Genomic DNA, 69,618 nt, shown 5'->3' with positions numbered 1-69,618 from the left:
CACTCCCGCCTTCTACATCCTCAAGGTGTGTTCTGCATAGCTCCATCTAATGCACAGGCTTGTAGGTGTTTGGTGCGTGTTCGTACACTGTGCAAGAAGTACAGCGGGGGGAGACCCAGGGTGAACTGGGCACAGATTGTGTCCAGTGGGGGCCGGGGAAGGCAGACCTAAAAATAACGATGGCGATAACCGTGGCCACCTTCCCAGAATGCTGCCACCTGTTCATCCCTGTACCATGAACTTTAAATGGCCCCGTGACATCAGCAGGCAGTCCTCCTGAGATGAGGAAACTGAAGTTCCTAGAGGTTAAGGAATGTCGGTACCCGGCAGAGCTGGAATTCAAGCACAAGTCTGTGCACAGACGCACCCTTGCTGTGCCCGGTGGGCTGCAGAGCTGCTGTGCCCAGCTCGGTGCAGAGAGCGTAGTCTCAGGGACTTCGTCAGCGCTGCGGTGGCTGAGGGAGGAGGTGATCAGGAGCAGGCAGTCTGCATCACGGCGAGTGCATAAAAATACCGACCACGCCAGAGTGAGGCCAGGTGCAGAGCAGCACCAGAGGCCTCTGTGTGTCCTCCACTCCCCCGGGGTTGGGCTGTCCAGCACCTACAGCCCGACTGCACACACCTGCAGCACAGGTATCCACATTATGTCCATAAGGGTGCTCAGGAAGTTCCGTCAGACTCTAGCTGGACAGCAGGACAATAAGGGCCCTGACTACTCCAGCCCTTGCGCAGGATTGTAACGATGTTTGAGTGAGGCAGGGAGAATGGTGTTCACTTTAAGCCTTTATTGGCCATGAGAGAGCAGTAGTTCAGAGGGGCTCAGAGCTTGGGGTCACACCGTCAAGAGCGGGTAAGCCTGGGACATGCACTGGGTGCTCAGCTTGCAGTTCCATGTTCATCCATCCATCCATTCTTCCTTCCCACTCACCCAGCCTTACCAAATTTCAGCCACTGTGGTTACATCACCCATCCACGTGGATCTCTGGGAGGAGCCTCTCGGGGCTTCTTCCACAGGTACCTCCTCACCTGGGCATCAGCTCTCTCTGACAGGCACATGGCTCCATTTCCCCTCACTGGCAGACAGCGTATCACTCCTGCTCTGGGGAGTGTCCCTCTCATTTCGGATCCCACCCCTGGTTGCCCCAGGGCCTCGCACTGACACCTACTTGTTGCGCTGCTGGTGTTTCTGAGACGGCCTTGCTCAGTCTTCACTAGGAAGCCCCGTGCTTGTCTAGGGTAGGGGCTGCTCCTTCCCTCCTGGGATGTCTCGTCAGGGCCCGCTGCATGTCCCTGGGCTTGGACCTGTCTAGGCTTCACCCAGGTAGTCAGATTTGGGGTCCTTTCTCAGGGCTCCACTGGGAGACCCTCCTTCACCCTGTAGCTGAACATTCCGCACTCTTCACGAGAGCTCTTGCGCAACGTGGGGCCTGAGGCGCAGAGCTCGGACGTCCAGGGATGAGCCCAGACTGGAGTCTTGCTCAGAGCACCTGCTCTGGGCTCCCTGTACTCCCTGCCCCCCAGCCCCCAGCCACTTGCCCCATCTTCCCCAAGGTTTCTGTCGGCCCTCTGTCTGGAACTGAGACGGCCCCCACGGGAGAGGGTGCGGGGTCTGGAGGGGCCTCTCCGAGGGCACTAGCCGCCAGTGTCTGACGGCGCCTTCTGTCCACAGGGGAGGACGAGAAGCTGGCGTCCCTGCTGGAAGGGCGGTTCCCGCGGAGCAGTTCCATGCAGGACACGGTGCGCGAGGGTCGTGGCATCCCGCCCCCGCCGCAGACCGCGCCGCCACCCCCGCCCGCGCCCTACTACTTCGACTCGGGGCCGCCCCCGGCCTTCTCGCCGCCGCCCCCGCCGGGCCGTGCCTACGACACGGTGCGCTCCAGCTTCAAGCCCGGCCTGGAGGCGCGCCTGGGCGCGGGGGCCGCCGGCCTGTACGAGCCCGGCGCAGCCCTGGGTCCGCTGCCCTATCCCGAGCGGCAGAAGCGCGCGCGCTCCATGATCATCCTGCAGGACTCGGCGCCCGAGGCGGGCGACGTCGCTCGGCCCCCGCCCGCCGCCACCCCGCCGGAACGACCCAAGCGACGGCCGCGGCCGCCAGGCCCCGACAGCCCCTACGCCAACCTGGGCGCCTTCAGTGCCAGCCTCTTCGCTCCGTCCAAACCGCAGCGCCGCAAGAGCCCTCTGGTGAAGCAGCTGCAGGTGGAGGACGCGCAGGAGCGCGCGGCCCTGGCTGTGGGAAGTCCCGGCCCGGTGGGCGGCAGCTTCGCCCGGGAGCCCTCCCCGACGCACCGCGGCCCCCGCCCGGGCGGCCTCGACTACGGGGCGGGGGACGGTCCCGGGCTTGCCTTCGGTGGCCCAGGCCCGGCCAAGGACCGGCGGCTGGAGGAGCGGCGCCGATCCACTGTGTTCCTGTCCGTGGGCGCCATCGAGGGCGGCCCGCCCAGCGCGGAACTGCCATCCCTGCAGCCCTCCCGTTCCATCGACGAGCGCCTCCTGGGGACCGGCCCCACTGCTGGACGAGATCTGCTGCTACCCTCCCCCGTCTCTGCTCTGAAGCCATTGGTCAGCGGCCCCAGCCTCGGGCCCTCAGGCTCCACCTTCATCCACCCGCTCACCGGCAAACCCCTGGACCCCAGCTCACCCCTGGCCCTTGCCCTGGCTGCCCGGGAGCGAGCTCTGGCCTCCCAGACGCCCTCGCGGTCCCCCACACCTGTGCACAGCCCTGATGCTGACCGCCCCGGACCCCTGTTTGTGGATGTACAGGCCCGGGACTCAGAGCGAGGGCCCCTGGCCTCCCCAGCCTTTTCCCCCCGGAGCCCGGCCTGGATTCCTGTGCCTGCTCGCAGGGAGGCAGAGAAGGCTCCCCGGGAGGAGCGGAAGTCACCCGAGGACAAGAAGTCCATGATCCTCAGCGTCTTGGACACGTCCCTGCAGCGACCAGCTGGCCTCATTGTTGTGCATGCCACCAGCAATGGGCAGGAGCCCAGCAGGCTGGGGGCTGAAGAGGAGCGCCCGGGCACCCCCGAGCTGGCCCCAGCCCCCATGCAGTCAGCGGCCGTGGCAGAGCCCCTGCCCAGCCCCCGGGCCCAGCCCCCTGGCAGCACCCCAGCAGACCCCGGGCCCGGCCAGGGCAGCTCAGAGGAAGAGCCAGAGCTGGTGTTCGCTGTGAATCTGCCACCCGCCCAGCTGTCCTCTAGTGATGAGGAGACCAGGGAGGAGCTGGCCCGCATTGGGCTGGTGCCGCCCCCTGAAGAGTTTGCCAACGGGATCCTGCTGGCCACCCCACTCACCGGCCCGGGCCCCTCGCCCACCACGGTGCCCAGCCCGGCCTCAGGGAAGCCCAGCAGTGAGCCACCCCCTGCCCCAGAGTCTGCAGCTGACTCTGGGGTAGAGGAAGCTGACACACGCAGCTCCAGCGACCCCCACCTGGAGACCACAAGTACCATCTCCACGGTGTCCAGCATGTCCACCCTGAGCTCGGAGAGCGGGGAACTCACCGACACCCACACCTCCTTCGCTGACGGACACACTTTTCTACTCGAGAAGCCACCAGTGCCTCCCAAGCCCAAGCTCAAGTCCCCGCTGGGGAAGGGGCCGGTGACCTTCAGGGACCCGCTGCTGAAGCAGTCCTCGGACAGCGAGCTCATGGCCCAGCAGCACCACGCCGCCTCTGCCGGGCTGGCCTCTGCCGCCGGGCCTGCCCGCCCTCGCTACCTCTTCCAGAGAAGGTCCAAGCTGTGGGGGGACCCCGTGGAGAGCCGGGGGCTCCCTGGGCCTGAAGACGACAAACCGACTGTGATCAGTGAGCTCAGCTCCCGCCTGCAGCAGCTGAACAAGGACACGCGCTCCCTGGGGGAGGAACCAGCTGGCGGCCTGGGTGGCCTGCTGGACCCTGCCAAGAAGTCGCCCATCGCAGCAGCTCGGTGAGCAGTGCGGTGAGGGGGGTTCTGTGCCTTGTCCGTGCCCCTCACCCCAGTTCTTCCTCTTGTCCCTCCAGGGCCCTCCGTTGCTCCCCTTTCCACCCCCTCCTTTAACTGTCTGTGGCACCCCCACCCCACGGCCATCCACCTCTTTGTCTGGTCTGGCTCTGCCTACCTGAGGTAGAAGTCTCTGGAACATCAGGGCTGCTGCCTTCTACATCCCCGCTGGTGCTAGAAGTGGGAGCCGGGTGCCTGCCAGAGACCCAGACTGGCATGAGCAGCTCCTCGGCCCCCTGGGGGCTCCCTGCCCCACTCTGCCCCGCCCCAGGCTGCCACCACCATCCAGGATCGTGTTATGGTCCACTCTGGAGCTGCACGTCCCTCTTGCCAGCTTCTCTGTGGCCCTGTGTCCACCACACCAATCCTCCACTCCTCCCCTCTGGCCGTGTGGCTGCCCCACGTGGCTGGTGCCCCCTGCCCCAGAGCTGCCTCTTGCCTTGCCTCCTTCTGAGGTTTGGGGCACGTTGGCTCCTTTTCTTTTTGGGATTTGTCACTAACTTCCTATTTTCTGCCTCTTGGTACCACCTCAGAGTCCTCTAAATGCAGATTCCTGTGTGTGATTGCTAAAGTCCATTGAGAAGTCAAATGGAGGTCACACCATCGGTGTGCACTGCTGTCTGCCCTCTCACCGTCTCTCTCCCTCCCGTCTGTCCTCCCCTCCTGCCTCTGTCTAGGGTGAGGACTTGGGGAGAGGAGCTGAGCAGGGCACTGGGGTGCTGCTGAGGCTGTTGCTGCTCTGTCTGGGCTGATCCCATAAGTCTTTCCTGGAGGGCCCTGCCCTCAACCTCCCAAAGGGGGTCCCCTTGGGCCCACGGGCTGCATGGGTGCTGGTGTAAGAGCTGGTTGTCCCCTGCCAGCCCTCTTGTCTGTGATTTTCAAGCTGCTTTTGCCTTCTGTGCCCTTAGGTCTCCTCTTTTCCTTTCTGGGTTTGGGGGACATGTGTAGGTGCCACCTCCTGACTTGCTTGCTGCTCCAAAGACCAGCCGAGTGGGCCCTTTACTGTCAGCCTCGGAAGGCAGAGTTCACAAAGTAGTGAGGTGTTCAGAGCCTGAGGACTCTGAACAGGTCTTTTAGGACTCTTGCAGGTCTTACTCACGAGAGTCAGGCCATTCTATCTTCCTCTAGGTCAGGATTCAAAAAATAAGTAGGGGGCTGAGCATGGTGACTCATGCCCATAATCCCAGCACTTCGGGAGGCTGAGGTAGGAGGATTGATTGAGGCCAAGAGTTGGAGACCAGCCTGAGGAAGAGCGAGACCCTGTCTCTACAAAAAAAAATAGAAAAATTAGCCGGGCATGGTGGTGCACACATGTAGTTACAGGTACTTGGGAGGCTGAGGCAGAAGGATCGCTTGAACCTAGGAGTTTCAGGTTGTAGAGAGCTGATGATGCTACTACATTCTAGCCCAGGGGACAGAGCAAAACCCTGTCTCAAAAAAAAAAAAAAAAAAAAAAAAAGTAGGAGCTTGCGAAGCTCATGGCACCTCTCCTAAGGTCCAGGACATTCCCTCAGCTCCTGTCATCCTGGGGTTTGCTCAGATCTGAAAGCTATCTTCCCAGCCCTCAGAGCGGGTGTTGCAGGTGCTGACATAAGTGTCTGGGGTAAGCAGGCCAGGTCTCGGGCCTCCGTGCAGGACCACACCCCTGAGGATGGGGGTCTCTGACTCAGCCTTGACCAGCCCCTGTCCTCCCTTTCTGCTTCTCCTCCCCCAGCCAGCCCTCCACTCCTCTCTGCCTCCTAGTCTCAATGAAAGTCAAAGCCATTTAAAGTGCCCAGCACGGTGCCTGGCCCAGTGCAGGCCCTCAATAAACGTTTGTTAAATGGACGAAAGAACGAAGCTAAACGCAAGTGCTGTCTTTTGTGATTTGAGATCTAGGCGTAGGACAAATGCCATGGGAGGACAGACAGCAGCTCGGGTTTATTGGGTGTTGAGCTCCTGTGGTCAGGCCCAGGTGAGCCCAGACCTTGCCATGGCTCTGTGCGCTCCTCCAGGGTGGCTGCAGCAGCTGCAGGGTAAGAGCCAGGTGATTCCTGAGCAGAGCCTTCCGGCACTCCCCTTCTGTGAGTTCGTCTTCCCACAGCAGTCTAGCGTTTTGCCTTGGTCATGGCAAGGCTCTCTTACCCTGTGGCTCTGGGTTTCGCCAGGTCCCTGTGTGTGTTTCTCTTTCTCAGACGTGGGACGGGGAAGGGCAGGACCAGCAACGCAGGCCCCCTGGGAAGTGAGCCTCCCTCACGCAGCAGCTCCTGCGAATTCTGGCCTGCGATTGGCTTCACGTGGGTCCTCTGCTTCCCCCTGACCCACCACTGGTGTCAGGGATGTGGTGCTGCCATGGGCTGGGCTCGGTTCCCATGCTCTCCCAGGAGCAGGGGGGTGCGGTCAGCCCACCTAGCAAACAGGTGCCGAGAGAGGGGAGCTGGCTCCAGAGGGAAGCCCAGTGCCCTTACGAGGAACCAGATGCTGGGGGGCCTGAAACATGTCCCTGTGACAGGGACCTCACCAACATCAGCAGCTCGCTGCTTTGTCTGGCGTCAGCGCGAGGCCATCAGAGGGTGCTGGATTTCAGCCCTCAGCAGGCCACATTTCTTCTCCGTAGTCTGGACAAGCCCCTGTGAACTTGTTTCCGTCCCTCGGCTGTGAAGTGGGTGTTAGAGCGACGGTCACGCGGGCAGTCTGGGCATCACCCGTGCAGCACCAGGCAGGCCCCAGGCTCGGGGCACGGCAGGCCCTCACTGCGCGCGTGAGCCAGCGTTGTCTCGTTGCCACGGACACCCAGGCACTCAGAAAGGCACCTAGCCCAAGTCTCAGAGTTGTTTGCGGGAAGATGAGCACGCTAGGCACGGCACTAGAGACTGTCCCGTCATGCTAGTTTATCTTCACAACCGTCTGTTAGACGGACCATAATATGATCTCCATTTTCTAGACAAAAAACAGAGGCTGCAGAGAGATGCATTCCAGCCAGTAAATAGTAGCATCTGCCCGAGCCCAAGCCCTGCACTCTGCCGTAATCTGGAGATTAAACCAGAATGATCTGCCATAATCTGTCATTGAACCCCCTCTGATGACACATACGGGGCTGGGCTTGGCAGTTCACTCCCAGAGAAGCAGCACACATGTGCCCCAACAGCACAAATGCACATGCCTTTATCTGCCAGCACGTATGTAACAAATAGCACCCAATGCACGTGGCACACCACCGGCATCAGACCGCCCTTTGGCCCTGTGTTCCCTTCTGCCGCTGCCCACTCTCCCTTCTGCCTTCATCTGGGGTGGGCCCCGCTGCCCACCTGGCCTCTTTACTTCACAGGATGCTCGCGGCCACGTCTGCGTCCAGCCCTGTCTCAGGTCTGGCTCTGGGTACCGGCTGTGGCTGTGGGGTCCGTCGGCCGCTTGTCAGCTCTGGTCTTGCAGCCGGCACTCACTTCTCACTTAGCGATGAAACTGCCAGCAAAACCCTCTTTTAGGGAAACGTCCCAAGTGTGGGGAGTTCTGACGTCCAGGTACGGCTGCTTCCTTCCCAGGTTTCTGGGGCCTCTGCCGTGGCCAACCTCAGGGTCACACCTGAGCCATGTCCCCAGTCCCCGTGTGTTTCCTCAGATTCATCTCCCAGGTTCATCTCCCTCTCCTGGCTCAGCGGACACCACAGGGAAGGGAATCCCCTCTCTGCCCACCTTCTCCACATGTGGCTCAGTCCGTCCGTGGTCTTTAGCACGGCTGCCCTGCAGCCTGAGATCTTTCCGCGCCACTTAAGCTGCCCTGTATGTCTTGGAACCAGAACTTGGTAACCGTAGAAAAATGATCAGCTCCTTGGCACTGGGAGCATCTTTGATTTGGGGGTGGAAGCTGGAGTATACAGCAGCCTCATGCTGCCTTTGGGAGGTCTAGGACCTTTGCTTTCTGCAGCATTGATCTCAGATTGTCCACTGCACTGTGTTCCCAGCGTTGAGTCTAGCCCTGCGAGACAGACCATTGGTCTGCTCAGAACCCCTCCTCTGCCTCTGGCCCCACAGCTGGCTCTGGGCGTGCCAGAGCTGCGTTTGGGCGTTTATGCACACCTGACTCTGAGCCCCCCAACTGGCCCTGGGTCCCCTTCTTGTCTCCTGGCTCCCCACTGTCTGTGAGGCTCACACCTGCCTCTGAGCTCCAGTTGTCTTCCAGGCCCCGTGCTTGGATCTGAACCCCACATGTGATCTGAGCCCACAGCAGTGCTCAGTTCTGTCGTGGCTCTCTGCTTCACTCCTGCCTCACTCTCAAGCAGGTTTTACAGAAAAAGTTCACAGTGAAAGAGCTTTGGAAACACAAAGAGATTCTTTACTGCAGTCCTGTTGATGCCTTTGACAAGTCTGTGTTGAGTGGGGCACCGTGTGTGGTGGTCTTCAGACCCACTAGGGTCACTAATTAGATCTCATAGGAGACTTGTGCTCCCCAAGGAGGTCAAGGAACCCTGCCCTGGTGGCCTGCTGTAGGCCCTGCCTGCTGCCATGGTTACGGAGCATCTGGACAAAGCCCCCTGGGCTGGCTGACCACACCTGCCACAAGGCCAGCAAGGCCTGCCCTTCCGAGACCCAGACTGAATGAGCCGTGTGCTCCACAGGCAGGGACGCGGGGCCAGGCTGCGCTCCTGTCTGCAGGCGGCGGGGCATGTGCAGGTGTGTTCCCAGGAGCTCTGAACTCCGCAGGGGGAAAGGAAGGGGACGCAGAGGAGGGGATGTAGGACACGGCACGTCAGGGCTGCAGCTGTGACCGGTGTGGGAGAGGAGGAGTGAGACGCCATCACTAGAGAGGACTCGCGGGAAGCCTCGGAGCCCGTCTGGGTTTGTGTTCCTGCTGAGGATTATTTCCTTAACGAGGCCCCCAATTTGCAAAGGCCACAGGCCTAGACCTGCCTCAGGTGAGTGTAGTGGCAGAGGCCTGAGGCAGAGGCCAGGGCCAGAGTTGGCGTTTTCCTGCCTGCCGGCACCCGTGGGCTGACAGGTAGGAAAGCCTGGCAGGGACATGTCATGCTATTTTTGTGTGATGACACTTTTTTCAGTGCATCGTACATTTCTGGCTTTGTGCTAGGTGACAGGGGTCCAGGAGGACAGTTAGGGAATGAGGTGAACGGCCCTGAGACCATGTAATGTTGGATTCAGAGGTGGCTGGGGGCGAAGAGGTGGGCTGGGGTTGATGCTGGGAGTTGGTGACTTGTTGGGCGTAGGGTGAAAGCACAGAAGAGCTGACAGCGGCCCCTCATGGGCAAGGGCAGGGTGCCATTCATTCACTGAGGCAGGCTGGGGGAATGTGTTTGGAGCCCCCGGTAGAGGTCTTGAACTCGGGGGCGTGGCTGGGTCTCACATGTGGCACCCTGGGCACATCAGCCACGGTGAAGGGTGGGGTGGGTGGGTGGCGTGGCCCAGGAGAGAAGTGCAGACTGAGAGAGGGGCCTGAAAAGTCCGTCTAGGAAGGGAGAGGCTGCGAGAAGGGTGCTCCAAGGGAATCAGATGGATAGTTGGCAACGGGGTGCTGCCTTGGCAACTGCAGGGGCAGGGCTGGGGTGGCGAGGCCACACCTCACTGGCTAACAGTCACCAGGAGACAGAGACAGTCAAGACTCAGACTTGGGGAGAAGACCTCGGGGGCCGTGGACGCCTCACAGGACGGTCTGGACTCGGCCTCTGGAGCGAGGCAGCTGCAGGTATCCAGGGGTGACGGCGCCCGCTGAGGTACTGTGTGTTAGAGGGTAGGTGGCCCAGCCCCCACTGAGGCTGGCAGGTGCTGTGATATGGCTGTGTGGTGGCCAGAGCCTAAGCAGGGAGGTGGTCAGACAGGTGAGAGCAGTGATGCCATGGAAACGTGGAAGTCAGGCATGGACATGCTGGCTTTCCTGCCCTGGGGATGGTGTGGACAGTGCCCTGTTCCCCAAGAGCAAGAGAAGGAAGGGCAGACATCTAGGCCACGGGTGCCCTCTGGCCACTCCTGTGCCCTGGGGACTTTGGGGGCGCCGCCTCCAAACGCCTGTAGTGCGATTGCACACCCCCGCCGCCAGCCCATGGAACCGGCCCCCGGGTCTTGGCCCCTGGCTGCGTGGTGCCTTGGGAGCCAGCCTGCCCTCAGCCTAGGCTTCCAGCTCAACTCCTGCCAGACAGGCGGGCTCTAGTGCTGCCCGGACATAACTCTGCTCCGCACAGCTCAGACCTTCTGGAGCCCAGATCCTGCTCTGGGCTCTGGCCGAGCCTGCCCCCTGCACTGCCCAGCAGCCAGCCGGGGCCTCTGCCTTTACTGCTGTGGTCCTGCCAACGCATCAGTGTGCTGCTGTCACAGCCGAGACTCCAGGTACACCTGTCATCACAACTGCACTGAAACCTCAACCTTGGGGCAGGGCCAGGACAGGTGTCTGTCATGCAATACAGGTCCCCAGCCCAGGGTCCCTGTGTGAGGGCCAGGCACATATTTCTGGTCCTGCTCCTCTTGGTGTCCAAGTCCTACAGGTGTGATTCCCTCAGAGTCTCCAGTGGCACGCCTCTCTAGCAATCACCACGCCCTGGGCACCCACCCCGGGGACTTCCCCCACACCCACCACCACCTAGAACACTCTCAGGCCCCTTCCCTCCCCTCTGCCCCAAACTGCATGTGGCTCCGTGGAGGCCAGGTTCGGTGGGAGCAGGGAGTTTCCCCCCTTGGTGGAGCTTGTTCCCTGCGCCCACCCCGCGTTCTTGAAAACCCTCTCTCTTGGGGAGCAGTGTGGCCTTGGGGGGCACAGGAAGCTCTGCTCTGAGTCTGAGCAGCTGTGAGGAGGCAGCAGGGACAGAGGACGAGGAGAGGACAGAAATGAGGCCCAGCGGGAGAGAGAGAGCTCAGATCTCTAGAGGGGCTGACCTTGTGCAGGTGGGAACAGAAGCCAAAACCTGCTTTAAGGGGCAGAACCACATGGGGGGAGCCCGTGCCTGTGGGTGGGACGCTGTGTTGTCAGGACAGCCAGGCATGGGTGGTGCGCCCAGCCTGGGCAGGGGCAGGGAGAGGGGCCAGGCGGGCCGCTGGAGAGAGGCTGGTCAGACAGCAGAGAGGATGGGAGGGCACCACCAAGCCAGGCACCTACTGAGCACTTCCTAGTCAGGTTCGTGGTCTGCACATACGGGCGACTCAGGGGCCCACTCAGACCTGCCGAGTCCACCTGCACTTTCAGACACTCAACCAGGTGCTTCTCCTGCCCCAGTAGCTCCCTCCCATAGCATCCAGGCCCTCCGCACCCACCGAGTTCCTCTCTCCACACGGTGTCCAGCCAGGCGGTCCCTGCACCTGGCTGCCCATTGTGTGGCTGCGACTGGGCCACACGGGCCTGGCCTGCTAACACTCTCTCTCACTGCTCTCTCCTGCCCATCTGCATGTGGCTGCTCTGTCTAGCTGCGCGGTGGTCCCGAGCACCAGCTGTGTAAGTGAGCATGCCCATCCCACGCCTCTCACTGTCCACATGCTGTGCCTGGCTGCCTGGGTCTCTGCTCTGCGTGGCTGTGTGGGGCTGTGGTGCCACTGACAGCCCCTTGAGGCCTCCCCTGGCCCTGGCAGGGGATAGGGATTGGAACGGGGGATTGGGAGTGGGTCTTCTCCGGAGTAGTCTCCCCAGGCAGGCCTCCTGCCACGGCCAGGCTGAGGAGGGGCTAGAGGTCTGGGGTCCTGTCAGGTGAGGTTGGGAAGCGAGGTGCTATCTGTCCTGGTATGGGTGTGTCTGTGTGCGTGTGCTGCTGCCCCTGCCATGCTGCTGCATGTCTGCAACACGCATGGGTGCCATTGCTACTGTTGTGTGCTGTCCTGTGCAGGAAGCTTCCTCACACCTGCCCTGCGTGTGCTGCTGCTCCACGTGGGTGTCTGAACGCTGCCTGGTGCCTGTGTCCAGTGTCGTGGGCCTGTTCAGCCCTGTGCTGCTGCCAGCCTTCACCATGACTCAGCGATCCCTGGAGCTAGCCCAGGCTTCTCTGGGTCTATTCGGGAGAGCAGAGCTGTGGGGGGCAGTCGTGAAGTCTCAGTGTCCAGGGCATCTGTGGATGGTGCCTTGCTCAGAGCTGATGTCCAGTGCTGGCAGGGAGGGGCAGCCACCCCTTTGCCATGAGAGGCAGTCTTTCCTCTGGTGGGCTGCTCTTGGAGCCTCCATGGAGTGGATTAGGCCACTAGTCTAACTCCTCATACTCAGTCGGTCTAGGTGTCTCCCAGAGCAGGGTGATGGCTCCGACCCTGGGTGCCAAGCGAAGAAAGGGCCAAGGTGGCCATAGGGTCCTTCTTCCTCTGATCCAGAAGCTACTCCCACCAGGCCCCCAGCCCCAGCCCCCTTCCTCCTGGCCCCTTGCCCTGCCCCCCCTCTGCCTGCCCCAACTTCGTTTTGCGCCCCTCACCTGGCGCTGACCCCCTCTCCCTCCGCAGGCTCTTCAGCAGCCTCAGTGAGCTGAGCACCATCTCAGCGCAGCGCAGCCCCGGGGGCCCGGGCGGCGGGGCCTCCTACTCGGTGAGGCCTAGCGGCCGCTACCCCATAACGCGACGCGCCCCGAGCCCGGTGAAGCCTGCGTCGCTGGAGCGGGTGGAGGGGCTGGGGGCGGGCGCGGGGGGCGCGGGGCGGCCCTTCGGCCTCACGCCCCCCACCATCCTCAAGTCGTCCAGCCTCTCCATCCCGCACGAGCCCAAGGAGGTGCGCTTCGTGGTGCGCAGTGTGAGCGCGCGCAGCCGCTCCCCCTCGCCGTCACCGCTGCCCTCGCCTGCGTCCGGCCCCGGCCCAGGCGCCCCCGGCCCGCGCCGGCCCTTCCAGCAGAAGCCGCTGCAGCTGTGGAGCAAGTTCGACGTTGGCGACTGGCTGGAGAGCATCCACCTAGGCGAGCACCGCGACCGCTTCGAGGACCACGAGATAGAAGGCGCGCACCTACCCGCGCTCACCAAGGACGACTTCGTGGAGCTGGGCGTCACGCGCGTGGGCCACCGCATGAACATCGAGCGCGCGCTCAGGCAGCTGGAAGGCAGCTGACGCCCCACCCCCACTCCCGCCCCCCGGCCGCGCCCTGCCGGCAGGGCCCCCCACCCCCACCCCGGGCCGCGGGCTCGGCCCGCCCCCTACGACGGCGCCCGGGCCAGGAATGTTGCATGAATCGTCCTGTTTGCTGTTGCTCGGAGACTTGCCCTGTACATTGCTTAGTGCCCTCCCCGGCTGCCCAGCCCCACCCAGCACACAGGAAGGGCGTGGACCAGGGAGGTTGGGGCGGGAGGGGGCGGGGGTGCTCTAGCCTGACCACCTCCTTCACAGCTCCCGGTGGCCATTCTCCTAGAGGGGGAACCTAGTCCAGCATGCGAGGTCAGGACACGCCTTGGTGACTCGGGGGGAGGGGGGAGACATTGGGGTTCTCGATGGGGGCCAAGGAGCCCCCTGTTTTGCATATTTTAATCCACTCTATATTTGGAACGAGAAAAGGAACAAATATCTCTGTCCGTTATAGTTTCCGCTCCCCTCCCCTGTACCCCTCCCACGGTCCTCCTGCAGCTGCCCAGTCTTCCATCTCTGGCCCCTCACTGCCACTGCCACCCCGCACGGGGCAGGGGACGCTCCAGCTGGTCTGGGGTTGGCCAGGGTCCTAGTGGCCCGCCCTGGGGCCCCAGCTCGGCCCCCTCCCCTCGCTGAGCTGTAGTGTGCCCCACCGACCTTTCAGGTGCTGCTCGTGGGCGGAGGGGCGGCAGGCAGCAGGTCCCGCTGGGCACCGGCAGGATCAGGTGCCCGGAGACCGTCACCCTGGGGCTGGGGGCAGGGCCCTGACGCTCCGCTGCAGCCATCTTCCTCACAGGGTCTCTCGCCTAGGAGGGGTCCGGTCTGGTCCCCGTGCTCCTGGGCAACCACAGCAGAGAAGCCTCCCTGCCTTGGACCCCAACGCCGCCTGTACCCGCGCTGTGTGTGGGCGACTCTGGGTGCGACTGAGCACACGGAACCGCGTGTGCCTGATGGTGGGGCGGCCCTAGGGCCGCTCTGGACTAGTGCGGGGCTGTGGAGGCTCAGGGTGCGTGCACGGGTGTGTGCCTGGGCGGCACCCTGTCTCCTCCTCCAAAGAAAGTCAGAGGCCACCCTGCACCTGGGTCCCGCTGTTTGCCTGCCCTCCAGAGCCTCCCCCAGCCTGAGCGGGGTCCCAGGTGAATCCCTGCTGCTTTGGGGGGGAAGCAGTGCCCACCTTGGCTTCTGAGGGGGCCATAGGGAGACCCCTAGAGTCAGGCCCCTGCAGGCCCTAGGGAGAGTCAAAGACCCCGAGGGTGCCCAGCCCCCCTACTGTGACTCCTCACACTCAGCAATGACCTGTGGGGTGGGGGGCCCTGGGACGTTTTTAAACCTAGGGTTTGGAGTCTGGACTAAGCTCCATCCACGTCACTCACAAGTTTCTGTTTATATTTCTAGCTTTTTTTAATAAAAATAAAAAAGACAGAAAACAGAAGTTTTCACAGCCCAGGGGCCTGGCACGCGGGTCTGTGCCCACCGCCCTGCCCCGGCCCACCGGCCCCACCCCCTGGGCGCAGACACACCCACCGACCCTTCCACCAACGTCCAGGTCACACAGCAGCAGTCACTGTAACGGACTGCCACATACACACTCGGTCTCACACTCACCTGTGGGTTTTTGGTTCCGTTCAATTTGGGTTTTTAACTTTACAGGGTCAGTTCCGCTTCACCCCTCCTTTTGTACGGAGTTCCATCGGGGGATTTCACCCCCTGCTCCAGTCCTGAGGCCTCCTGACCCTGACGTTGTGATACACCCCACAGAGATCTATGTTTCTTATATTATTATTATTGATAATAATTATTATAATATTATTATGTAATAAATTTATAAGAAATGAAATCATGTCTTGGTTCCCTGCCTCTGTCCCTCAGGCTGGTTGCACAAGTAACTGTGTCGGTAGGGCCCACTAGACGCTCACGATGGGCTGGAGAAAGAATTCTCACACAGAGTTCAGAATAGAAAGAAGCACAAAATTTATTTTCCCAAGAAAGAGAGGGGTGAGGGGAACGGCCACCACACACAGAAGGAGAGGTGGAGGGCAGTGCCAGGGGCTGAGGAAAGCTGCTCAGTTTTAAAGGGTAAAATGGCTTTCCCCCTTTGCTTCAGCAGACTGATAACAGAAGCGGCAGCGGAGCAGCTGCAGATGCCTTTATTATTTTTTTCTCTGTGAGGCTGACTTTATCTGAGCCGGTGGAATCTGGTGCCAGCGAGAATGGAGGTGGGGATTCACACACCCGCTGCCGCTTGGGGCTCTGCAAGGCTGAGGAAAAGCTCGCAGAGACAGCAAGTTAGGCCACAGGTCTTTTCATTGAAACAAAACAAAGAGGGTAGTTGTGCTGTGAGTTTTTCTTCAAAGGGGCAATCATGTACTGAGTTTGTTTCTCTTACTTTCTGTTTGATAGATTATTTTTCCTCTGTTACATTATTGGTAGGACCACCTTTCACTGACCACAAGTGCTGGCAACCTCTAAGCCCCTATGTTTGACCTGAGCCTCTGCCCAGGCCCCTGGCATCTTCTCCCAGTCGGCCAGAGCTCAGCCCAGGCTTCCTGCTCTGGTTGCCTTTCTCTGTTCACCAGCTCACAGGGTGGCACCTCCCAAGCTGGAAGTACAGTTGTCTTAAGGTTTAAAACCTCCTTCCAGTGTCCAGTTGTTTCTGAATTCTGCTGCTCCTGTCTTGGAACCCTGTCATGTCCTCCCCACTGTCCACACCAAAGGCTCCTGACCTTGTCCAGGCCTCACTTCTTCCCTGCTGATTCAGTAGTTTTCTGTTTCCATTTCTACCCTTTGCTCACGAACACCAGACTGTCTCTGCAAGTGAAGCAGGTGAGGGACCCCATGCGCTGGTCCAGCCCAGCCAGCGCTGCAGTGTCCCTGCTGTGGCCGTTCCTCTTCTCCGCCTCCCCATACGCACGTGCTGTCCACCAGCCCTGCCACATGCTTGCAGCCCCGGAGCCCACCACAGCACCTCCTGGCTCCATCTCTACTCGACGCCCCCTCCTTCAGCCTGGATCCCCATCCTTCACCTGCACAAAGCCTAGGTGCCCTCGGAGGCTGAGCTCTAGGTCCTTTCTTCTTGGAAGCTTTCCCTGACCTGCCCTCCCTAGAGTCTGAGTTAGGAGTTAGGCTCTGCAACTGCACAGCCCTGGCACCATTTCTCATTAGACCAAGTTGGTGCTTATCGCCTTGGGTTATCTGCGCAGCTGGACTGAACTCCTCAAGGATGTGAGATTCATCATTTGCTCCTGCCCTGAGCCAGGCACCACAGACCCAGGCATAGTCCTGCTGCAAGAGTGCACGGGCAATTCTGTAGGCAGCCAGAGGTGACTAGCCAATAATGTGGCAAGGGCATGATGGCCCGTCCACAGCAGGGCAGAGGCACCTCCGTGAGTGGAAGGGGGTGGTAAGCTCCATCTTTTGAAGGGTGAACAGTGAGGTGAGTAGGCAAAGGAGACCGAGAAGAAGCCATGAGAGAACGGAAAGCATAGGACCCAGGGCTGAGAGAGCCAGAGGCTGCACAGGTGTGATGCTGCCTGAGGGGAGGAGTTTCAGGAAGGAAGCAGTGGGGGAGCCTGGTCACCCTGGGTGGAGGTAGAGCGTGAATGTGACAAAATGACAAAAGTACATCTTGATTTTGAGGTTCCTCTGAGCCGGAGTGGAGCCAGGAGTGGGGCCAAGGGAGGAAGGTCTCAGAGGGAGTAAGAATGGTCAGTGCCCCAAGAGCAGCAGGGGGCATCTTCACCCAGAGGAGGCGGGTGCCCAGAGCTGGTTTAAGGGAGCAAGCGAAGGTCTGGGTGGCCCAGAGGAGGTAGCAAAGGCCCCCTCAAGGCTGGGGATGGTGACCGCTTGGCAGAGGGTCCTATAGAGGCTTGTAGTCTGTCTAAAAGGTCTCTCAACTTCAAATTTTCAACATTTTCTACTTTTTAATCTCCTTTTCAGGCCTTTAGAAAAGGAAGGGCCACACAGGAAGCTAAGGAGTGGGGCCCTGCAAGGGTCCAAGAGTGGGGACAGAGGTGGGACCCTGACCTGCCCTGGGCCTGGGCAATGTGCCATCAGGAGGGTGGGTCTGCTCTGAGCTGCACGTGGAACCTGGGCCTCTCTCGAGTGGAACTCGGAGCCTGGGGTGGTGCAGCCTCTCACTGGGAACAGGGGCAGGTCGGCTTCCTTCTGAGCATGGGCAGTGGGATCCTGCCTTCCTTCTACGGGGCGCCTTCCCATTCTGGCTCCAAGAGGTCTGGGGGGAGAAGACGAATGTCCCTCTAGGTCAAAAGCCTCCAGAGACATGTTGGGACCTTCCAGGCCTAGACCAGAGAAGCCTGCTAGAAGAGGAGGGACGCGGCCTGGAGAAACAGGGCTGAGGAGCTGGAGCTCCAGATGCTTTTGGCTGGAGACTTTCTCACTCAGAGCCAGGGACTCCATCGCCCCTCTGGCCTCCTCATGCCCTTAGAATGCTCCAGTGTCACCCTCTGGGGGGTCCTGGGCCCCAACACTTCCCTGGTGACTGCAGCCCTGGCTTTCCTTCACGCCAGTCCCCCAAGGTCCTGTGGACAATTCTGGGGTGGGGCCGGACGCCAAGGCTGGATGGACACGGTTCCTGCTCTGCCCGTGGCTGTCCTGGAGACACGGGGGGGGGGGTCAGGCAGCAGGAATGGGAGAGGAATGGGGCTGCAAGGGCTTGGGGACCAAGGTGAGAAAAACTGGAGTGGGAGTTGGATTGCCCAGGTCAAGGGGAGGCGTTCAGAAATGGGCAGGGATGGAGAGAGCAGAGGTGTTGGTGAGCAGGAGCTGCAAGAAAGGCAGAGGCAAGCTGGAGGGGACGTCTGAGGGGAATGGGGCCCCCAGCTCCCTGTGCTGGGTGCTTTGCTTCAGCCTGGGCCGAACCCCCAATGGGACCCCACCCTCTAGCTCCAGAACCTAACTGGCTCATACCTTCAGCCCTCCCTCTCTCGCTCGTGGAAGCATGAAGGAGACAAAAAGTCACACTTAGTTGAGATAGTTGTTGCTTCCATTAGATTTAGTGACAAATTTAAACTGGCTGTGCCACATGCCTTTCCCTCAACCACCACTGCAGCCGGGGACGGTAATGTGACCACAGCCCCTTCTAGAATCAGAAGTGGGTAAGCTATGCAGAGTCAAACAATAATCATCTTCTAGAATCTAGACCTTGGCTCTTCCGACTTTCTAAATCAGGCGTCCTCAAACTACGGCCCGCAGGCCACATGCGGGTGTTTTTGCCCGTTTGTATTTTTACTTCAAAATGAGATATGTGCAGTGTGCATACGAATTTGTTCATAGTTTTTTTAAACTATAGTCCGGCCCTCCAGCAGTCTGAGGGACAGTGAACTGGCCCCCTGTTTTAACAGTTTGAGGACCCATGTTCTAAATGTTTTTAAAGAACTAAGTAACATCTTTTATTTAAAAGTTTATATCTAACATTTTTCATCATATTTTTTAAGTGGTTGCACAGGTTGTGATTTCCAAAAAATTGTACATATTAACATTTAAAATAAAATGTTACATCAGTCTTTTAAACAATTCTCATGAATCTAAATGCCACTGCAATTTTATGCCCATCAAAATCCTTTTAAAACAGCTGAATAATATTTTCTTTAACAGTAAAATCTTTAAGCACTTCCTGAATGCACTTTAATATCACTTCTTGAATTCTCATTGCCATTTCTTGAACTATATTTCCAAAGTATTGTTGGTTGTTTAACAGGCACAAGCTGACACTCAAAATAAGTGAGGCTCACGAACACTCAGTAGTTGAGCTGAAACCTGCTACTTCTCAGGCTGGCAAATAAGACCTCCTGCCCTTCGGATAAAGGAGGTGAGACCACCTGATATAGAAGTTGAAAAAGACAGAACTCACATACTTAATAAAGGAGAAGAATCCTGACAGAAGGAAGAAGTGCACCCTTGTGACACAGGTGTGGGAGGTAAGAGCTCTTGATACTCAAAGTACCTGAGATCCCTGACACTGACTTGAGGAGACAAGCCCTTACGCTCAGGTGGAGGAGAGGAGAGGAGATCCCTTGTCATTCAGCTCTAAGAGGGGAGACATCCTGACATGCAGGTAGCAGAGATAAAAATTTCATGGCACTCAGATAGTTGATATTACTGAGGTCTGCTTATATTCATTAAGGGAAAATAAAGCTCTTGCTTAATAGGAAAGGAAATAATACAACTCAATACTCAGGGAAAGGAGTTAAATCATCCTGCCACTCAGATATGAGAAATAAGGTCCTGTCACTCCCTGGGAAACAAAGATGAGATGTCCTGGCTCCTTTGGGACCCTCATGTAGAGAACGTGACAGTTCTTTATTTTTAATGTGGAAAATTTGTCAGTCTATTTGCTTACCCATTTGAGAAAGATCTCTTGATAATCAGGTACATGAGATGAGACCCTGGACATTCCTCCAGAGGAAGTGAGATGTCCTGACAATAAGGTGAGAGATGGGAATGCCTGACACACAGGTAGGGGAAATGAGACTTCGCAACATTCAAACAGGAAAGAGAAGATATTCTTACACTCCAGTAGGGGGATGAGACCTCGTGGTCACTTAAAGAAAAGAGATGGAACCTCTAGACGTACAGCTGAAGAGATGAGGCCTGCCAGGCAGAGACAAGATCTCCTGACACTCAGGTGGAGGAGAGAAAGTGCCTCGACACTCGGTGTGGGAGATAAGACCTCCAGACAACCAAGAAGGGGAGAGAAAAACCTCCAGACACTCAGGGAGAGGACATGAGAACTTTGGACACTTTACTCTTACAGAGAAGATAAAAGCTCATGCCATTCAGGCAGGGAGATGAGACCATACTCACGTAGAGGACAGGAGACTCTCTGGTAGTTGGGGTGGGGGGCAGGGGGAGTGAGAGCCCCAACACTCCAGTGTGGCAGCTGAGACTTCAGAATACTCATATAGGTGAGATGCAGCCCCTTGACATTCAGGTAGCAGATATAAGACACCTTGATCCTCAGGTAGAGAAGATACAACAAGGGGATACCTGGAAGGAAAGAGAAGTCCTCATGTTCAGGGAGAGATGATATCCCTCATCCTCAGGTAAAATATACGAGACCTACTGCTAATCCAGTTACAGGGGATGTAACCTCCTGAAAGTTATATGAGATGAGAAAGTATGACATTCAGTTAGATACTCAGGGAAATCATCTGATAATTTGAAAACACGACACTCAGAAGAAGTGATAAGATGTCTTGATATTCAATAGAAGAAGTGGATCTTGTGATACTCATACAGGTGAGATGCAACCTCTTGACACTCAGGTAGCCTGGCTGAGACCTTACACTCAGTGGAGGAGGTAAGACTGCCCTCATGCAGGTGAAGATGTGACCTCCTGACACTCCTGCGGGGGAGGTGAAATGTTTTAAAATTCAGGAAGATGCAGTGAGCATTTGCTACACTCTGGAAGGTGAGATGCTCTCCTAATTATCAGATGGAGAAAACGGTACTTCATGATATTCAGGTAGCTGTGATGAAAGCTCCTGACATTCTCACTTAGGAAAAAACCCTTCGCTGCACACAGGTCACAGAAAGGAGACCCGGAGACACTCAGGCTGGAAATAGAAGAGCCTACAATATCCAGCCATGGACAGAAAGGCTCTCTGAAGAGTGTGCTGATAGCAGGCACGTGAAGAGAGAAAGACAGTTTGCCCCACCAAAAGCTAAGGATCTATTACTCTGCTGAACCTGACTCCTTTTAACCACTGATGTGTTGTACCGTCTTGTCACGGAAGAGCTGAGCTGCTCCTTAATCCAGAGTCTGCAGTGCTTACAGCTCGCATTAGGGGCGGCCCCCAGAGCTGCACAAGGCCAGAAAGTCGGGTTACGCGGGACCTTGAGAGTCACTGGGGATGAAGACCCTGGGCCGGGGATGGGGAATGGGCTGCACAGAAGGCCCCCACCGTCCTGGGGGTGTGGGAGCCTGTGTAGGAAGTTGGGGAGTCACTTCAGCACGAACCAGCTAAACAAGGGGCTCCTGCCTGGCCCGACTGCGGGGGGTGGGGTGGAAAGTCACCTGCTGATTGGCTGAGAGGCCACGGAGCTCTGTGAGGTCACTGGGCTTGCCGGCCAGGCAGGGGCAGGAGTATGGGCGAGATGCTGCCAACTGCCGTTCTGCTGGTCGTGGCAGCGTCCGTGGTCGCCAGAGATAACAACACGTGTGAGTAAGTGTCAGGGCCCCTCAGGGAGGGGAAGAGTATCTTCTGAATGGCAGGGCTCACCCTGACGCCCTCTGTCCAGGGCTCAGGGGAAGGAGGCTGAGCTTGGGCCTCTGACGCCCCTAGGTCTCACAGCTCCTGTCACCCACACCCCGGCTCCGACCCTCCCCGCTCCCAGAATCTGGGCCCCAAGTTACTCACAGCTTCCTCCCCAGACAGACCCCTCAGCTCCCAGGGCTTCTGCAGCACCCAGGTCCATGCCCCCTGCTCCCCAAGGACTGACCTGTCAGACGCCAGGTCCTGGTTGTCAGGAGCCCCTGTCCCCCCACAGACAGCTGAGACATCCCAACCTGCAGTGGCCCCGAGATACCATCTTGTCATGCCTCTCGCACCTCCACCCAACTGCAGACTCTCTCACCCCCAGGGTACCCCGCAACATCAACAACTCCCTAAGTCTGTGGGCCTCCCGCCTGCGACGCAGCTCCTAGAGCTTCCATCCCTGGGCCTCCGCTGCTCCCAGTGCACCCCATGCCTGTGGTCCCAGCACCTTTCTCTCCAGTCACTGTCTGACCCAACCCTGCAGCCCCAAGACCCCTTTGGTCATGTGGCTCTTCTGAGTCTCCCACCTAAGACTGGCTCTGCAGACCCTAGGCCAGCACGTTCTGCCCCAGACCCTGACCCACCCTAGCCAGCACCCCGCTCACCCAGGGACCTGCCACCCCAGGCCTCTTCTTCCTCCCTTCTAAACACACCTGCAAGACCCTAGGAACCATAATGCCTCAAACCGTCTCCTGGAGCTTGTGCTCCCCAAATAGCCTGGACGTCTCCACTTTCCCTGCCCCACGTCCCTACCTCCCCCGTTGTGCAGCTACAAGGACAGGCTGTGCCTACACTTGGTTTGAACTGTGCCCTGGTCTCTCCTCAGTGGTCGCTGTGGGTTACGGTTCAGGCAGAGCCCACAAGGTGGTGTCCGAGTTGTCGGAGGGAAGACTGCACAGCAGGGGGCCTGGCCCTGGATTGTCAGCCTCCAGATCTTCACGTACAATAGCCACAGGTACCACGCGTGCGGAGGCAGCTTGCTGAATGCACACTGGGTGCTTACTGCTGCTCACTGCTTCGACAGCAAAAAGTACGTGTGGGAATGCACAGAGGGCGGTCTTCAGAACGGTCCTTCTCAGAAGGGACATTCTCCAGGGAGCTGGGCGCAGAGTCCACCTGGTGCTCCAGGCCAAGTGCAGGCCGACTGGGGGGCTGACACAGACCCTTGCTGGTGCAAGGCCCTGAGGGTCACCGTCGCCAGGGGGTTCTGTGCAGCCAGCCCATCAGTGAAAATGACCTGGCTTACCTTTGTGCCCACAGTAAAGTGTATGACTGGAGACTGGTGTTTGGCGCAAAGGAAATTTCGTATGGGAACAATAAGCCAGTGAAGGCACCTCTGCAGGAGAGATATGTTGAGAAAATCGTCGTTCATGAAAAATACAACCCTCTGACAGAGGGAAACGACATTGCTCTCTTGAAGATCACCCCTCCCGTTACATGTGGGCGCTACATTGGGCCGGGCTGCCTGCCCCAGTTTAAGGCGGGCCTCCCCAGAGGCCCCCAGATCTGCTGGGTGGCTGGCTGGGGATACATAAAAGAGAATGGTGAGTACGGGAGGGGCTCCCCAGGGGGGACACTGGTCGTCACTCTCCTGGTGGTCTCTGTGGTGCAGCTGTCACATGTTGGTGCCAAGCTGAGTGACTTTGAGTTCCTTTCATGGCCTGTTGTTGTGCCCTTTCATGTCTGGGCAATGAAGTGAGCAGAGCTGGGTCCCTGTCCCAGGTCACATGGTTGGGAACCTGCTGCGTGCAGGCATGAGTAGAGCATGGCATCGTTCAGAATGGGGTCAAGGCTGTGCCTGTGTTTGGCACCTGGAGCCCGAGCTCTTGGATTCTGGAAATTGGATGCATTACCTGAAACTGTACTTGGAGAAGAGCTCTAGATGTGGTTTTGTGGCCATGGGGAGTACCTTCCCCTCTCTGGGCCTCGGTTTCCTCAGCTGTAAATGGAAGGGCTAGATCAGATGGTCTCCAAGCTGAACGTTTCCTTATGTGTGAGATTCCAGGGTCCAGCCCTCCTATTCCCAGGACTGCCTTTGTCACTGTCAGCAGCAGCCTCCCAGGGCACTGCTCCCACCCTTGTCCAGTCACAGCACCCAAATCCATCCTGCTCGTCTGCGTGGCTTGAAGTTTTCTCTGCAGACTGGGAGGGAACCGGCGGTGGGTGTGGTTTTCTGTAGGTCATGGGTATTCTAGTACTTCAGGGTCCTTGGAGCTGTCCAGTGGGTCCCTTTCCATTCGAGATGGGTGTAGCTGCCTCTCTAGACCTCTGTCCTTGACCAAGCTGTCTGCCTCTTCCCTGACTCCCAGATCTCTCATCCACCCAACACTTCCTAGTCCACTTGACGCCAGATGAGTAGTGGGTAAGTGGGGAGATCTCTTCCACACCAGACGTGGTTCACAGAGTGTCACCTGAAAGAACAGTTATGGTTGTCCCAGGGCTGTGGCTCCATGTCCCGGACACCCCTCTTCACATACTTTGAGCCTAGAGGCACTGTTTATCCCAGAAGCAATAAGTTACCCCCTTAAGTGGCAGCAGGGTTTTGCCGTTAGGGCAAAGACCAAGCAGGACTGTTTCTGTGTGTGACCTGTGCTTTTAGCCTTCTGTAAATGGTTGCGTGAATTTTTATCCAGTTACAGTAGGGTTGTGAAGATGTGACTGAAACTAAGTTAGCTCTCAATCTCTCCTTTTCCTTGATAATGGAAAATTTAGGCTTCCCAATTCAAGGCAATTTAGTCATTTGGGGCTTAAAACTCAGTGTTTTTTTGGTAACAAAAAAATCAGTAATTTTAGGATTCTTCTCTTATTTTATTCTCCCAGAGGTTGATCTAAGTTTCTGGCAGGTTTGTCACTTTTCCTGTGCTTCAGAGAAAGGAGTCTCATCCCAGCTGTCCTTGTCTTGATGGGCCTTTGCTGGCACGTGCCCATCCCTTCCTGGCCTGGGGTGCGACCTCTGCCCCAGCTGCCAATGCCCACGGTGCTGCCATGGCCTCTGCAGTGAGGACTCGCGTCCTTCTGCCCACCCATCCGACCACGTCCACAGCTCTTGGGGCTCCAGCAGCCCCTGGAAGGCTGATCTCACGACCCCTACCGCCACCCCACATTTGCTATCCTGTTGCTCAGGAGGATTTTAGGCTCCCAGCTACACCTTGGATGTCATGCAAGACCTTTTCTGTTCTGGAATTCCCCTAAACTTAATGGGATCTCTCTCTTTTTGCAAACGCATCCCCCACTCCAAGCCCATGTTTCAAAGAAACCCCAGGCTCCACAGTCCTATGATTCTTTCAGACCTTCCTTGTTCTACTTCTTCCTTGAACTCATCTGCTTTTGGGCAGGAAGAACTATCCTAAGGTATTGCTTCTTTCCCATTGAATTTTGAGCTCCTGCAGGCTTTTTAGCATCTGATAGTTAAAGCCAAGGTGTTGGGATTGAGAAAACCCTTTTCTGTTTCAAGACAGCTGGATCTTCACATTGAAACCCATGGCTTTCAAGGCTATGGGCTCTGACATAGATTTAAAAAGACATATTAATGGTTAACAAGCCAGGACTTTACCACTGCTGTCCCAGTGTCACCCCACCCCAAGAGCAGTGCAAGTACAAAACTCTCACTGCTGCTTGGATGGTAAGAAAAGGTGTGTGTGTGGGGAGATTGAAGAGCGGGACTGAAGCCCAGCAAACACGCACGCAGCAGCCACTTACCAAAGCCCGCCACGCCGTCTCGCCGCCTCGGCCCACGCAGCCACGTCTGGGTCTGCCCTGCGTCAGGCTGCTCCCACGTGTACTCCCGATGATGTCAGACTCATCCACTGGGCTGGGGCACTGCTTTGGAAGAGGCCAGAGTGGCTGCTGCTGTGGGGGACCCTCTGTCTGCAGGACCCCTTGATGAAGGGGCACAGCTGCGCTGGTTCTCGGCCCTGCCTAAGCCAGACGCCACGCTGGCTGCCTGAGTGGCAGCAGGTTGGGCCTTTCCTGTCCCAAAGGCCACGATAGAGTGTCTGGGGCTCTCAAGGGAGTTCTGACTCTGCTTCGGGGCCATTTCAAGCACCATGTCCCGGCCAGGTCTGCCTGTGTGGAGGCACTGGATCTTCTCAGCACAGATCTGAGGCACAGGGAGGCCTCGCCAGCCCAGCTTCCGCCGATCCTGACCACAGCTTGAAGTTTTCTCTGCAGACTGGGAGGGGAACCGGCGGTGGGTGTGGTTTTCTGTAGGTCATGGGTATTCTAGTACTTCAGGGTCCTTGGAGCTGTCCAGTGGGTCCCTTTCCATTCGAGATGGGTGTAGCTGCCTCTCTAGACCTCTGTCCTTGACCAAGCTGTCTGCCTCTTCCCTGACTCCCAGATCTCTCATCCACCCAACACTTCCTAGTCCACTTGACGCCAGATGAGTAGTGGGTAAGTGGGGAGATCTCTTCCACACCAGACGTGGTTCACAGAGTGTCACCTGGAACAATGGTTATGGTTGTTGAAGCTGAGCAGAGGAGTCCTGATGGGAGATGAGAAGCAGGGAGGGAGAGATGTCTGGCTAGACTGTGGGGAGTGAAATGGTGTCTTGGACTTGAGTCAAGAAAGGAGAAATTCTGGACCCCGATCCCAGCCCTGCCACATCCCCACTGTGACCTGGGTGGGTGGCATTCTAACCTCCTGATCCAAAATTGGAGCCATAGCACCATGTGATGCATAGTGAGTGCTTAGCACACGCTAGTTGTTGATGCTACGACAAACCTCCATCATCCCTCACCTACCATTCAAATGTGTTCCCACGCTCCATCCACCCCTCTGTCCACCTGTCCACATACCTCCCACCCTTCCTCCCACCCTTCCTTCCTCCCGCCCTCTCTCCTCTCCACACATCTCTGTCTCTACCTGCATTCCCGTCTCTCCTCTTCTCTCTCAGTTGTGTGCTCTCTTCCCTTCAGGACGTATCAGGAGAAGCAGGGGCTTTGACTGGAACCTGAGGTTGAACTGGAGGAGCCTTACAGAGGATGGGTTCAGGGAGGGGTGGAGGCTGGGCTCTCTTCCGTGTCATCCATGATCACTGACCACTGAGTGGCCTGGCTGTAGCCCCCAGGCCATCCCCTGTACTGCAGGAAGCACGTGTGGATCTCATCGACCTCGACTTGTGTAACTCGACCCAGTGGTACAATGGGCGCATCCAGTCAACCAATGTGTGCGCAGGGTATCCTGCAGGCAGGATCGACACCTGCCAGGTAGCCTTCCTTCTGGTCCCTCTAGGACCTGAAAACACCTCTTTTTGGATCCCTGGCCTCCATTGTCTCCACTCCCCTGCCCAGGGCCCTGCTCCAGTGACTCCTTCCTGGTCCCCTCAGCACCTACAGTCACAATGAAGGTGGCAGATGACACCCACTAGCTGTCCCTACAAGGAACCAACCACCATATTCAGCACTTTATCTCAACTGTAACACACAGGACATGTCGCCCAAAACCCATCCTGAAGAGAATGGATTTTACCCCTCTTCCCCAGAACACAAAGCATCCAAAGCCTCTCATACACATGTGCTCATGTATGCAGGTAAAGCCACATGCATGGACACACGGGTTTGCTTATCTCCTCCCTACAAGGGAGCCATGACAGTCCACACCCTTCTCACATCCCAACTGAAGCTGTTGGCACCACCTCAAACTTTACCACAACACTTGTGTTCATGGCAGCAGGAAACCATGTGACTGCAGAAAGTGTCCTCCCAGAGCCCTCTGGTCCTTCTGGGCGGGGACAGAGTGGCTCAGGCAGGCAGTGACCGCTGTGTCCTTCTGGGCAGGGGGACAGCGGCGGGCCTCTCATGTGCAAAGACAGCGAGGACAGTGCCTATGTGATCGTCGGAATCACAAGCTGGGGGGTGGGCTGTGCCCGTGCAAAGCGCCCTGGAATCTACACGGCCACCTGGCCCTACCTGAACTGGATTGCTTCCAAGATGGGTTCCAGTGCCCTGCACGCGATTCAGCAGGCCATCCCTCCCCGCCCCAGTTCTCGACCGCCCTCGGCCCAACCCCTCCACGCCCACCCTGCCTCTGCTCACGCTTCTTGGTATTTCCAGCAACCTCCTCGGCCACCTGCACCCCAACCACCCGCCCATCCCCGACCTCCCGCTCAGCATCTGCTTCCATCCCCAACCCCATCTCCCAGTAAACCTCCCCAAGCACTTTCTTTTGCCAAGCGCCTACAGCAACTCATAGAGGTCCTGAAGAGGAAGAGGTATTCTGACATAAAGAACTATTACGACACAGAGATCGCAGAACTCCCAGAACTGACCACGGCCTCCTGATCTGACCACGTTCTCAACTGACCCAGTGAACCCTTTACTCCTGAGAAAAAAGAAAGATGAAATAAATAAATGAACATATATATATTACACATACATATATATGTATCTATATATACATGTATATACATGAAGAGATGCTTTCTGGACTTTTTCCTATTTGCCCTTCCCAACCCAACTCAAACCCTCCCCCAGCAAGTCTATCTTCCCTCCTTCATGCTCCAATAAGGTGGAATTGTTTGTACATTAGTGTCAATTGTGTTTTTAAAAATATTTTAAATGCTGGAATAAGGTGACCTGGAGCCATAGGCCAGGTATGGTCTCTATTTCACACTTAGTGAAACTGAAGGTGTTAAAAATAAGAGAGCTGTCTCTGCACATCTGAGGGTGGGCCCTTCAGGCTGCTGCTGTGAGGCAAGCTGACTATTAAAGAAGGGGTGTGGGTCCACGTTGCGTTCCCTCAGGAGGCCATGTTCTCCGGCATTGAGAGACAGACCCACAGAAAGGTTCTGCACGGAGGATTGGCACTGGACAGACAGCCACACAACACCTGTCCACCACCAAACTCAATTTGCATGTGGCTTCTTGGTGGCCAGTTGAACATTGCCTCATCAAGTTCATTACTGGCCTATGGGTAAATCTTACTAGTTCCTGGATTTGAGCAAATTAAAATGTTATTTACTAAAGCTATTGAGAAATAGCAATGGGAGCTATGTTTTGGATGCCGCTGAGTGAGTTTTGAATGGCTTCCTTATGATTTAGGATTATTTAAGATCTTCCATTGCAAGGATTATTTAAGATCTTCCATTGCAAACTGGAACAGAAACCAGTTTGAGCCATTTATGTGGTAAGGATGCAAAGGTGTCACACAGAGGCAATAGGAAAGGCCTGAAGCAGACACGGAGAATGACAAGGAGCCCAGGCAAGGGGTCCTTAGTCTGAAGTTTTCCTAGAGGGGCTCCTTGATGCTCAGTCTAAGTGGCAGACCCTCACCACCCCACCCCATGCTGCAGTCAGCTTTCAACTGAACTGTTTACATCTGTCTGCAAATTCCTGGGAAGAAAATTTTGATGGGTTCAGGTCAACTGCCCACTCTGGTCAGGGAGTAAATCAAACTTGACATCTGGTTTAACCATATTAATCTTCTATGTGAAATTCTTAACTGTCCTATTCTAAAAATGTGTAGCTTCTGTTTCACTAAGTAATTATACTATCAATGAAGAATGAGGCATACTCATCTGCATTTTCACCTATTTTTCTCAGAATAAAAAATTAATAAATTATGGCATAGAAATATTTTTAAAAACCATACAGTAGATAAAAATAAGGATCCACCACAAAATAATGATAACATCCAATTAAAACCACAGGAGAAAATAAATATCTGTGAGTCTGTGCCTACATAGATAGTCAGATAAGAAAATAAGCAGGTGGGGAGAAGGGCATCAGGACCAAGGCGGGAGGGAGAGGTCAGGGGCGCTGGGCAGGGGCAAGAGGTTGTAAGTGAGAGGTCATGGGTGCTGAGGCAGGGGTGAGAGGTCAGGAGTGCCCCACTGCAGGTCAAACCACACTGGGTGGGGAGGGCTGTGGACTGGAAGGCCCTTTTAACAACAGAGCTGAAGTGCCAGCTTGGAGATGGCATCCTGTAAGGATGGGGCCTTCACGATGCCATAAACAGCTCAATACTCATGTGGTTTTGTGTCCCCAACATGTCCAGTAACAAAGGAGTGGATATAGGAGTGCCCTGCTTGCCACCACTCCCAGTGACACACTTGGGAAATCTGGGCTTCCTGTCTTCAGCTTTAGGCTCTGTGACTTGAGGTCTTGGTCTGTGGGAGTGGGGGATATTCCCAGCGAGTGACACAATAAGAGTCTCATTAAATACAAAGACATGGCTGCTCCCTGGATACTCCAGGTTGTGCTATGCCAGTAAACTGGCAAAGACAGGAGTCAGCATTCTGCAAAGAGGTCACTGACTCTGATCATCATTAGGGTGAAAGGATGCCGCCGCGTAATAGAGGCAGGGAATAATGCATTTGGTACTCAGGCGATCCATGCTATTTCTTGGTACTGGCATGCCCAGCTGTAACTACGTAAGTACAATTACCACAGCCTCATAAACCCTAACCCTAACCCAGTAAGCAAGGACTCAGACTTCTCAGACAAGAGCAGCAGGATCAACCCACCAAACAGACCACCTAGACCAGCATAACTGCTAGTCAGAGGATGGGAGATGATAATTATCCATGTCTGCACAGGATCCACCTACAACAGCAGTGGCTATGGTTTGTCCATTCCCATTGACCCTCTTCTGGTACATTTCCCCAGAACTGTGACCAGTCAGAACCCTGGAGCAGCGTTCCCTGGATGGAATGAACTTTAAGCATGTGGCTCTCAGCAACATAAGGGTGGGTGGCTGTGGATGTTGTTGACACAAAATTTGCCTCAACATTTGTCCCCTAGTTGCTCTGAGTGTTGACAGATAAAATTCAAAGATGGCTGGCAGTGGTGGCTCACACTTATAATCCCAGCACTTTGGGAGGCCAAGGCAGGAGGATCACTGGAGGCCAGGAGTTCAAGACCAGCCTGGGTAACATAGGGAGACTTTGTCTCTACAAAAGAGTAAAAAATTAGCCTGGCGTGGTGGTACACACTTGTAGTCCCTAAAGTGGGAGGATCACTTGAGCCCAGGAGTTTGAGGTTACAGTGAGCTATGATTGCACCACTGCACTCCAGCCTGGGTGACACAGTGAGACCCTGTCTCTAAAAATAAAACAAACAAACCAACCCTCATAGCTGTCCTTTTCCCAAAAGAGTTGACCTTGCTAAAACAGGGGCAACTTTGCCCTGGCTATGAGCCACCCCCTCCATCTCACACAAGGCTGACTGGCACAAAAAAGCCCTGGTTTTGAGGTGGGGCCAACTCTGTGGAGCAGTTTGTCTTCCAGAGCTTACTTGGGATATAGGGCAGGACCTGGTTCCAGCTGAGACCACAACTTTGCTTAGCTTCTTACCTCGAGCTCTACTGCTCCCCTCACTTTTCTTCTTATGAGAGAACCACCCCAGTAAGTCATTTGAACAATTGGCTTCTCAGGCTCTGCTTCTAGGGAAGCTGATACAAAAGTTATGTAATGGCCGGGCGCGGTGGCTCACGCCTGTAATCCTAGCACTTTAGGAGGCCGAGGCGGGTGGATTGCTCGAGGTCAGGAGTTCGAAACCAGCCTGAGCAAGAGCGAGACCCCCGTCTCTACTATATATAGACAGAAATTAATTGGCCAACTAACATATATAGAAAAAATAAGTCGGGCATGGTGGCGCATGCCTGTAGACCCAGCTACTCGGGAGGCTGAGGCAGGAGGATCGCTTGAGCCCAGGAGTTTGAGGTTGCTGTGAGCTAGGCTGATGCCACGGCACTCACTCTAGCCTGGGCAACAAAGCGAGACTCTGTCTCAAAAAAAAAAAAAAGTTATGTAAAACCAATACTGACGGTGAATTTCATGGTATGTGAATTCTTTTTTTTTTTTTTTTTTTTTCCACTTGAGGAGACAAATAGAGAAGTTCATTAATTTGCTGGCAAATTAGGAGGTTGGCAGACTCCCATGCTTTTAAAACAGGGGTCCTCAAATTTTTTAAACAGGGGGCAGGTTCACTGTCACTCAGACCATTGGAGAGTGCGCACTGTGGGTCCGGGACAAGTTGGCTGCTAAGCAGGACAGGCAGCAGCAGCAAAAACACCCGGTGGGCCAGATAACTGTCCTCAGCGGGCGGCATGTGGCCCACGGGCTATAGTTTGAGGACGGCTGAAAAAGGTTCTAATTCATCCCATCCTCAGCTAAGACAGTCTTGTGACCTCTGCCTGAGTTCATTCCATCTTTGGGTAAGACAATCTTGTGACCTCCACCCAGCCAATTCCCTTGAGCCATCTCCTGTGGCACAAAGAACACTCTCCTGCCCCTCCCAATCACTGGCCTGAGGCAGGGATACAGGTTTTAGTTCTCAAAAAGGGTACAGTGGTTTTGAAAAGACAGAAAACATTTTTAGCCTTTTTCAGGCCTTTTTCTCTGTTATACATTCCCCATTGTCAATTTTACCCTTCCATATCTATGGGAGGAGGGGTGATGTAGTCATCAAGCTACTTCCTGCTGAATTGGGGTGACGATTTAAATGGAAGGTACAGATTATCAGGTGAAAAGGGGCATAAGAATTGTCTACCTTTGGTAGGATGGACCCAATATTTCACTTCTGACAATTTTAGCACAGTATAAGTTTGGGTCCCTTCCACTTCTCTGTTTCCAACTGGGGCAGGGACCTTAAAGAGGCAAACTCGCACATAGTGGTTAGCACCTCATCCACTCATTTTACATACTATTTTACTCCATTTTTTTCAAACTCATGGTTACATTACCATACTTACCTTGGGGTGCTAGGAAGGGTTTCTTATAAACTATTTCTTAGGGGCTTAACTTAAGCCTGTTTCTAAAAGGCTACCTTCATGCAGAGTAGGGTCAAGTGGCAATATCTCACCCTGCTTTAGAGGATGTAGGGCTTTGTTTATTTGGTGTGTTACCCCTGCTACAAAGGAGGGTCCATCACCACTTGTGTGAAATGACCAGGGCCCCGTGGAGTGTGTTCCTGGGTCCTGTTGACAATGGGGTGTCTATTGAGGCTGTAGGAGGAGGAGCTGATGAGCCATCTCTGTAGCTGTCTGTCCACGGCATCCATCATGATTCTCCATCAGCTCAGCCTCTTTCCCTGGGCTGAACCATGTGCAGGCTTGCTGTGAGGCCTGAACTTCAAAGTACAATGGCCGTCTTCTGTGTACTTCACCAGGCCCTGGTAGTCATCCAGCAGGAGCTTGGTGGTGCACTGCCTTCCTGCAGAGGTAAGCCTCTGCCACTTCTGAAATAAACCTTGGTGCTCATGCTGCTCGCCCAGATCTGCCTCTGGGGCCCACTGTGAAGAGTTTCTCAGCCTCTGCTTGTCTATGGCTGCCTCACTGCCACCCAGCCCCTCCCCCACCATCCCGTCTGGCTCACAGAGCACCAGGCACACAGCTGGTGCCAGGGACTGGCGTGGCGGGAGGGGGAAGGGGCCCCCCTAGACTGCTTCTGTCCCTGTGGCCAGTGCCATTTGAATCCCCACTGTCAGTTTTGCCCGGGGCTTCTGTGGGGATATTTGGAGGCAGGGGACTCTGGGCTCCCTCCTTCACCATCTGAGTCCTGGACTTAAACAAAAAATAACTATTTGCTTTCCTGGAAGCTTCCTGCCACCCAGAGTCCTTTAAAATTTTGGGCAATGTTCCTTTCAAGGTCTTTATTCTTTACAAAAAGTCAGTCTGGGGTAGCTTTTTTGTCCATTTCTTTTGACCATGTCAAAGGACCCTTCAGCTGTTCCTGCATATTCAAGCCCCTCTATGTGACATTGCTGAATATTGCCTGCCCTGGCTACGGGATCCCTCTGGCCCAAATTGAATTTGCTGCCGGGAGAGACCATTCCAAACCCGAGTCATAATTTACTGGGCGTGGGGTTGACAAGTTACTTCAGGGCATGCCCTCCAGCTCCTCCTATGGTGCCAAGAGGCAGCAGTGAAGGCGTTCCTTCCCCCTTGCTGTGCGCCACTCGCCTGCACCCATCCTCCCTCCTGCCAGGTCCACCCCCAGGCTGTGGCCACACTGTGTGCCTTGCCCTGGCAGGCTGTGGGGGTTCTGGTGGGGGCGGGAAGATCTCATTTATCAAAAATCATACAAACACTAATCATTTTATGGACCATAAACAATGAGTTTATCTCAAACAGAGAGCTTGAGACTCAACATTTTAACTTTATAGTCGTAGGTTAACCATTTGAGCTCTGAATTTTCCTTGATATAATTTGCCTTTCAGTAAAAACTTGTGCACAAGAATTGGCTATCCTAGACCACCTGGCATGCCTTTGCACCATTCCATTTATACAAATACTTGCAAGTGGATGTGCCATAAACCAAGTGGGGGTCGTTCTCCTTGTCTTTCCTTTTTTAAAGGATTTGTTTCCCATTCTTATGTGGTCTAGGGTTTAGTGCAGTGGATCAGAGCATGCTGTTATGGGTAGGACTCCACAGTGTTTCACCACTGAGTTGTTCCCACCCTCTCACATACAACTCATGCTCTCATTTCTCTATAAACAAATCAGTTTGGTTTCCCCTTTCCAAAAGCACAAAAAGGCCAAAATTGAGATTAATTTTGGGGTGAAGAGCCAATGGAGAAGACCCCTTAAAATATACCTCCAAATCAAAATTAGGATCCAAACAACAAATTCCTGGGAATAAACCAAGAAACATCAACCACCACTTTTCCTCACACTCCAGAGAAAGGAATTCCCAACACAATCAATCTAAAATGCCACAGCCTATCAATCAAATGGGAGATGGGGCTTCCTTATGTTGCAACAAAACTCATAAACAATAGACAACACAGGAGATCCTCAACACAAAAATGTCGGCTCTATCAAACAAATAAGAATTCAAAGGGGCAAACGCCACCCCAAGTAAGCACCTCAAACGGTGCCTCAAACGCCCTGCCACAGGGCTAGGTTTACAAATGGGAATCCAAAGGGGATAAACGCCACCTCACCTCAACTGGAAGGTTCAAAGCCCTCCCCAAATGGGCGGCCTAGTCCCCCTGTTCCCTGGGAACTGCAAATGAGCTACGAATTCAAACCAGGTTCCCTAGTTCCCCTCAACCTTGTGACTTCCACCCCCCAAAGGCGCCTCAAAACAAATCAACAGGAAGGTATGAAAACCTCCTGAACAGGTGGAATCAGGATCTCGGGGTGCACCCCAGGGAACTTACTCAACAAATGGCTGAGGCTGTCCAGACGTTTCCCAGATCTATTTCCTTCTCCTCAACTCAATTCAGGTTGCGGGGAGCTGCGTCTATTTCAGGGAGACAGAGATGGGAGTTCCCCAGAGCCAAAACGGATTCCGGCAACTGCTGGGGCCATCCCTTGCTCTCTCACCTCGAAAAGAAGCTGTTCCTACCTGCGAAGACCCATGGCTTTCACCTGGGGTTGCTCCCTGCCTCTTCCAGCAGTGGTGGGGTGTCATTCCACTAGGGTACTGATGGGCCCACTCGGGGACCCCAAATTCTGTTACTGAAAGTTTGGCATTTGTCCCTGAGGCTGCATCAGAAGAACAAGGACAAATGGTTTGAGGAGAAGGAAAAGAGGTTTATTAATTTGCCGGCAAATGAGGAGGTGTCTTTGGTATGTGAATTCTATCTCAACAAACCTGTTATGTTTTAGAGAAATACTTAGTAGTCATTTACAATAACTAACATTTTTGGGTTTTTCTCTAAATCCAACCTCATCAGGGTAATACATTCCTGGAAACCCCTGGTCACGTGAAATATCTTACACCGAACATGTAAGTATCACTAAAATAAAGGGGAAACATTTGTTCTTGAGCTCCCAATTTAATACTCTTTTTAAAACACCAATTTCCACTAGAATGGTCTCTATTACAGTAAATCAAGAATTAACCTGAGCTACCCTGTGACCGATCAAGGCAGTCTCCCTCATTAATGTGGTGGGTGATCTGCAAATTCTTTTGTGCCTTTTTGCTTAGTACATTTCAGACCTACAAAGCACACACATATACTCAATGTTTGCATAAGTGAACCTTTACTGTAAAAAAGGAAACAATAAAAACAAAATAAATTAATGAAAACAATGCAATAAATGCACAAAATGATCATAAAAACATATGAGCCAACCACAAGTACTGGAGAGGAGTGGAAGGTGGTGGACAGCTTTCCAACAATCCTTGGGCTCCCACAGGGCACGACGTCCACCTATCCAGCGAGACAATGAAAGAACAGACAGCCTCCTATGCTGATACAGGACTTTTAAAGGAAGCTCTTTTTTTTTTTTGAGACAGAGTCTCACTCTGTTGCCCGTGCTAGAGTGCCATGGCGGTAGCCTAGCTCACAGCAACCTCAAACTCCTGGGCTCAAGTGATCCTCCAGCCTCAGCCTCCCGAGTAGCTGGGACTACAGGCATGCGCCACCATGCCCGGCTAATATATATTTTAGTTGTCCAGCTAATTTCTTCCTATTTTTTTTAGTAGAGATGGGGTCTTGCTCTTGCTCAAGCTGGTTTCAAACTCCTGAGCTCAAACGATCTGCCTGCCTTGGTCTCCCAGAGTGCTAGGATTACAGGCGTGAGCCACCATGCCCAGCAAGGAAGCTCTTCTTAAAGTTAATTTCTTGTAATCCAAGTGGGTGTACCTGTGGTGTAGCTGTATTGACCCCTGATTTTTACCAATGCTTGTGTTTTACTAGGCTAGACCTGTTACCTGGTTTTACTTAGCTCCAATGGCAAGCCTGTTCCTATGATCTCACCCTCACCTAGAAGAACTCCTGAAGTAGTCTCGAAAATCTGGAATGAATAGCTGTCTGCTTGAGAACATTTTAAAATAAAGATGATTGGACAACTAAAGTGGGAAAAGGATGGGAGATCATGTGGGAAAAGGGTGGGGGCCCCAGAGTCTGTGGGGGGTGGGAAGAGGGCTAACCGCTACCTCAGAAGAAGCATAAGGAATAGTCAGTCCCTGAGGTCAGTTTTAGGAAGAAAGAAACCAATGACCTAAATTTGCTTTTATTAAAGAGACACCCGAGCATGTTCACTGATTCTCTTCACTGTCTACCCTGGGGAGTAGGGGTTGGGGAAGGTGTTAATGACACTGATTCCTAATTCTGCTTCACGGAGGTCTGGTGTGGACCTCTTACACCTGGTCCAGAGAGTTTACTGTGCTAACCTCATCCCTGTATCATGAGCCAGGCAAATGGGATGGGCAGGTTTACAGGAGGTAGAACGAGGCATGGCCTGGAGAGTGTCTCCATTCAGAAATGGAGGTTGCTGAAGGGAGGGGTATTTAGAAAGGGGCCCCAGCCCCAGCTCATCAGCTGTGGGGAGAGGCCGCCTCCTCTGAAGGGCTCTCGATGCTGCCACTCTGCTCCTGGTCTGGCACATCCTCCTCCTTCTGCTCCAATTTGAAGTTCTGTGAACAAGGTTTCAGGTGAGGCCTGGCCCTGGATTTGCACAACTGTATCTCTGATACATTTAGGGGTGGCAAGTGCAGGCAAGAGCTACTACACTGGGCTATAGTCCATTATTTCTGAAGAGAAGTCCTGTTTTTTTCTATCCCATCTGAAACATGGACCTGACCTACCTCGAGTTCCTGCAAAACCTCGTCCATGAAATCCTGGGAGTTCTGTTTGTAAGACACAGCTAATCGAATTGCATCATTGAAGAGCTGGGGGATAAAGCAGAGATGGTGGGCCCCACCATGAGTCCATATAATACTCCACCTCTAAAATCAGCAAGCTCACCCCTCAATTCACCTTCTTTCCATCACCCTGACCCCAATGATGTGGCTAATGGACTTTGGCCACATCAAGCACTGGACCATCACCCTCTCCCACCTCCCTGCTGCACACATCCCCTCACTGTCCCGGTTCTCTCCAATACGCCTGCAGCCATCCCTTCTCTTCACAGCTCCCCTGGCAACTGTACCACCTAGTGCCCCAACCTCACTAGATGACCTCTGCAGTCTATCGTACCTTCACAACATTGGTACCATCAGCAGCTGAGACAAAGTACAGGGGCAGGGAGAACTTCCTGGCAAAACTGAAGTTTTTTTGGGTCACCTTTATGTCTGCTGTAGAGAAAATATAGGAAATTGGCCTGTCCATCAAGGGAAAGAGAGAGGGGTTTGGAGGGTGAGTCACTGGAGGCCCCATTCCAAAAAGTGGGATAGGCAGGGATGATCAAGGAACATGTTCTAGAGAGTTCAATAAATACGGATCTGTGTCCTGGGAGAAGGGCAGGTTGGCTCAGTTGGCATCTTTGCAAGGAAAGGAGCAATGCAAACCACCACACCTTGTATCTTGGGAAGGAGGACTGATCACTGATGGTTACCCACCCCCCCCCCCCGCCACCCCGCCAGGAGTGGAGAAAATGTGGGGTGGTGAGTCCCCTGTGAGTTGTTGACACACAGGTAAAGGATGGCCCCACCATCAATTTTATTGGCCACTACGATGCACGGGATCTCTGGCCTGAATTCCCGAAGCTCTGTATACCAGGTGCTCAGGTTCTTATAGGTGACTTTCCTCTGTACATCGAACACCTGCAAAGGGTGAAGGAAGATAGCTCAGGTATGTCAGTGTGTCTGCATTCTTCTTTCAGGTGACTCACATACCTACGCAGGTGAGCATGGGCACATGCCAGTCTTGGGGACTCAGACACATGCTCTGAATTGCAGTCCCTCTCACCACAGAGGCTGCGCCTGCCCTTCTCAGGGAAGCAGAGCCCTGGAACCTCTAGACCCAAAAGCGTTTTTAAAAACCTTATTCCTTATTTGGCCAGGAGCGGTGGCTCACACCTGTAATCCTAGCACTCTGGGAGGCCGAGGCAGGTGGATGGCTAAAGGTCAGGAGTTCGAAACCAGCTTGAGCAAGAGTGAGACCCTGTCTCTACCATAAATAGAAACAAATTAATTGGCCAACTAAAAATATATATAGAAAAAAATTAGCCGGGCATGGTGGCACATGCCTGTAGTCCCAGCTACTCGGGAGGCTGAGGCAAAGGATTGCTTGAGCCTAGGAGTGTGAGGTTGCTGTGAACTAAGCTGACACCACGGCACTCTAGCCCGGGCAACAGAATGAGACTCTGTCTCAAAAAAAAAAAAAAAAAATCTTATTCCTTTTGTTATCTTACATCTAATTTTATTTACCTACTTTAACAACTATAAATAAAATCAATATCATCTGTTAAAAATTGTCAAACTTTTTTTTCTTCTTATTTTTGCTAAAATTGTTCTAAAACTCCCTTGTAATAAATACCAATATTTCTAAAGTTTTCCTTTTTTTTTTTTTTTGAGACAGTCTCATTCTGTTGCCCATGCTAGAGTGCCGTGGCATCAGCCTTGCTCACAGCAACCTCCAACTCCTGGCTCAAGCAACCCTTCTGCCTCAACCTCCCAAGTAGCTGGGACTACAGGCATGTGCCACCATGCCTGGCTAATTTTTTCTATTTTTGGTAGAGACGAGGTCTTACTTTTGCTCAGGGTGGTCTCAATCCTGAGCTCAAACAATCCGCCCATCTTGGCCTCCCAGAGTGCTAGGATTACAAGCGTGAGCCACCGCACCCAGCCTCTAGAGTTTTCCTTTAGTTACTATTGATTTACTTCTAATTTTAAGCTTTTGTTAAGCTTCTGTTCATTCTTTAAACTTTTTAAAAGTAATTCTTATCTTTTGTTATTTGTAGCCTATAATTTTATTATCTTTTTATAATTTAATGTTTTTACCTATTTTAAATCATCAGCAAGAAGCATGAGCACTGCAAACCAGCTCTAAGGGTAGGACTCTTAAGACACTCCTGAGTTGCTGGTGTAGGGATCACAACAGTGGCCCTCCAGAATAGGTTAACAGATGCAAACTGCCCTAGTACAACCAGGTTATGGACAACAGCCCCGTAACTCCTGGAACGGCTGACTTCACTTCAAAATTACCTAGCCCTTTGTGCTAGCAACATGGTCCCAGCTCAGGCCTGGGGGCTTCCCCCTCATGGCAGTGGGTGGTGGGTCACCACCTATGACCTCAAAAGGCTACAGAAATCTGGAATTTCTTCCATGGTACTCACGAGGCCCAATTTCAACAAATAAATACATTGCCTTGAATTCCCAATGAAGACTTCTGACAAAGCTTGCTTGTAATGAAACTTGTAGGCACTTTCTGTCCAGGCCTGGTTTCCTGAGCACCCTTTCTGCGTTTTGGAGAGGGGAAGGAGCTGGCTAGAACGAGGAACATCCCTGCCTCAAGGTTTCATGGTGGGGTGGAGTCTTGACTTCCTCTGTGACCATGAGCTCCCCAGTGGTCAGGTGAAGGTTTGCAACCTGCCAGGCCCTGGGCAGCAGACGAGGCTGGTGGCAGGCACCTGCAGGTACAGGGATGCTGGGAGGGGAGATGTTCCCAGTCCTCAGAAGGGGGTCTGAGAGGAACCAATGGAGATGCATAAAAGGCAGGAGGAGGTTACTCTAAGAGGTGAGTTCCAAATACCCCATGCCAGAGCAGGAGTGAAACTAACAGCTAGGACTAACCTTCCCAGTTCTTGAGGGTCAGACTTCTGTACCACACTGCTCCCATGTGCCTTACCCCATCATCCTCTTTTGTTTACTACCCTTACAGTTATTAGTATCAAAATTTTTGGAATTTTCAAGGGAATTTGTGCTTAAGGGGCAGTGGTAGAAATCAGGTGATAAGCTCCTTCCTTCACTATCTGCAAAGGGTCGGGAAGAATCCTCAATGTCCCCACCACAGGTATCGGCACTTGTGCTGACCCAATGGTGAGCTCCTGGGGCAATACTTGTGTCTTTCCACCCTGGCACCTCTGGTCCCTGCACCTGCACATCACACACAGAATTCATGTGCTAGAAGTGGTCAGAGTGTTGTGGGCACACACAAGAAAGAGGAATTTTAATGATAAACATCAGAGACTGCATGGAGTGGGTGGCAAAGAGCAAGGAATGAGAAATGAGCAGTTTCAAGTAAAGGGTGTGACCATGGGAGGGGCTGAGGGAAAAGCAGGATGTGCAGAGCAGGTAACAGTGAGCAGAACAGACCAGCTCCTTCTGTGGTCCTCTGCTGTTGCTCCTCACAGACGAAAGGACCTCTGCTTAGCTGTGCACCCCTCAGTGCCAAGGTGAGGCCGCACATGCTGCGGACAATCACTAGGTGGGAGGTAAGGCTGGAAGGGTGGGTGGAATCTAAATGTTGTGGAGTGCCATGGCAGACTATATACCAACAATGGCAAATCATCCACCCCATATGCTCTTATCATGTGACTGGCCCCCCACTGAGAGGTGTTATCTGTTTCTCCCCTTTGTGACTACAGCCAGCGTGAGGCCATGTGACTTCCAGGGCTCACCATGAAAGGAAATACAACTCCCACCCTGAGAGCAAGCCCAAATCAGCCCACAAGACAAACTGCACAGAGACACATGGCATAGAACCGCTGATGTCCCAGCCAGCTGCAGTGTGTGTGGAGATGCCTCAGCTGGTTCTAGCCTGGGATCCAGCCTTGGGTCTACCCAGCTGAGAACTCAGACATGGATTCCTGACTCATCAGAAAATGGCTGTTTTTTGTCACCAAGTTTTGGCTTTCATATTAAAGCAGGATCTTGAATGCTGTTTGAAAAAGTTTGAGTGACTGGGGTTTTTATTTAGTGACAATTGCTATGGTTCATAATTCAGAAAACCAGGCTATTACTTCATGCATTATAGATGGCTGATAATCATGAATGTTTGTAAGTGGACCAAAAAAAAAAAGCATGCTCCTTTCAGCATCTAAAAGTGGTAGCCTGAGGCCCGATCCAGGGAATGCATGTGTAGGAACTTCTGAAGGATTCCGTTCTCCTTTCTTGCCTTTCTCACAGCTGCTTCAGGTACTCTTGTGGTACTTACTACATGCTGGCCACTGGGGTAAAACCTTGAGGACTGTGTCCCAGAAAGCAAATGAGAGGTTGGGAGGGAAAGTTTCCTGGGACCTGCTGGGTCCACTGAGCCTCAGCTCTGCCTCTAGAGAAAAGCTGCTGGCACCGGTCAAGGGAGGCCCTGAGAGCTTCTCTGAGAGGGTGGGCTCCATCAGGGAGGAACTGTGGCGCTGTCTCGGCCACGTTTGCCTCCTGGATGCTATACCTGATGTTGAAGCCCTGAGCTTGCTGATCCCCTGGTGTGGTAGTTCTTTACCTTTTCTTCACCCATCCCCACCAGAAGAGAGCTCACCTGCTCCATTCTCACTTAGAAGCTCTGGAGAGCATGTATGGTTCCTGGGCGGCCCTGACTGCCTTCTCATAGCACCTAGGTATGGTTAGGAGGGCTCAGGGCTGCCAGGCCCCTCACCCCTCAGACCAGACTTGCCCACCGCCTCTGTCCACCGCCCACCTGGTCTCGTACCATGATGCAGGCATGGGCCTTGTGGTAGTAGGAGGCATGCATGCTCTGGAACCGCTCCTGGCCAGCCGTATCCCAAAAGTCTGCAACGAGAACACAGCTCTGACTGCCTGATGGGGGCTGGAGGGCAGAGAGACATACACACCCTGAGCATTTCTGTGCAGAGCTACAATACACATGTGGCACAAACCACATGGCATGTGTGTGGGGGGGGGGAGCACAGGGAGGAATGGAGACCACACAGCTCCACATCTGTGTCCTCAAGACACAGTATACCTGGGTGTGCTTTGAGAGGTGTGTGTGCACCAGTGTGCAAGGGAGGACATGGGACAGGGACCAGGAGGAAGGACAATACAGAGAGGAAGCCTCAGGAGGAAAAGGTAGGTTCCCCTCATTCCCACACATAAGGTGCAGGCCCCCAAGGTCAAAACTAAGCTGACTTCCCATGTGTGCTGACCACAGATGGTAGACAGTCAGGCAGGCTGAGAGGCCTGGCTAAGGAGAAGATCAAAACCCTGTGTGGAGATAATGTTTCGACTACATTTGTTATTTCTTTACACTGGCTGAATGAGAACCCCTGAAACTAGGAAAGCTACTGCCTTGTCAAAGGCCTCTCTCTTTTCCTCTTCCCTCTGGTAGGCACAGCCTACTGACTTCTGCTTTTCTGAACCCTGCCCTGCACACTGGTCCTGGCCTGGACACCACATCAGAGAGTTGGAACTTGGCCCTTGTGTGCCTCATTCTACCCTCCCTGGCCTCCTGGCTCCTGACTCTTGGGGTTCTGCTGATCACCCCTCGATCCTGCCTGGGGTCTCATTTCTTCCCCGACTCTCTCCCATGGACCTCTGTCCATCTCCCCTCCTCCCCCATTTCCTCCCCCTTGAGAGTTGGCATGGCCTGGCCCCATGATGCTCACCCACAAGAATGGTCTTGCCATCTACCGTGGCCGTGTGCTTATACAGGGTCAGGGCATACGTGGACAACTGCTGTGGCTGACTGCATTCAGGTTAGGGAGCAAATATCAATAAAAGGTGAGGTAAGGAAGAAGTGGGCAGCAGGGGTGCTTGGTATGATGAAAAGGATCCTCTCCTTCCTTTTCTTTTTGTAGTTATTTAGATTTTAAATGAAATGAATGCTGCAGACAGAGGATCAGCTTCAAATATCACTGCATAAGCTCCACGGAAGAGTGGCGGGGGGAACTGGGAGTGAGTCCTGGCCATCTAAGTCCGAGGTAAAACAGAATTTTACAAAGGAAGTGTCACAAACAGCATCATGTAGTTGGAAATGTTAACTGTGGATGCTCCAGCTCCTTCACGGATGGTGTACTTGCAGACTAGAAAGAAAACTCTAACCCTAGATAGCAACATCATCATTCTGGATAAAAAAGCTCCTACAAGCCAGATAACTGACAAGCTGTTTATAAAGTGTAGTTTGCCTGTGTATGAAACCCTAACAAAGGCCTGGGGGAATGATGCCCACTGAAGCTGCAAGATGCCAGATGGCTTAACTACCAAGGACTGAGATGATGCAGGTGTACTGGGTGCACAGGATCACCTGATATAAGGTGGGGCAAGATCCACTCAGATCCCAGGGTGACTGCCATCAGCCTTGGGGTGCTGGGCCTATGGCAGGGAGCAATAGGGTCCAGGGGTTCTTCTTACCTATGGTTCTCAGTGGATCTACTGGGGAAGCCTTTTAAAAACCTCCCAGTTGCTGGGAGGAACTCACTCCAAACCTGCACAATGTAACAATTCATGGGGCAAAGGAGGGACTGGCACCTCATATTTTACCAAGTTCATTTATATCAGAGATTTTTTAAATATTAGGGGGCCCAAGCTTTGAGGTTAGAGAGGCTAGCGACTTGTCCAAGATCAGAAGCTACTAAGGAGGAGGAGTAAGTGGAGTTTGAATACAGGCATGTGATCCAGATCAGGTGTTGTTAGCTATTCTACTGCCTTCCTAATATAAAACAAATCCAAACATGAGTAAGTTCCAAAATGTACAGCACTGACTGTGTGATGTTACGTGGGTCAACAGGCAATAAACCAGTGTGAATGAAACCTGTATATTCAGTTATCCATCCCTGCCTGGACTGCTGGTACAGAGGGGTGGGGAGTAGGGTAGAGATACATGAGTGTAGGAAGACCCCAGGAACAAGGAGCACTCCAGGAACAAGGGGCCTTTCAAATCTTGAAGGATACAATCCATCCATGAGAAATCTCTCCATGAGTCTGTAAGGAGAACATGCACAGTGGTCAGGTGGCATCCCTATCTCCCCCTTCCACCTAGTTTATCACCCCCAAGCTGACAACCTAGAAGCCACTCCTCTTCCCCATTCATTCCATAGCCCATTTCCAGGTCAAGCCCGGAACCTGGGAATCTCCATTACCAACCCCTCATAACAGAACAGCTCACATCACTATGAGTCACAGACCAGCCCATGTGAAGCTCTCAGATCTGTTGTTTCCACCTCAGCACAATATTGCACATAAAATTATCCCCACTTTATGCACAGGAAAACTGAGGCCAGGAAGCCTGTGCACTGTACCCAAAAGCCATTTTCCCCAAATTCTGCAGATCCTTCATGGCTTTGCTCAAATGTCACTCAAGTAGTGAGACCATCCTCGGCAACCCTGCACTTCACATAACACCAGCTGAAATATTAAGTATTTTACTTATTTGCTGTCTTTCTTTCTCAATTTAAATGGAATGTCCATGAGTGCTGGATTTGAATTTATAGTTCACTGCTGCAACCCCAGTGAGGAGGACAGAGCCGAAGGTACAGCGGTGCTCACTTGGTATTTGAATGGATGAAGGTGAACAGTTTATAAGCCAGATATTGTACATATCCCTGAATCCAATGGGAGAAACACATCCTTTTCTGGCTTTCATAACCAATGACCATCAATTAGACCATATAGTAAATCTAAAAAAGAAAATACCCTCCCCTCAAATATGTCAGATCATGTCATCTCACCATAACGCAATTAAGTTATAAATAGAAAATCCAAACTAAATTTCAACAACCCTATATTATAAAATTAAGAGATAACCAAACATATAAAACCACTTATAAATATCTTATAGGTTAGAAAAGAAACCATAAAGGATATTTAAGAAACATTCAAGATAGAAAAATATAAAAGTTCCATATAGTAATAATTTCTGCTTATGGGAAAATTTTGTAATGTACTTTTCCTACTCCCCTCAGGACAATTAAAACCTCTACACAATATAGAAATCAAATATAAGAATCTGGAAAATAGAAGGCAGATGGGCTAGGGATCAAAACACCAAGGAACGACACAGTGTTAAGTTCTCTGGCTTTTCTTTGTGCCTCATACATCCCAGATCTGGGCTGAAGAAGCAGACACACCAATGGGCATACACAAAAGAACCCCACCAAAACACCAACAGACTGCTCTCTCCAACCAAAAGAACAGTCAAGGGTGAGTGCTTCGAAACAGAAAACATTTAGACTGCAACCATGATCCAAACATCATGGAAAAATTGTAGCCCCACCTATAAAGGCCAAGGCTATATAACAAGGCACCCCAACAACACTCCCCAGAGGGTTGGTGTCACAGAAGACCAACCAGAGCCAAAACTTTCATCTCTATCAGACAGTAACGAGGCCCCCACCCAGTGTCAACAGAGCCTGGACTGCATCCCTACTGACAGTAATGAGGATGGTGGGTATGGGTGGGTGTCGCCCTGCTGAAGTGGTGCCACAAGAAGCCAGCTAAGCATGGCCAGGAGCAGTGGCTCATGCCTGTAATCCTCACACCTCAGGAGGCTGAGGCTGGAGAATCGCTTGAGGGCAGGAGTTTGAGACCAGCCTGAGCAATACCACAACTCTACAAAAAAACCAACAACCCAGCTAAACACAAGGTTTGAGTAAGAGTCAGAGGCTCATAATATGATACTCAAAATGCCCAAGTTTCAATAGACAATCATTCGTCATACCAAGAACCAGGAAGATCTCAAGCTGAGTGAAAAAAGCAAATCAACAGACTTCTAGAGATGACACAGATTTTACAATTATCTGACAAAGCTCTTAGAGCAGCTGTCATAAAAATGCTGCACTGGGAAACTACAGATGTGCTTGAAACAAATAAAAATGTAGACAGTCTCAGCAAAGAAATACAGAGTTTCAGCAAAGAGACTATTTTTCAGCTAAGAAATAGAAGATATAAAGAAGAACCCAATGGAATTTTTAAAACATCTGGAAATATGATAACGAAAATAAAAAATTTACTGGATGGGCTCACGGTAGGATGAGAGGACAGAGGAAAGAATCACTGAACTTTAGAACAGAACAAAAGAAATTACCTGCCATGAACAAGAGTAAGAAAAGAAACTGGCAAAAAATAAACAGAGCCTTGGGAACCTGTGAGTCTATAAGATGACATCTTTCTCACTGGAATCCCAGGAGGAGAAGAATAAGAGGACCAGGCTGAAAAAGTAATAGAAAAAATAATGCCTAAAAACTTCTTTAATTTGGCAAAAGACAAACCTATACAGTCCAGAAGCTGAGCAAAAGTCAAACAAGAAGGCCAGGTGTGGTGGCTCATGTCTATAATCCTAGCAACTTGGGAGGCCTACGTGGGAGGATTGCTTGAGACCAGGAGTTCAAGACCAGCCTGGGCAACATAATGAGACCCCGTCTTATAAAAACTAAAAAAAAACCCCAAAAAACAAAAACAAAACCAAATTAACCAGGCACGGTGCTGCATGCCTGTAGTTCTAAGTACTTAGAAGGCTGAGGCAGGAGGATTGCCTGAGCCCAGAAGTCTGAGGTTGCAGTGAGCTATGATCACATTGCATGAGCAACAGAGTAAGACCCTGTGTCAAAAACAAAATGCAGAAACAAACCAAAAAAGGGGGGGAAAAGTCAAGCACAATAAATCCAAGGAAATCCACACCAAGACATAGTATAGCATAGTCAAACTCCTGAAATCTAAAGGCAAAAAGAAAGCATTGGGAGAGAAGCAACATCGTACCTACAGGGTAAAAATCATCTGAATGACAGAGGATTTCTCCTCAGAAACCATGGAGGCCATAGGAAGTGGCATATATTCTCAAGTACTGAAAAAAACAACCATCAACCCAGAACTCTACATCCAGTGAAAATATCTCTTGAGACTGAAGGGGAAATCGAGACTTTCTCATAAGAAAGAAAATGAAGATAATCTGTTTCTAGCAGACCTACCCTAAAAGATTAGCTAAAGGAAGTTCTTGAGACAGAAGGAAACAATAAAACAAGAAACCTTGGAATATCAGGAAGGAAGAAAGAACATGGTAAGGAAAAATATTGGTAAACACAGTAGAATGTCTCTTCCTCTTTAAAATTTTAAAATTATTTTTCATGGTTGAAGCAAAAATTATAACACCGATGGAGTTCTCAACATACATATTAGAAATATTTAAAACAATGCAACAGGAAGGTAAAGGAGATATGGCGCCTACACTTTAACCAGTGTCAACACCACTAGATGGAGAAGTTATCTGTATATAACTTAATACCTAGAAAAAACACCATAAGAGCTATACAAAGAGATACACTCAATAGTACCATAGATAAATCAAAATAGAATTTTAAAAAGCGTTTCACCCATAGGAAGGCAGAAAAAGAACCCTCAAAATGGAAAACCGAAAACAAAAACTAAAAGGGCAGACTTAAACTCTAACAAATCAATAATTACAGTTGATTCTCATTCCCGACAGTTATGTTCTAAAACGCCTCTACAAACACAGAATTAGTGACCACTGACTGTTGCTCCTATGGGAAATACAGGGTTAGGTTTCTGTGAGCCTCTGGTTTCAACTTTTTCATCAATCAATCAATATATAACCTTGTTTTATGCATGTTTCTGTTTAAATACACCTTATTTAATATATACAAGGGGTTTTAAAAGTTCATGAAAAAATTGAATTTAAAGAAAAAAAACCACTTTATTTCTCAACATTGTCTCCATCAAGGTCAAGACACGTTTGTAAGCAATGATACATTTAGTTCATCCCTAAAGAACTGAGGGTCCCTGGAATTCCACAACATCAATGTAGACTTTAATACATTATTAACTAAAGAAAAATGGGTGTCCTTCAAAGATTTCTTAGGATTAGGATTAGGAAACAAAAAGAATTCAGAAAGACTGTAAGGTGGATACTTAATGATTTCCCATTGAAACTCTTGTAAAATTGCCCTGTGTGATGAGAGCAATGAGCTGCAGAATTGTGGTGAAGACCTCCCTGGTGAAGTGCTCTTGTGTGTTTTCCTGCTAAAGCTTTGGCTAACTTTTTCAAAACACTCTCATAAAGCCAGGTTCCATCTCCTGTTACAATTCTTTGAGAAAAGCTTCAAGATCTTGATCCCACTTGTTTAAGATTTCCACTGAAAACTCTGCTGTTGTCTGCAGCTGATCTGAGTGCAACACTTTTGGCACCCAAGTGGAAAGTTTGCTCAACTTTAAATTTTCAGTCAGAATTGTGTAAACTGAACCAGTTGAGATGTTTACGGTATTAGCTATTGTTTCTGCTGTTAACTGTTGGTCCTCTTCGATTAGGACACAAACAAGATTAATATCTTCCCTGCAAATAGATATAGAAGGTCTGCCGCTGTTGGCTTAATCTTCGACATCATCTTGTCCCTTACCCATTTGTAAACTATTAATTTCTTTGGGGCACTGTCCCCACAAACTTTTAGTAAAGCATCAGTGATTTATTTCATCCTTCTTCCACCCAAGCTTCACCCTAAATTTGATTTTTATTGTTTCAATTTTAGCAGAATTCATATTTCTTTGATAGGATCTCTTTTCAAACTGATGTCTTATCCTTCTTAGTGCTTTCAATTAGATCCTGTTCAGATATGCTATAACAAGTTAGTATAAATTTATTTTGGTGCAACCAATTTTTCAGATCCACACATTACTTTTTCGTAATATGCATTTTCCATGAACTTTTTGAAGACCCTTCATATTGTGGACTCATTGTCATTGACCTCATGGCCAATACACTGTAACTCATACCTAAATACAGCTTATCTAATACACATAGTTCTCACAGCCTTCTACAAACAACTCTACACACAATCCTACTGGCAACTTAGAAAAAATGGGCCAATTCCTTAAAAAGGCGAACTACCAAAACTCACCCAGTATGAAAAAGACCTAATGAGATTTATAACATAATTAAAGAATCCGCCCCCCAAACTCTTCAGGCCCACATGTTTTCAAGGGAGAATTTTACCAAACATTTGTAGAACAGTTAATATCAATTTTACACAATCTCTTCCAGAAAAACAGAAGAGGAGGAAATACTTCCCAATTCATTTTATGAGGCCAGTTAACCCTGATATTAAAACCAAAGACAGGCCAGGCACAGTGGCTCACGCCTGTAATCTTAGCACTCTGGGAGGCTGAGGTGAGTGGATGGTTTGAGTTCAGGAGTTTGAGACCAGCCTAAGCAAGAGCAAGATCCCGTTTGCACAGAGGGAGAGGAGGGGAGGGGAGGGGAGGGGAGGGGAGGGGAGGGGAGGGGAGGGGAGGGGAGGGGAGGGGAGGGGAGGGGAGGGGAGGGGAGGGGAGGGGAGGGGAGGGGAGGAGAGGAGAGGAGAGGAGAGGAGAGGAGAAATTAGCTGGACAAGTAAAAAAAGAAAAAATTTATATATATATATAAAAATTAGCCAGGCATGGTGGCACATGCCTATAGTCCCAGCTACTTGGGAGGCTAAGGCAGGAGGATCGCTTGAGCCCAGGAGTTTGAGGTTGCTGTGAGCTAAGTTGACGCCATGGCACTCTAGCCCAGGCAACAGAGTAAGACTCTTTCTCAAAAAAAAAAAAAAAAAAGACAAATAGATGGAAAGACATCTTTATCAATGAATTTGAAGACTTAATAGTTAGATAGATAACACTACCCAAAGCAATCTACAGAATCAATGCAATTCATATCAAAATCTCAATGGCTTTTTTTGGTTGAAATAAAAAAAACATATTGTAAAAATTCATATGGAATGTCAAGGGACCCCAAACAGCCCAAAAAATTTTGAAAAAGAACAAACTTGGAAGACTCATGCTTCCTGATTTCAAAACTTTCCACAAAGCTACAGGAATTGAAACAGTGTGGTCCTGGCCTAAGGAAAAACATAAAGACCAGTAGAATACAGGGCCCAGAAAGGAATGCTCCCATATAGGGTCAACTGATTTTTTGACAAGGGTGCTAAGATCATTCAATGGGGGAAAGGAGAGTCTCTTCAACAAATGGTGCTCAGAAAACTGGATATCCACATGTACAAGAATGAAGAGGGATCCTTACCTCACACCATATAAAAATGTTAACTCGACATAGATTGAAGAGCGCAGTGGTTCACACCTGTAATCTAGCACTCTGGGAGGCCAAGGTGGGAGGATCACTTGAGGTCAGGAGTTCAAGACCAGCCTGGGCAAGAATGAGACCTTGTCTCTACCAAAAATAGAAAAATTAGCTGGGTGCAATTCAAAGCACCTGTAGTCCCAGCTACTCAGGAGGCTAAGGCGAGAAGATTGCTTGAGCCCAAGAATTGGCGATTGTAATGAGCTATGATGATGCCATTGCACTCTACCCAAGGCAACAGAGTAAGACCATGTCTCAAAAAAAACCCAAAAAAACACAATAATACTGTAAAACTCATAGAAGAAAATATATGAGAAAATCTTCATGACTTTGAATTTAGAATAATTCCTTAAATATGACACCAAAAGCACAAGAAATAAGAGAAAAAGAGGTAAGTTGGACTTCCTCGAAATTTCAAACTTGTGTACATCAAAGGACACTATCAAGAAAGTGACAAAGCCAACCCACAAGATGGCAGGAAAAATTCCCAAGTTAGATTCACAGGTTAGATGAAAAGTGACATAAAATGAGTCTAAGGAAACTAAACGAGAGAAATAAATGGAAAGATCATGAAACCTTGAACCATGGTTTTCTCACCTACTCACTTTCCCTCAGATACACTGTTCTCATCACAGTGTTTATATCTGGGATGTTTTGCCTGAGATGTGGCTGTGGAGGCCAATGTTATGGTAATCTTTGATATCCTGTCAACTACTCACTCTTTTTTGGTATTGTTTTACATGAGACTTATAAGAGACGAGCATTAAACTTGGGGGTTGGGCAGCATGGAGTTGGCAGGCCACCTGGTGTATCACACCCAGCTATATCCTCCCAAAGCTCCATCAGTTATTTAGCTGACAATCTGTTCTCCACTTGCCTGCATTTCCTGTTTTCTCTTCGTTGGTTTGAAATTGAGGTGGGGATAGAGGGGGTGTTATTTATTGGGCAGACTCCTCAGACTACAACAGCTACCCTAATTTTTATTGTATATGCATGTTGTTGAGGATGGTCAAAGCAACTGTAAAACACTAAATTAGAGTTGCAGTGTGTGAGTGTGGGGTGGGGAAGAGTGTGAGAGAGAGAGAATATGAACTCATGAAGATGGCCTCAAAACCAGCAAAGCACCTAGAGAATTATTCATAGCTATCCAAGTCCAAGGATATGTTAATAAAAATGAAAGTAGAAAATAGAGTGGGGCTAGAGCACTTGGGAGGTAAGACTAAACCAGACCTCTAGGTGGGGACAAATCTATACTCATCTGTAAAGGCAGAAATAGACAATGTACCTTCAGCAGACCTAGAGAGGTGAGAAATGGAGATAAGCACTGCAGAGCCTCCCTTCAACTCTCTAGGTGGATAGTTCCACACCTGTGCGTCTAGGCACTGAATAAGCTTCTAGGCACTAGTCTTCACAATGATTATAGTCAATCATCATTTCTATCCATTCTTCTCAAGCTCAGTGAATCCCTTCAGAAAGCATCTTTATCGCCTTTATTCAACATGTCAACCAGCTGTGTGGTAGCTTTCCTCTCTTCATTCCCACTCCCCTGCCCTTGCAATCCCTCAGCCCACAGACCACATACAGTATCCTCACCTGCTCCATAGCTGTCAGGACTTATGGAAATGCTCCAATTCCTCAGTCCTATGACTTGTCCCCTCCCAAAGAACACACACAACTGCTGATGTGATTCCCCTCATGTATGCTTGGGCTTCAGCCAAGACTACTCCCCCTCACCATCCCATGGAAGCTATGCTCCCCTGTGGCTCTGGAGGACTTTTCTAACGACCCAGACCCACTCTGGGCCTGGCCTTTCTTCCCTAATCTCCCAACATACTTGGACTTGCCCACTGCACTGTCTCCCAGGCAGATGATCTTCACGTTGTCATCAGCATCGTATTTCTCTTGGTCCAGCTCACAGGGTTTGGCTCTGTCACCTGCCATTGATTCCTAGCTGTAGAGAGGGGTCCAGCCCAGAGGAAGGGGGTCTTGTCACTGTTTGGGAAGAGCAACAAGAGGCTGCTGTTAGAGAGATGGGAGGTTCCCTCAAACAAATCTATTTCTTCGTTTTCCTGCAAAAGAGAGCCAATGAGCCAAGGAGAGAGGGGCCCCAAGAAACACACCCTTCTTCATTCACCACCAATTTGGCTGCTACGTGCTGAGCCTTGGGGTTGTAACCTTGTCCTCTTAGTGTGGTTTCTCCTAATAATCTCCTAAATAATCTTCCCACTGTGGGTATGCTCAAGGCCACACCTCCTACCTCCACCTAGAGAGATGGTAATCTAAAGCCATGCTGAAACTTTACAAGTTCAACATATAAAAGTTTTCTCACTTGTGAAAAAGGGACAAAAATCAGTACCCACGTCACTTGGTTGATATGAGATACCGTCTGCCTAAAAGCCTGAGCTCTCATTACTGAATGACACAGACTACACAGCCAAAGATGCGTAACCCATGTTCCTGATCCTCTGCCCTCATGCCTCTCACCTCCCTTCATTTTCCACCCTACTGCAACTGGCACATGCCTCTCCTCCCTCAACTGGAGTATTCCCTGAACCCTCTTCTCCAGGGGTATGTCAACCTCTACTAATTTCCAGTACCTCCTAAATGCTGACAATGCCAAAATGAACCTGCACCCAGACTGCTTCTCTCCGTGCCAGTCTAGCCCACCCCAAATGCTGCTCCTCACAGTCACCATCTGTACATCACCAGCCACCCAGCGCCAACATCTAAGTGTAACATCATCTCTAGCTTTGTTCTACTCCCCTCACACCCAAATACTACTTTGCCAACATTCCTAAGAATGTACCATAGTCCAGACTCTGAGTTAGCTGGCCACATAGAAATGATACGATGATGACAACATAGCAGCAATGACTGGACCCTACTGAGCATTCACCATGAGCAGACACTGCATCGGGACCAGAGGATACGAGACACAGTGATGCCAGAGTCTACTGTGGTAAAAGCTATGACAGAAGTGCGCACACGGTAAGGGATGGAAATATTAACAAAGCGCCCGAGTTTCCCTGACTGGGTCACCGCACAGCTATTGCCTCTGCATAGGCAGGGACTAAGCGTGTTTACCGAGGTACACTCAGCCTCTAGCGCAATTCCTGGGAAGCGGCAAGTGCTTGGTAAGCACGGAGAGGGGTCTGCGCCTTCCACCTATACCCTGTAGACACCGCAAGGTGTTTGAAGGCAAACCCAGCCGTATCGCTCCGTGCGCGAAGACTTTCGACAGCTGTCGTCGTCCTTGAGATCCAGTGGGCAAGCTGTTTCACTAGACAAATATTTTGAGGCACCAACTACCGCCGCATGAACCCACCGTCCCGTCCTTCCCCCGACCCGGCCCTCCCTTCCGCCCAGGCCCCAAGCACCGCCAGCGCGGGCGGTTCCCGCACGCTGAGTTCGCTACCCAGGCGGATTCGTCCTCACATGCGGTCCCAGGCGAGGGCTGGAGAGACCAGGGACGCCTCGGGTTAGCCCGCCCGCGGCCAGCGGCCCCTCGGGCCCCACGGCCCGCCTCGAACCTCGCCGCGTCTCGGACCACGACAGCCGGCACAGACTCACGCGGCACTGCACTCCGCTTCCGGCTCGGCCAGCGTCCTTGCAGCTGCTACGCAACCGCGCAAGGACCCCAGTAGGGCTGCCCAGACGAAGGCCTGAAAGACCCAACTGGCAGGCTGCCTATCGCGGTGCCTGGCCGGAAGGCGGCCAGTGAGAGCACCTCTGACCCAGGCTGGTAGGGGCTGGCTTGGACCCAAGGACAGAAGCAGGATCCACGCGGCCGCAGACCTCGGGGAGTGGCGGGGGCCGGGCTTCTGGTGCTGAGCTGTGGGGCGTCGCCGCTGGCTCGGACGAAGGGGAGGGGCGGCGGCACGTCAGGGGTGGGAGGCGAACGACCAGGAGCCTGCTCCAGTTTGTGCTTCGTGGGGCGACAGATTTGAGCAAACGTCTCGACCTGTCGACGTGTGTTCCCCGAGAGCCGAGGCAGCGTGACTGAGTAGGAGTTGGGGGCGAAGGCCGGGCCGCTGTTCCTGCCCGAGGTGCTTCCCCTGACCCACCGGCGAGCGCCTGCTGGGGACGCTGCTGTGTAGGGCGCCTGCCTCCCTGGAGCTGACCTTCTATGGGACAGACAGATGCGAACCCCAGGGTTGTAAAATTGCAAAGGAGGCCTCTGCAGAAACATGCCCAGGGAGAGGGGAGAAGGCTGACAGAGGCGGGGAGCTGACCTCCAGTGGGTAATTGGGCGAAACCAGGCAGAGTCCTGTCAACAGAAAAGAACCCAAACTCTGGTTTCGTTTTTTTTTTTTTTTTTTGAGACAGAGTCTCACTTTGTTCCCCAGGCTAGAGTGAGTGCGGTGGCGTCAGCCTAGCTCACAGCAACCTCAAACTCCTGGGCTTAAGCAATCCTCCTGCCTCAGCCTCCTGAGTAGCTGGGACTACAGGGATGCGCCACCATGCCCGGCTAATTTTTTCTATATATGTTAGTTGGCCAATTAATTTCTTTCTATTTATAGTAGAGACGGGGTCTTGCTCTTGCTCAGGCTGGTTTCGAACTCCTGACCTTGAGCAATCCGCCCACCTGAGCCTCCCAGAGTGCTGGGATTACAGGCGTGAGCCACTGCGCCCAGCCAGAACCCAAACTCTGTACGCTAATTTAAAGAGGTTTATTCTGAGCCGAATACAAGCGATCATGGCTCGGAGAGCCACGTCGTAGAAGCCTTGAGCAAGTGGCCTCACCATGTTTGGATTATAGTTTGGTTTATATATCTCAGGGAGACAGGAATTACACGTAGTCATAAATCAATACATGGAAGGCATACATTGGTTTGGCCCAAAAAGGCAGGACATCTCCAAGCGGGGATTACAGGTTATAGGAGGGTTTTAAACCCTTCTATAAAGAATCTTTAAGATTCTTTGATTTGTAGTTGGTTAAATAAATGAAGGCTTGGTATGTTTTAAGGAAGTCTACTAATCATAGACAAACCACTGGACATATACGGAGACTCAAGTGATCTGTTAAGTAAATTGGTGGCCTGCAGGCGTGGTTTAACCTTTATGTTACGTGGCTTTTAGGCCTGTTAATGATTTTGTGTCTTATTTTTACAAAGAATAACTCCAAAAGGGACAGGGCATAACTAGGTGTGTGTGACAACTCAGCTTTAAGGTTTGTGTGGTGGTGGTGGTGGTGGTGGGGAGTTCCCTTGGCCAAGAGTGGGTCAACTGGGGTGCTTAAGACTTTATTTTACTTCACAGTCACTACACATGGGCTTTCTGGCCAAAAAGCCTTTGTAACTGAAAGGCTCATGAGGCTGGAATGAAGGGGACAGTTATTCAGGTGAGCCTGGAGAGGCACCAGGTCCACAGCATTCAAGACCTTGCAGCCAACACTGGGGGTTTTGTTTTTTATCCTGAGAGCAGAATACTCCTTGAAGGGTTAAGAAAAAGGAGCCTGTGACTAGATTTGCATTTTTAGATCTGTGAGGCAGCTGCTGCACAAATACAGGAGCAATGCTGGCCAGGGATGGCAGCAGTGAAGGGAAAGAACTGACGATTTGAGAGCTATTTGGGAGGTAAGGTGATAGCTTGCATATGGAGGGTCAGAAAGGAGGGGTGTCAGGGATAGCCCTCTAGATACCTGGCAAATATCCTACTTGCTCTTGGGTTATTCACCACCTGGAATATTAGGAAGACTGGGTTGGTTGATTTTTCTTGATTAGGCAGGACTTGGTTTTGTAGTGCTTTGCTGGGGGTGGGATTGCTGGTGGTGGTAGGCTCAAGGGGCCTGCTCTCAGGCCCTGGGAGCATGCACGTTACCTCCCCCAATCCTGGGGGCAGAAGCCCATCTGTGCTGAACCCCTGTGTTTCTTGGGGCATAGGGCATAGTGTGGGCGCAAGTGCTGGGGTTATGGCTGTACCACTGGGCCCAGCTGGAGTCGTGGTGTTGCAGGTCTTTTGTGTGAGGGGGTGGGATGACGGTCGTGGGGGAGCACAGAGGTGGAGATGAAGGACCTATTGGGCCCCAGGGCAGGATGCACTCCAGCAGTGGCTCCATTCTCTCTTTTTTTTTTTTTTTTTTTGACAGAGTCTCACTTTGTTGCCCAGGCTAGAGTGAGTTCTATGGCATCAGCCTAGCTCAGCAACCTCAAACTCCTGGGCTCAAGTGATCCTCCTGCCTCAGCCTCCCGAGTAGCTGGGACTACAGGCACATGCCACCATACCTGGCTAATTTTTTCTATATATTTTTAGTTGGCCAATTAATTTCTTTCTATTTTTAGTAGAGACAGGGCTCTCTTGGGCTCAGGCTGGTTTCAAACTCCTGACCTTGAGCCATCTGCCTGCTTCGGCCTCCCAGAGGGCTAGGATTATAGGTGTGAGCCACTGCGCCCAGCCTGAAGCCATTGTTATAGGTCAAAGAAATTGGATATTGGCATTTTTGTATGATTCAACCTCATAGCATTGGTCTTCAGATTCTCTGAGTGGGATTTTGGAAAAACAAAAGTGAGGCCAGGCACGGTGGCTCACACCTGTTACCGAAGCACTTTTCGAGGCTGAGGTGGGAGCTTTGCTTGAGGCCAGAAGTTCAAGACCATAGCAAGACCTTATCTCTATAGGAACTGAACAGAAATCAATAGTGATATACATTTAGGAGGTAGAACTAACAGATCTTCTTGTTGGATAAAATTGGGGAGATGAGGGAAATGAATAAAAATTTTACAGCTCCTGAATTTTTGGACTGAGTTCTGGGAGGATAGTGTTGCCATTTGGAGATAGAGAATATTTGGGGAGGAAAAGGTTTAAGAACAAAATCAAGAATTCTATTTCCGATGTTAACTTTGAGTTCTGCCCCGAACATGCAAGGAGGAGTACTAGATAAGTAGGTGGGTGTGGATATGTGTCAGGAGCTTGAGAGAAAGTTGTGGACTGGGGACATGCATTTGAGAGTAGCCAGGACGCGGCTGGTGCCTTCAGAGAGTGTAGACGGGGAGAAGACAGACATCCAAACAAAAGCCCTGTTAGAAACCTAAATATTAATAGAATAGAAGGAGTTTGCAAAGAAGACCAAGAAGTTGGGTTGTGAAGAAGGAGGAAAACTAGTTTTATGTGGTGTAAAGAAAGTGAAAGAAGAAAATGTCTTGATTGTGGACCATGATCTATCATGCCAAGAGTTGCTGAGAGGCAAATAGAGGAAGGCGATGGGACCTTTGGAGCTCATTGGCGACAGAGCAGTCTCACTGTTGGGGTGAGATGAGGCCATGTTGGTGTTAGAATGCTGATGGCGTCCCCTACTTCAGAAAAGAAATTTAAGAGAAAGACTTGTATATGTTTGAGAGTCACCCTCGCTGACCAGGAGGCGAGGTTATATGGAAATGTTTGGTGAAGGGGACTTAGGGCTCCATCTGCTACTTCTGTCCAGTTCTGTTCTGTGCTTGTGTCTCTGTCCCTCCATTAGTGTGAACAATGAAAAGTGTTACCTCTTTCTGTCGGACAGCGATGGCAGCATATTTATTCATTAGCATATATTTTTCCCCCGCAAGGGCTCTATGTATAATGTTTAGATATTAGCACTGATATGAAAGGTGTATTTTTATATTCATAAATTTATTTAAAAATTTAGGAACAAAAGCTGGGCTTTATTTTTAAAGTCCTGAGTATAATCAAGCACAGAGAAGAATCACAGAGGTAGTGAGAATGCCAATGTGTTTAGGCAGACTTTGAACATAAAATATCTGAGTTTAGTTTCACTCACTAATCTGGATGATTGTTATTCAAATTCAATTCAGTACCCACCATGCCCCTATGCTGTGTGTACTGGGGTAATGCACACCCCTGCGGGACATACATGATGTATGTATGTACATACATCTGACATATACTAGGTACCAAGTAAGCAGTAGCTGTTAGGATTACTGGGCACCTAGTGAGTGCTTAATAAAGATTTATTCATTTGAAAAGATAATAAATAGACAAAATGGGATTTTATTTTTAATTTTTAGTCAAGGGAACATATATTCCATAAAATATACTGGAGATAAGGAGTGCTATAACCATCATTATTATGGTATGATAATAGACTTGATTTATGTTGATATCGCTGACAGTATTATAAACAAAAAGTAGTCTGTCTAGATAATCTCCTATTGTATATTTTATTTATGACTTTTAGAAGTTGTCAGGGCTGCAGTTTGGTGAGACATCACACATACAATTGCCATTTAATACTCTGGCGATTCTTCATGCATCAGTAGGTTTTTCTTTTTTTTTTTTTTAATTTTTTTATTTTTAGTAGAGATGGGGTCTCGCTCTTGCTCAGGCTGGTCTTGAACTTCTGAGCTCAAACGATCCACCCGCCTCGGCCTCCCAGAGAGCTAGGATCACAGGCGTGAGCCACCGCGCCCGGCCATTAGTAGGTTTTTCCCTACTGTTTCTCTTACCTCTTGCATGTCTTTTTCGTTTTTAACCCATTGCTAGACATTGTCAGTCTCACCAATTATATTCCGCCTTTGTCCTATAAAGAAATTATTACATTGCAAAGAGATATAAAATCATTGAGTTGTGTCATCTCAAAATTTTTAATACATTGATGATGGGACAACATTGTACTGAAACACAAATGACACAGGGCTGTGATGCTTGAAAGAAAACTTCACAATGTCAAAAATTAGGCTTCATTTCCTGACTGACAGTTCAAAAAATGTCACCAAGTTAACCTCTCTCACAAAATCAAGTCGGTTGCCAAATCCGTGTACAGAGTTGGGGGAGAAGAAACTGCCCGAGGGAACGCCTGAGGTGGAAGACGACTGTGAAGGGAAAAGCCTACTTGTTGTGTGAGCCACTCCTGCCACAAGGAATCTGACCCGAGTCTGCAGGAGCTTTGTCACTGAACCCGCTCTGCAGTCCCCGGCCGCAGGCTGGTCTGCTGAGAGCGGCACCCGGGGCTGGAGCTCCCAGAGGGACGGGACTGTCCGTGCTCTGTCCACTTAGGTAACGAGCCCTGCTGTGTTCCAAGATTTTAGAGTCTTTCACTGGAAAAGGGTAGGGAACAACTGCAGAGAACAGCTCTGCCTGGTGTATCAATCTCGGTGCATCTGTTCCTCTTGAGCTTGGTTTTGTTTCTCCGCCCACCCTCCCCTTTTGGAATGGATGAGTTCTATTGGCCATTGCTTTGCAGTTTTTAATTTTCAAGTGAGAAAGCTCTGAGAACTGAAGAACTGAGAATTTTTTTCTTCAGAGCTCCTGTGTTATGTTAAGTTACAGGGTATTCTTAATTTCCTCATAAGTGCATTAAATTTTTAGACATATGCTCTGTCTACATAATAGTCATGGATGTAAGTTTCATGTACACAAAATAAAGAAAGCATAAGAAGCCACATGAGAGGCTTAATATAGGAGGTTAAAATTAATATTATATATTTATTTATATAATATTATATATTGCTATTTTTAAAATTTAGGTAATAGTAAAGGGGAAATAAATTAATACCTTCTGTTGAAAATTTCTATTTCTGTCCTGTCCTTGTGTATATCAACAGAAAAGAAGCCAAACTCTGTAAAATATTTTTAAAGAGGTTTATTCTGAGCCAAATTGAGGACCATGGCCTGGAGCCACACCCAAGAAGCCTTGAGCAAGCAGACTCACTGTGGCTGGGTCACAGTTTGGTTTTATACATATCATGGAGACAGGGGTTACACATAAAGTCACAAATCAACACATGGAAGGTGTACATTGGTTTGGCCCAAAAAGGTGGGACATCTGGGGGCGGTGGGGCTTACAGGTTATAGAAATGTTTAAAGATTCTTTGATTGGTAATTGGTTAAAGACATGAAGCTTTGTCTAAAGGCCTGGAATGTTTAAGTTAAGGTAAGGAAGTCTGTAATCAGAGAGCAGCCACTGGACAAATACCAGACTCAGGTGATCTGTGAAGTAAACTGATGACCTGGAGGTGTGGGTTAAGCTTTGTCTTGCATAGCCACAGGCCTGTTACTGAGTTACAAGGGACACCTCTCCCTGAAAAGGGAGGGGGGAACATGATGAGGCATGTCTGATCTTGTCATGGCCAGCAACTCAGCTTCAGGGTATTTCTGGGGTCCCCTTGACCAAGAGAGTGTCCATTCGGTCAGCTGGGAGGAAGCTTAAGATTTTATTTTAGTTCACATGTATTTAAGGTAAATAATTATCTCTTCCATATTAATGTGCATCATTCATTTTGGAACTTTTCAAGTGATTATCAGAAGTTTTCTAAGTTATTCTAGGTTTATCAAAATAGAGGACGTGAGAAAGATCTGTTTCTTCATTTGTTGACAAAATACTTTATTTCAAGCGTCTGGTTGGTTTTGGTGGATGACGATTTATCCATTGATGGTTTAGTCCGCACCTTGACGTTTCGGGTGTCTTCGCAGCGGTGGTGTGTGAGCTGCGCAGTGTGCAGGAGAGGATTTGCAACAGGCGCTCGTGGATGCTTAGGAACGGCTCTCTGTGATTTCGTGTTTGTTAGGGGTAATGAAGACTACCAACCAGCAGGGTACAAGAGTCTATAACGTTTTCTTTTGAACTCGGGTTAGCTGGCTCCCTTCGGATGTTAGGATTTATGTGCCACAGGAAGCAGGGACTTCTTAGCCCTTTCTTGTTAGCAAATAGGTTCTGACCTAAGATTAGTTTTTCTTTCTTATCACTGCTGACATATTTTTGGTCATAAGAATAAAAATTCTATTATATTCATGAAAATGAGATTAATCAAATGAAAAAACCAATTTTAATTTCTGTAAATAAAGCTTTAAATCACTAGCTAGATTAGCAAGATACAGATGTCAGGGATCACATGAAGTGCTTAGAAACCTTGATGCCCAGAGGCAGAGCTGCATGTTTGAGAACAAGGAGCTGGGACTAGGGTTCAGGTCCCACAGAAACAGCCAAGTCTAAGGCCTCAGGTGGCTCTAGAAATGAGGAAGTAACAATTCTTCTACAAGTGGAGTGAAGGCTTCTTGTAATTCTTCACCCATTAAGATAATACCACACAGGTAGCCTTGGGTTTCAGGTTTTCTACACTGCATTTCCATGTGCATTTCATAATTTAGATTTGTACTTCTTAGAGACAATAAAGTTTTGCACTGCATTCAACTTTTATTGCTTATCAATTCAGGCACCATAGTTCCTCTGAGTTAAATTATTTCTCTTACTAATATTAATAATAGGCTGGGCGCGGTGGCTAACACCTGTAATCCTAGCACTCTGGGAGGCCGAGGCGGGCGGATTGCTCGTGGTTGGGAGTTCAAAACCAGCATGAACAAGAGTGAGATCTCATCTCTACTATCAATAGAAAGAAATTAATTGGCCAACTAATATATTTAGAAAAAATTAGCTGGGCATGTGGCACATGCCTGTAGTCCCAGCTACTCAGGAGGCTGAGGCAGTAGGATTGCTTGAGTCCAGGAGTTTGAGGTTGCTGTGAGCTAGGCTGACAACATGGCACTCACTCTAGCCTGGGCAACAAAGTGAGACTCTGTCTCAAAAAAAAAAATTAATAACAGCAACCATTTAGCATAATGCCATGGGCTATGTTGATTCTCAGGATGCTCTGTGAGGTAACTATTTTTATCCCTTTTTTATGTAGCAGAAACTAAATTTCAGAATTTCTAAGTGGATTTTCCCAGATCACACACCCAAGTCTCTCTGAATCCAAGGTCTGTGCTGTTTGCCTTCACACTGTACAATTGCATCTCTGCAACCTTACACGTTCCCCTTCATTGTCATGAAACATGGGCTGGTCTTTGAGGACACCTGAGCCCTGTGGGTAATAAATAGTGTGTAATGAGGCACTTGCTTGCAGGTGGATTTTCTCTACTCCTTGCTGCTCCTTTTCCCTCTTCTGCTACTGATGTGGCTTTATCAAATTGGAATAGAGAAATGGAAAATCAAAGTAATCAATAATGGTGTGATTCAAACACTAGCTGGAGGAAAATCATAACATTAATAAAATGTAGTTGAGGGATATGGACTAATTGACTCATTGTTATTAGTCTACTTTGGCTGCCATAATAAAATTCCATAGCCTGGGCGGTTTAAGCAACAGAAATTTATCTTCTCATAGTTCTGAGAGCTGGAAAGTTCAAGACCAATGGGCTGAACAATTTGGTGTCTGGTGAGGGCCTCTTCCTGGCTTGCAGACAGCTGCCTCCTCACCGTGCCATATGGAGGGTGGGTAGAGAGCGAGCGAGCTCAGAGAGCATGAACAGGCCTCTGTCGGCTCTTACAAGGGTGCTAATCCTATTGCATCATTGTACCAGGGCCGTGTGCTTATGAAGGCCATATCTTCAATACCGTCACTGCTTAGAGCTTCAATATTGGAATTCTGGGGAAAGTTCAGTCCATAGCCTTCACGGTTTCCCTATTCACTATGCTGTGCTTCTCTGCGAGCAAAGTAGGTATGTCATTGTCTTTGAAGTCACATGACCAGTCCATAGCGCAAATAATAAACCATTAGGAAGAGATTTATAAACATTTTAAAATAAAGTTTGAATATCCCAGTACATAAAAAATCCTAATAAAATTAGTCATAATAAATATATAAACAATATGAAAATTTATATTTGTTATACACAAATATGTTCAATTTATTAATAAATTGATTATCATTTAAGAAGATACAACCATTGTTAACTATTTCTTCAAAAGCAATTATCTGGCTCAAAAATGCTTCAAAATTATAGTTGATATACAATTATTATAAAACAAGCTTCACATTTAAACCAATCCAACCTATATTTTGGCAAAAAATAACTAATTGTACCGGTCATGATGAAAAATATTAGCTTTATTCTTTATAAAAACTTATTAGTTATATTCAAAATCTATATCATGTCTGTAACTATTATATATTCAAATGGAATGCTGCCACTAAATTTTTTATGTTGGTATAAAAACCCAATATACAAAAGTAGCATCAAATTTTGTGAAGAAAGTAAAATATAACAATGGAAAACTATTTTCTTATCTTCTTTACTAATGTGTTATTCTACTTTCAAGTGCTCACTTGTGATTAAAGGTTTCTTAACGATTTCTGACAGCATTTTTATCTCTTTCCCTTGACTTTCTCATATAATGTCCAGTCTTTTTTTTTTTTTTTTTTTTTTTGAGACAGAGTCTCACTTTGTTGTCCAGGCTAGAGTGAGTGCCGTGGCGTCAGCCTAGCTTACAGCAACCTCAAACTCCTGGGCTTGAGTGATCCTTCTGCCTCAGCCTCCCGAGTAGCTGGGACTACAGGCATGCACCACCATGCCCGGCTAATTTTTTATATATATATCAGTTGGCCAATTAATTTGTTTCTATTTATAGTAGAGACGGGGTCTCGCTCTTGCTCAGGCTGGTTTTGAACTCCTGACCTTGAGCAATCCGCCCGCCTCGGCCTCCCAAGAGCTAGGATTACAGGCGTGAGCCACAGCGCCCGGCCTAATGTCCAGTCTTTTAAGAGGAGAAATAAAAAGATATTTAGCTATTTATGCACACAGATACATAGTTATATAAAAATAATAACATCTGTAATACAATGAAAGGTTAGGTAGGTGAGCATTGGAAGGGTTGGAGGAGTGATCGCTACCAACATTTGGAGGGAACCTTCTTTTTGAGAGATAATTTTGATTCCATTTTATCTTTTTCTTATTTTTTTCAAATTTTATTTACGAATATTTCAAGCCTAAAGAGAAGAGGAAATAGTATAATGAACATCCAGATAGTTTTCACCTTTATTTACCAAAGCTTATATTTTGACATACATATATTTGTATACACATATATGGAAGTGCTTGTGCATGTGTGTGTATGTAGAAAATCTGAATCATAGAGGAGATATAAACAATTTTGACCATTTGTCCCTGTGATGAATGGATGCCAATAGATACAGAATCTAAGAAAACATAGAACTCTCACTCCCTCTCTCTCTCACCATGAAAGATACAGTAAAAGCCTCCCTCCCACTCCTGTCCTCCAACTATCTAATTCCCGCTTCTCTATTCACAAGTATCCACTCTTAGTAGATCTTTTGTGTATCACATCTTTGTAAATCTTTCCAGATTCTCACATGGAGAAATTTCTCATCACCACCTCCCCACCTCCCCACATTGTGTGTGTGTGTGTGTGTGTGTGTGTGTGTGTGTGTGATGGGCCTTGCTGTGTCACCCAGGCTGGAGTGCAACGGCTATTCACAGGCACGATCACAGCTCACTACAGCCCTGAATTCCTGCCCTCAAGTGATCCTCCCATCAGCCTCCTGAGTAGCTGGGACTACCACACCCAGCTAACCTTCCCACTTTTAAATGGCTGCATATTATTTCACAGTACAGAAGAATGAGAACTAAAAATAAAATCCTAAGCCCCACAACAGAATGAATGGACATCCTCTTTGTCATGTGTCATGGCCTGATTACAGGACGGGGGTGACACTGAACATAAAATAACGACACAGACACACATGGACATGACAATGACTCGAGTGACCAATGCACCAGTCGCTTTATTTTTATACCCCCAGACCCAAGGTTAGTTCCTTGTACATGAGCATCTGAGCATAGCAGCGATATCAGCCAATTCCGGAGCTGTATCAAAAGGGAACAATTTCCCATGGTCTCAGACCTCAAAACAGTTACTAAAGTTAAGGTGCCAGACAGAGCCCAAAAGCCAAGGCCGAGTTAGGCAACATAAAACAATGCAGCCATCTGAAGTGCTTCTTGGTCTCGATCCCAGGCGGCGGCTCCTCCCTGGCCCCCACGGTTGTGCCTGTTTTAGGTTTCCCCCCTCCATGGGGAGTCTTACCCGTCATTGACTACCAACCATCAATTGGGGGCCAGTTCTTGGGAGAGTTCTTCTTGTTCTTGTTCTCATGGCCTCCAGACTCCCACCACGGGGGCCCTCGTGTGGGAGTTGGGAGCATTTGCTTATGTGCAACAACTCAGGCCTCTTATCAAGTCACAAGGCAGCGACTGTGTCTGAAGAAAATGCCAACTACCGCTGCGTCAGGCAGCACACGGACATTACAGGCTGTAGTGAATGATTAGTATAAGGCACAACACCAGAATCAGCCCCCAACAGTCATGGCCTGTTTACAAGATGGAGGATGAACACAGAACACAAAACACAAAAGTAGACCACAAAGAAAAACACGGACACACATACAGATGGTTGACTCGAGTAATAATACACCGGGTCAGTTTTATTTTTATACTCTAAAAAATTAAAGTTAGTTCCTTGTACGTAACCACTCAGGCATTTCAGCAATGGCCATAAATTCCAGGATACGTAGCCTTAGGGAAGCAGATATCCCCTGGCTCAGAATTTCCAGGTGGTTGCTCTAGGCACTAAGCATAGCTCAGGGACCAAGATTAGCAAGGATGGGAAGGGTAGCCACAGGGGGCATTTCTCATCCCCAACTTCTCTTGGGGTGATCACCTAAGATCTTAGGCTGACCCCCAGCGGCTGTGCATGGCTTAGGTCATGCCTCTTCTTGAGGGGTCTTACCCGTCATTGACTAACCAGCCATCTTATGGGGTTTAAGCAGCAATTACAGGAGCAATGTGTTTATCGTGTGGCCTCCAGACCCCATTGCTGTGGGGCTGGGCAGCTCTTGCTTACTTGCAGCTCAGGTCCTTTGTTATGCCTCTAGGCAACAGCCTTGTTTATCACAAGGACCTTGTCTGGAGCACATTGCTTTTAAACGCTCTGGGCAGAACACATACATTACTTACTAAATTTAATTCTTAAACTCGGAAAATATATGTCAGTCCTCTACACTCTTTGCCAAGGGGACCCCAGAGAAACCTTAAAAACTACCTTCCTGGCCATTATGGGGTGAGAGGTCAGACATGCTTACATATACCCCCCCATTGGTGGTTTAGACACAACAACTGACCAGCATTAATGCTAAAAATAGGCATCATAAGAGTGACAGAATGGACTCTTTGTGGCAATAAGATACCAAATTATAAACAAGACCTAAGGTACTGCCAGACAAGGGTTAAGTTGTGCACCCCTGCACTTAAAACATAAACTGTGTTCTGCCACAAGGTTTTCCTTTTTCTCCAGCAGATAAACAAGTGCTGGCTTTGAGATAAGTAATATTGAAACAACTGCACCTCATGCACCACCGGATGGTAGCTGACCCCCACCCCTCTGTTCCACAAGGCATAACTGCAGATTTGCCTGGACTGAGACTGATCTTAGCAACTTTCTCTGGTAAGGGTCCACCACCCACGGACTGGCTCTGGCAGATTTGCAGAGACTGCTCAGTTGAGCACTTCTGTGTGCCTCCTCCACCTTTTGATGTGTAGGGCCTAGTTGGAATGCATGTAAATGTTAGTCTTTGCCCCATAGTGAACATGGGCTGTATGTAACATACATGTTTACCTAACCCACATGTGTGTGACTCCCCTTGTGAATATTCACAGCTCCTCCTGCAACCTGTTGAATATGTATATTTAGTCAACCTATTCAGCATAAAGCTCCTGCCCCAATCCCTCCTTTGAACTGCCTGCCTCTAGTTTTGGCCAGAGATCCACTTCTCAACCTCGTAAACTTTTTTTTTTTTTAAATATGGAACACTTCATGAATTTGCATGTCATCCTTGCGCAGGGGCCATGCTAATCTTCTCTGTATCATTCCAATTTTAGTATATGTGCTGCCAAAGCGAGCACAACCTCGTAAACTTTTATAAGAAATAAAGTCTCATGGTTTGAGGCATGCAGGGCTGGAGCAGCTCAGAGGTGGTGAATAATAGCTCTTCAAGTCTCCAATAAAAAATGGCCTCCAGGCCGGGCCCGGTGGCTCACGCCTGTAATCCTAGCACTCTGGGAGGCTGAGGCGGGTGGATTGCTCAAGGTCAGGAGTTCGAAACCAGCCTGAGCGAGACCCCATCTCAAAAATAGAAAGAAATTCACTGACCAACTAAAAATATATATACAAAAAATTAGCCGGGCATGGTGGCACATGCCTGTAGTCCCAGCTACTCGGGAGGCTGAGGCAGAAGGATTGCTGAACCCAGGAGATTGAGGTTGCTGTGAGCTAGGCTGACGCCACGGCACTCACTCTAGCCTGGGCAACAAAGTGAGACTCCGTCTCAAAAAAAAAAATGGCCTCCAATAGAACTACATTGCAAAAACAGGAAAGAAACAGAACGGGAAGAGTGAAAAAGTTGAAGAGGCAGAGCCTGAAGAATTTGTGATAGAAAAGTACTGGATCGATGTGTAGTAAATGGGAAAGTGGAGTGTTTCCTGCAGTGGAAGGGATTTGCAGACGCTGACAGTACTTGGGAACCTGAGGAAAATTCAGATTTTCCAGAGTTAATCGAAGCATTTCTTAATTCTCAAAAAGCAGGTAAAGAAAAAGGTGGTACAAAAAGAAAATCCTTATCTGACAGTGAATGTGCTGATAGCAAATCAAAGAAGAAAGGAGACGCTGCTGACAAACCAAGAGGCTTTGCCAGAGGCCTTGATCCTGAAAGAATCATCGGTGCCACAGGCAGAGTGGAGAAGTCGTGTTCCTCGAGGAACGGAAGGATTCACGGGAGGCAGATCTGGTGCTGGCAACAGAGGCAAATGTGAGTGTCCTCAAGTTGTGATTGCTTTTATGAAGAGAGGCTAACTTGGCACTCTCGCCCAGAGGCTGAAGCTCAATAACTGTTTGCATTGCTTTACGTGTGTGTCTCTCAGGCGTCAGTCCTGCCTCTTGGTGGACGTCTGGGTGGGCGTCGGGCTCTCAGAGGTGCCCGCAGCAGAGCGTGTTGGCTTTGGGCCTCCCTGGATTCTCAAGAGGGGAGAAACTGGTTACACCAGTTTGACTGACAGAGGAAATGTGACTAAAAATAGTACGTTTTCAAGTTCAATGAAAGGCAAAACCGACAATTTCAGGTTTCTTAACAATGATTAAGCCATCAACTCTATGTTTGTGGTGTTCTTTCTGTGTATAAGAGAAGCATTGGGGCAAAGAGTCAAAATATCATTGACTGTGGGAGGGAAGTTGGCTTCTTTCACTTTAACAAGCCCTCATTTTCTTATTCTTTCAAGTGTCCAAAGTATTCTGGGGACATTGAAAGTTTATTAAGGTGTCATGTGTCAGCAGGCCATAGGTCATCAGTTAATGCATTTTCTACAATGAATAAATTAATGACATTAATAGTGCAATATGGATTACTTTAAACAGTGTTATAGGCCAGGCGAGGTGGCTCACGCCTGTAATCCTAGCACTCTGGGAGGCCGAGGCAGTCAGATTGCTTGAGGTCAGGAGTTCGAAACCAGCCTGAGCAAGAGTGAGACCCCGTCTCTACTATAAAAATAGATAGAAATTAATTGGCCAACTAATATATAGAGAAAAAATTAGCTGGGCATGGTGGTGCATGCCTGTAGTCCCAGCTACTCGGGAGGCTGAGGCAGCAGGATCACTTGAGCCCAGGAGTCTGAGGTTGCTGTGAGCTAGGCTGACAACATGGCACTCACTCTAGCCTGGGCATCAAAGCGAGACTCTGTCTCAAAAAATAAATAAATAAATATAAAGAAAATAAACAGTGTTATAAAATGGAGTAAATTTAAAAGAGCAATATATCTAGATAAATATTAAGTACTCTTCTCATGAACTTTGATATTATTAAATTGTAGTCATCTAAATTTTACTTTTACATTTAGCATGTTCCTAAAACTTTAACTTGCGATTACTTCCCTAGAATGGCAGCGATACCTAACTGTCCCCAATGTCAGGCTCCTTCTCCACGCTGCGTGTGGCAGTGGAAGCTGCTGTCCACCCAGGGACAACGGTCCTCCCCGTCTCCCTCTGTGCCCCTGGCACCTGCAGCAGTGCCGGGTCACAGTCGCCGCTCCACAAACACCTGCTGAGTCAGCGACTGTCCACCTGCGGCTCTCTGCTTCCTAAGTGACCCGAAAGCTCCCTCCCAACACAGCAGGTCACGCTGACCCGGTATGACCCATCTCATAAACTAGCCTTAGCCGTTCCATGAGAAACCATTCTGTTAGGAGTTTATGGTCACTACAGCCAATACGTTATTTGAAATACCCTAAACCAAAGGACTTATGATAGGATACCTTTCTACGTATCTGTTGAATTAACGTGTAAATGAATTGATTCTTTTGTGATAGGAACCCACTGAGCGAGACATCCGAGCAGGGAAAATGAGAACAGACGCCTGTGAAATTGCCCAACAGTGAGCTCACGCATCAGCGCGAGTGAAGGCAGACTGTACGGACCCGCAACACAGCTCGGACGGAAAGGACGGGCCGGCGCCCTGCAGGAGGCGGGAGGCTGCAAACGGGCAAGCACCAGATGGCGCCACACCGCCGCCCATGTGGGACAAGGGCGGTACCGCGCACGTGCGCGAGAAAAGCCGGACGACTGTGCATGCACAAGAAAGGGCGCGAGCTCCCCACATACGCGAAAATGGCTACTGCCGTCACACATGCCTGACAATGGCCGCCACCTCCGCGCACGGGCAATAGTGACCACTAAAGCCACACATGTGCCAAATGATACCACCGCCGCCATACATGCCATAAAAATGGCCGCCATGACCGTTGCGCATGCTCCAAAATGGCGCATGCTCCAAAATGGCGCATGCTCCAAAATGGCGCATGCTCCAAAATGGCGCATGCTCCAAAATGGCGCATGCTCCAAAATGGCGCATGCTCCAAAATGGCGCATGCTCCAAAATGGCGCATGCTCCAAAATGGCGCATGCTCCAAAATGGCCGC

General features: G+C 50.4%; 3 protein-coding genes, 1 non-coding gene and 1 pseudogene across 10 annotated transcripts in view; 3 read left to right on the top strand and 2 right to left on the bottom strand.

Moving 5' to 3' along the window:
• The window catches only part of SHANK3 (SH3 and multiple ankyrin repeat domains 3), a 53,101-nt gene extending 38,332 nt beyond the window's left edge, over positions 1 to 14,769 (top strand). Inside the window, exons 21-22 of the mRNA XM_076006870.1 lie at positions 1,670 to 3,920; positions 12,365 to 14,769. Coding sequence (XP_075862985.1) covers positions 1,670 to 3,920; positions 12,365 to 12,956 — 2,843 coding nt within the window. The 3' untranslated portion in view covers positions 12,957 to 14,769. The remainder of the gene's footprint in view (positions 1 to 1,669; positions 3,921 to 12,364) is intronic.
• Positions 14,770 to 21,019: 6,250 nt separating this feature from the next.
• ACR (acrosin) lies at positions 21,020 to 27,619 on the top strand. The gene is made up of 5 exons (XM_012789492.3): positions 21,020 to 21,151; positions 22,071 to 22,274; positions 22,505 to 22,788; positions 26,306 to 26,451; positions 27,022 to 27,619. Exons 1-5 carry the CDS (start codon positions 21,075 to 21,077, stop codon positions 27,523 to 27,525), a joined length of 1,215 nt encoding a protein of 404 aa, XP_012644946.1. The 5' UTR covers positions 21,020 to 21,074; the 3' UTR covers positions 27,526 to 27,619.
• Positions 27,620 to 35,580: 7,961 nt separating this feature from the next.
• On the bottom strand, positions 35,581 to 53,510 carry RABL2B (RAB, member of RAS oncogene family like 2B). 7 transcript variants are annotated; one of them, XM_076006866.1, is made up of 10 exons: positions 53,311 to 53,510; positions 52,960 to 53,155; positions 51,710 to 51,867; positions 43,707 to 43,736; positions 42,422 to 42,501; positions 41,497 to 41,588; positions 37,571 to 37,682; positions 37,117 to 37,214; positions 36,726 to 36,809; positions 35,581 to 36,554 (listed from the first exon to the last, which is right to left on the bottom strand). In XM_076006866.1, the coding sequence occupies exons 3-10, from the start codon at positions 51,814 to 51,816 to the stop codon at positions 36,456 to 36,458; spliced, it is 702 nt and encodes a 233-aa protein (XP_075862981.1). In that variant the 5' UTR covers positions 51,817 to 51,867; positions 52,960 to 53,155; positions 53,311 to 53,510; the 3' UTR covers positions 35,581 to 36,455. The 7 variants fall into 7 exon arrangements, with proteins under 7 accessions (XP_075862981.1, XP_075862980.1, XP_075862979.1 ...); XM_076006865.1 differs by having other exon boundaries at positions 52,960 to 53,127; XM_076006864.1 differs by lacking the exon at positions 52,960 to 53,155 and having other exon boundaries at positions 53,291 to 53,510.
• Positions 53,511 to 66,451: 12,941 nt separating this feature from the next.
• On the bottom strand, positions 66,452 to 66,558 carry LOC142873505 (U6 spliceosomal RNA). Its single transcript, XR_012921527.1, has one exon. It is a non-coding gene; the product is annotated as a U6 spliceosomal RNA (small nuclear RNA).
• Positions 66,559 to 66,992: 434 nt separating this feature from the next.
• On the top strand, positions 66,993 to 67,539 carry LOC105858784 (chromobox protein homolog 3 pseudogene; annotated as a pseudogene).
• The last annotated feature ends 2,079 nt before the right edge of the window (positions 67,540 to 69,618 follow it).

Source organism: Microcebus murinus, chromosome 10 (genome assembly GCF_040939455.1).
Source record: "Microcebus murinus isolate Inina chromosome 10, M.murinus_Inina_mat1.0, whole genome shotgun sequence".
NCBI lineage: Eukaryota > Metazoa > Chordata > Mammalia > Primates > Cheirogaleidae > Microcebus > Microcebus murinus.
The sequence above is the reverse complement of the archived record's forward strand: the minus strand, read 5'-3'. Positions and strand labels throughout refer to the sequence as shown.

Excerpts from the sequence above, each read along its gene's own strand:
- ACR (XM_012789492.3), top strand. The coding sequence starts at position 21,075 with ATGGGCGAGATGCTGCCAACTGCCGTTCTGCTGGTCGTGGCAGCGTCC. Across the intron at positions 22,789-26,305 it reads GGGATACATAAAAGAGAATG|CCCCCAGGCCATCCCCTGTA; the intron begins GTGAGTACGGGA and ends GCCTGGCTGTAG. Across the intron at positions 26,452-27,021 it reads GCAGGATCGACACCTGCCAG|GGGGACAGCGGCGGGCCTCT; the intron begins GTAGCCTTCCTT and ends CCTTCTGGGCAG.
- RABL2B (XM_076006864.1), bottom strand. The coding sequence starts at position 51,816 with ATGGCAGGTGACAGAGCCAAACCCTGTGAGCTGGACCAAGAGAAATAC. Across the intron at positions 42,502-43,706 it reads AGATTTCTCATGGATGGATT|TCAGCCACAGCAGTTGTCCA; the intron begins GTATCCTTCAAG and ends ACCTGAATGCAG. Across the intron at positions 41,589-42,421 it reads TGGCAAGACCATTCTTGTGG|ACTTTTGGGATACGGCTGGC; the intron begins GTGAGCATCATG and ends TTCTCGTTGCAG.